This window comes from Bidens hawaiensis, unplaced genomic scaffold (assembly GCF_021521415.1).
Source record: "Bidens hawaiensis isolate Kalapana, Puna unplaced genomic scaffold, B.hawaiensis_p1.1 tig00035059_1, whole genome shotgun sequence".
NCBI classification, from domain to species: domain Eukaryota; kingdom Viridiplantae; phylum Streptophyta; class Magnoliopsida; order Asterales; family Asteraceae; genus Bidens; species Bidens hawaiensis.
Window position 1 is genome coordinate 619 of NW_027505346.1, and position 72,089 is coordinate 72,707.

Genomic DNA, 72,089 nt, shown 5'->3' on the forward strand with positions numbered 1-72,089 from the left:
GTTAGAAATTGTCCTAGACATATGTTAGGAACCCTATACGTGCTTATCTGAACGGCCTTATGTGCTATTTAATAAATTGTTTACCGCTTGTTTAGATAATTATTTTATTGTATTTATCTTATTTATTGCGCACACACAAATTCCGAGGCTATGCCTCACATTCAAAATATTTTTCTAAATCTTTTATTTTAGTAGTTTGTCTTTTATTGTGGGAAATTCTTAAGAATTCCCATGTTTTGTTTTATTCCTTCACCTTGAAGCGTAGGGGCATGACAAATGTCGTGTAACCATAACTTCAAGTGGTACCCGTAATCGGCTAAACGGTTACAAGGTAAGCATAGCCGGCTAAACGGTTATACTTCTAAAATTGTGTTTTTGGTTATTCTAGTTTATTTAATTCATTGATTTGATATTTAGTTGAGTCGGTTAAATTCCATGTAATGCTCATGGTCCGAACCACTTCGTTGATTCAATAATTCATTAATTAGTTGGGTTAGTTAAATTCATTGTACACGCTCATGGGCTGACCAAATCAATTTTTTTATCACTCGATATTTGGATTGGGCCAACAAATTGCCATGGAATGCTCATGGGAGGCCAATTCGCAAACTTTATGTTGTTTTATTAAGTTGGACCATTCAAATTGCCATGGAAAGCTCATGGGAGGTCAACTCATTTAATGTGTTTAGTTATCTTATTCTTGGAAAATTTTATAAATATTGTTCGCCGTCTGGCTACTAGAATCACTAAGGAATTCACTACTGCCCTACCCGAGATCGTGGCTCAACTGCAAAATATCAACTCTAGTGGATCCGCTACTTCGGCTACACCAAACAATTTCCACTACAAGAACTTTACAAGTGCTAAACCCCCTTCTTATGTTGGCGAGGAGAATGCTACTAAGCTCCTCCGTTGGTTTGAACAAATGGAGAACAAGTTTATCCATTGTGAATGTCCAGAAGATAAGCGTACTAGGTTAGCAACGAGCGTCTTTGAAGAACGAGCTCTCACTTAGTGGAACTCTTATAAAGCCTTACATGGTGTTGATGAAGTTTTGACTATGTCTTGGGGGGAACTTAAAGATGCAATGAAGAGGGAGTTTTGCCTCGAGCATGAACTACAAAGGCTCGAGACGAAGTTTTGGGAGCTTAAACAAATTGGTGGTGACAATTCAACTTACTCAAATCGTTTTAAGGAACTTAGCCTGATAGTGCCTCACCTGGTGACTCCTTTGGCTCGTGGTATTCACAAATACATTCGTGGATTGCCGACGATCATCCGTGATGTTGTGGTTAGTCGAGACCCTCTCTCAATCGAGGAAGCTATTACTCTTGCTGCTTCATTATCTGATGACCATGTTAGAGATGGAACCCTGCCTAGTAAAGATGCTAAACCTACCTTGACAACTCTAAGACCAATTCCTCTACCGATGCTAAGGCCGAGCCCAAACCCACTAGTAATCCTTCTCACCACAAACGTAAGGCCAACCACCGCAATTATGCTGTTAACAAAACTAACCCACCACCCTCCAACCAAGATGCTCCTAACAAGAAGAACTATACTCGACCTTTTCTGATATGCTCTGTTTGCAACTACCATCACCCGCCTCAAACTCCATGTCGCTTGTGCACCAATTGCAACCGTTATGGTCACCTTACTAACACTTTCCGGGTATCGTCCGATACTCAAACTACCCCACCTGCTCAACTCGGTGTTCCTAAAACCCGTACTTGCTATAATTGTGGAGATCCTAGTCATCTTCGTAATACGTGCCCTCGACTAATCCATGCACATCAAGCTCAAGCTATGCCTGCCCCCTACTACATCCCTACTGTTTCTCAAGTCCCGACCCATCAACATATCCACTGCAAGCTCCAATCACCAACATGACTCACCCTTATTCAACTCCATACCCGCAAGCTCAAGTTTACCCAACTCATTTCAACCCAACCCCACTTATGTAAGCTGTTCAAGTCCAACCTATTCAAGCCATCCCAAATTCATCTACTGCTGCTGCTCAAGTCATCATGGATCCAAGTACCTCAAGTGCTCCGAGTCAAGGAAATCAAGCCAACCGTAACTGAAGATTTTTGAAGATTTTGAAGTTTTTATTTCCTTATTTATTTCCATTTAAGACTATCTCATCTATTCTGTTTTGGTATCGTTTTGACTCTTTGGTTATATGTGACGTTTGGTGATTTTTCTTGAACTATGTTGCACGTTTCATCTTATGTATGACGTTTCCTTTTATACTTTGTTGTGTTTTTGTTCTTTTACTTTATTATATTATATATTTCTATCCATCTTAATTCATCATAGTGTCTGTCTTAAGAAATCCATTCCCTTTTGATCTTCTAAATTTTACTCTTAATAATCGAAAGATTTAATAAGAATTATGTGGTTTTAATTAATTCAAACTCGAACCTTATCACCTTTTGAATTTTAAGTTATTAAAATGTTTGTTTCTTTCAAAATGAGGATTTTAAATGTTTTATAACCCACATGATGAAACGAGTTACGTGGACCATCCGACGATAAAAGTAATTATGGTCCGGAACATAATTATTTAAGTCCTCGCATGGAAATCATAATACGTAAAATTGTGTGTCATGATTTAGAACCTAAGGTAGCTAGGTAACGGTACGAACGATGAAATGATAAGGACATGGTGGCTACGCCGCTGGTACATCATACATATAAGTGCCCTTATCGGATTGTCATTCGAAGCGTTGCTTTGACTATTGGAAGTTCCATATTATGATATTTTCATTAAAAAGCTTAACTGTTTTCAAAACGATGAAGTTGTGGTTTTCCTTAATTTCGAGACGAAATTCCCTAAAGTAGGGGAGACTGTAACAACTCGGGTTTTCCAACGAACAAACTTATATCCACAACCCGACTCGTTATACGATTTGTGTTTATTTATTATATTTATTTAATATATATATATATAAACTTTGGAAGATGCACGTTTTTAGCCCAAAACTAAACTCCGATCCCCTAATGTTTCCATCTTCAATCTTTGAGGACTAAATTGAAAATTTTGTGTAATCTTTATAACCCAATTATCAAACCCGTAACCCATGACCCGTATACCCAAATTTGTGACCCGTATAGCTTACTTGAGCCATAATTATCGTTCTAAACTTGGAATTGAATCAAGTTTGTGATTCGTCTTACCATAAGCGGCCTAACTAACCCAATTAATTAAGAAATCAGATCAAACTAAAGACATATCGAGATATTGTATGAACCGACTTGATTTTAAAATCAGTTATATAGCTTAGGATTAATTATAATACAATTCTTCATGTTACAATTCTTCACGTCTACACACTCATATACCCATCGCCAACCAAAACCCTATGCTTAATTGTTCAAACAAAGTCTGGTGATGCTCGTTTGGTAATCCTCGTCGCCGGCCCTATCACGAAGCATTTATCCAGTGTTTAATCATCATATTAGGTAATCACTTATATGGTTTAGTTCGTCTTGATCTGCTTTATATTAACCCTAACATTAATTAAGTGAACAATGAACGGATTGGACAATTGATAATCTAAGGTTCATAATCAAATGGGTTGTTTTTATCTTCTGTATATAGGAAACAGTTTACAACTTATAACCAGCTGACACCCTAGCGCAGTTGGCTAGGGTGTGTGTGCTAAAATCTTGGTTTGGCTGTGGTCGCGGGTTCGAGTCCCGGCCAGACCCTTTTTTTTGGATATTTTTGATTTTGAATGTTTTAATTGGTTATAATTATTTATAACATATTATAATTAATATTAAATATTAATTTAACAATATTTTCTTTAACCCGACATCATAAAGTTAATGTTTCGTGTCAATTTGTCTCGTGACGAGTTTTCGTGTGTCTATGTATATAAAATGTGTATATATATATATATAATTAATAATAAATCATCATTACTTTATTTAAAACCCGACACTAATATTAAGGATTTTTGTTGTTAAGTTGTTTTTATAAATTTACTCATATTTATATATATAAATATATATACATATTATTATTATTTGTTTTGAACAAATCATAATAAACGTATTAAACGTATCAAAGGTATTAATTATATTTTGACCATCGATTTTCGTTAAAGATTCTGAGATATAAGTTTTATGATAATATTATATTTAAACGTTTATAGTAAATCTAATATCATACTTATTTAAACTACTTGTACGTAAATTCGATTTTATAACGAACAATGATTTTTATAATTAAATAATAATAACGATAATTAGTAGAGATCAATTGTTCAATCCATAAAGTACCCGACCATAAATATAACTCCAATTATATCTCAATCCTAAATTCATCATACGTATTACATCCTTTATAATTCATTCATAATATTATTTAATTAGGATTCTTGTCGGTAATTCTCGAAGAGAGTGATTTACGCTTTCTTGTCGTATACATTCTTGTTTGGCTTACTCGATCATGTGAGTTTATCATTCCCCTATTTTACTCGATTTCATAAACGTTTTGGGGACATATGCGTACGTAATCATATTTTCATACTATATATATTCAAACAAATGCATACGTGTTATTGTGAAGTGATTTAATCAAACTTATGTGCTATTTGCTTACTTGTGTTACCATTCAATCAATCGTATGTTGGAATTACTATTCAATCAATCATATAGCGAGTGTTCCTGCTGGTGACCAATGCCCGATTCGCTTGCCAACGGTCCACATACTTGTTTACGGTTTGACTTTATTATTCGCACGTATCACGTTATGATTTTTTGATTGTTGTGTCTAACTGGTGATAATCTCACTCAACTTTACGTTGACAAAAACTCCATTTTATACACTTGTATGGAAGATTGAAACTTGGACACGTAGACAAGACTTTAGGATGAAAACAAGTTAAACTTTATTTGAATTCATATCTGTTATTTAATTGGTTATTGTATTTGTAAACATGTGTGTTTATTTGAATTTAAGTAATTAATTAGATATTGTCGCTTTTATATTACGATAGTATCTTTGAGCTGCGAGCAATTGGATCATGTCCCGGCATTTCCGCCTTAGGTTGGGGTGTGACAGTAACGGAGAATGAAAGCGTTTGTCTTTAACAAGGATAAATTAGACATTTCCCACCCACTTAACGGATATATTTAATGACCATCCATGGTTATAATGACTATCAATGTTATGCAAATTCAACCATAGGAAACATAAAAATAATATCTTGACAAGCACCAAGATCAATTATGTAATTGTTAAACTACGGGGATAAAGTGTGCGATATCCGCAAAATATAAGGACCAATCAAGCAATCAACTATTTGTTTTTGCTATGTTTTATTTTTGATGGGAAAGAATGCTAATAAGATTTAGGGTATGTTTGGTTGGAGGCAATAGAATGAGAGAATGAATGGAATGGATAAGGGAATGAAATGGATCATTACAATTCCTTTGTCTTGTTTGGTTAACATATACGAATGAAATGGATTATTACTTTATGTTGTTTGGTACCCAAAAAAATTGTAGTAATCAAATAAAAATAATAAAAACACTCCTATCTCAAAATATTTATTTTTATCAAAATAAAAAAAACTACATTAGCGATGGTGGTGGTAGCTCCGGTGACGAAAATAGTGGCGACGGTGGTGGTGGCGGTCAGGTGGTACGGGTGATGGGTGTGGTGGTGGCGGTGGTAGCATTGGTAGTGATGACGATGGTAGGGTGGCGGCAACGGTGGTGGCGGTCAGGTGGTGGTGGTCAGGCAGCAACAATGGTGGTGGCCAATCAGAGGTGATGGCAATGGTTGCAGTGGCTATTGTAATGATGGTGGCGGCGACGGTGGAGATGGTAACGTTGGTTGTAAGGTGGCGACGGTAGCACTAGTGGAGACGGTAGCGCTGGTGGTACAGTGGTTGCAGCGGTGGTGGCGACGACAGTGTTAGTGGTGGCGCTCAGGTGGTGAGGGTGGTGGTGATGGTTGTTGTTAAGTGGTGGTGGTGGTTGAGAAAATATGGTGAAGGAGGAATGGAATAGAATGAAAAAAAAGAAGGGGGGGTGGGAATGAATGGTTTTTGATGGAATGAGATTCCATGTGTAATGAATGATTCCATTTCATTGAGCAACCAAACATCATTTTTTTCATTCTCACGCAATGAATTATTCCATTCTCCATATCATTGCTGCATACCAAATGCTACCTTAGACTTTAAATTAAATCATTGTGTAACAGTTAGTTTTAAAAAAGAATTATCAAGTTTAAGAAAAGCAAGATTTAAGTTTTTAACTTTTATTATAAAATATATACTAGGTTTTATTATAATTATGTTTAAGTTAGGTTAAAAAGGATATTTGCCACATCATACGTCACATCATCAATATTTAATATAAAGTTAAATTTATTTAAATTGAGATTGTTAGTGGTAACAAAATGTAAAAATTAGAATTGCCACTAATTATATTGTTATTAGGGATTAATATTGAACAATAGATTAATACTTTGGATTAATACCTCCACCTATACTATTAAAACAACACAATCTTTTCACATGTCGTTCAACCAAACCCTCCACATAGACTGCCAAGTGTACAAGTTTCCATTTTTTACAATTTCTACTTTATGAATGATACAAGTTTCCATTACCTTTCTTTTAAAATGTTTGTGGCTTACCAACTTAACTAAAATGAATTGATGGTAACCTTCTCTTTTTCTTAATAGGTAAAGATTGACAACCTTCCATTTTTATTTTCTAATACAAATACAAATTATTCTTACTAATCTATATATTTTAGAAAATTATTTATATCTTATGAATTTATAAGGTATGTATTATATATATTATTAAAATCAACTTTTTTTTTATACTTTTTTAACCACCCGTGTAGCACACAAGCTTTATCCTACTTTCTTGTATATATAAAGAAAATGGTTTAGACCATTCACATCAAAAACCTCATTATGATCCTCATACCTAACTTAAAAAATAAAAAAAAGAATTATAAAAGAACTTGTAATTTTATTCTATATCTTAACTTCATCCCTAAATTATATGGAAACCTACACTAAACCCCAAATTTTTAGTTACATGATCATGCTATATAATTGTCTTTTTTATATATTTATTTAAATGGCTGTGAATGAAAAAAAAAGGTAATAAAAATATAATAATTAAGTATTATTTATTGGAAACGTGAATAAATACGGGGAATGAAATGTGATTTTTTTCAATGATGTTTTACATTTAAGAATAAATGTATTTTTGAGTTAAATAATATAGATATGAGAATGAGAAAGCTACTATGATTCATCTTGTAAAGGTGGTAACACACAGGGGCGGGAGTACATAGAAGATACCGGGTTCAAGCGAACTCACAGTTTTTCGTTTTTTTATATGTAAACTAGGTTATCGGAAGTCGAGCGAACCCATTGAGTTTATGAAATTGACGTTATTAAATAAACAGCGAAAGGAAATAACAAAAGACCTCATCTACATTGTGGTAAACCCGCTGATTTCTTTGACACATGTCTCATGTTTGAGTCTAAGGCACTTGCTTCTTTTTCATTTTTTCCTTCACCAACTAATTAATTTAGCTGACTTGCTTTATTGGTTAGCGTTCTAACTTCTTAATTATTTATTGTTTATTTTTTATGTCCAACTTTATTTATATGTTTCTTAATCAAGTTAAAATGATTATTAAAGGTGTTTGTTTGTTCATACTATTTGTTTGATTGCTATTTTCTCCTATATAGAGTTGTGAAAACCTTCTTAAAAACATATTATCAAAATCCATATAAAGCACTTATGTAAGTATGCATTTATGTGAATATTTTATCATCGTTTGTTAATTTCCTTAACCTAACTCCTAACTCATTTTTAATCCGTCCAAGATTTTGTCCCTTGTAAAATAAAATTGGATCCACTGCTCTGTTGTAACTCTACAGTATTTTATTTTATTACCCGGCACAGCTCAAACTTGCCCTGGAATTACGGTGTCTGGTTATTAGAACTTCCGGTACCGAAAATGGCGAACTCGTAGAAGAATTTTTCTGGCTTCGTCTGTAACACACAACTACAAATTATTTAACTTCTTAGTTGCAAGTGGCAAAATAAATTAGTTGCAAGTGGCAAAATAAATTATGTATTTTATTGGTTAAATGCAAGTCACCTAATCACGTTAATTATAATAAACTTGTATTAAGCCCCTACTAAAGTTAAAATATGTTAGGAATCTTATTTAATATATCAAAAATGTGTGCCTCGTGTTATATTGATTAATTTTAAACAAAATATTAAACATTGTTGTAAATTGTGAAATCTTGATTCAAGAAATTTCAATTAAAAAGTTTCTTATGCGATGCCTATAAGACTATATCGAGGAAATCTAACTAGTATATTATAAAGAAGCCTATCACAAACATATGACCTTTAACGTGATGCTACATAGGATTTTACATAAACAATTTCCTAGTTTAAAACTAATGTAATAAATAATTAATTCGTCTCTAGTATTTTGTATATAAAATCAAATTTAATGTAGACATATCTAATGTATTATATGCATATCTACGTAATGTACTTCAGGCAAAAATAATATTATGTATGCATTAGGTTGTTTATATAACGCAATGTAGATAAAACAAATAAATTACAAGTTTACCTAAATATATTGTAGGGATCACATAACATTAATAGTTTTAAGCATCACAAAAATATTATTAAGAACATACATAGATTTTGAAAAATCATGATGCATATCTAAGACTAATAATATAAAAGTAAGCAAACATTAATAGATAATGTTTATTAAATCAAATTATAGAAACTATAATAAATTATAAAATAAAACTATAGAAAAGAAAATTGCAGTTTTTATAAGCATTAAGTGAACATGAATGATAATGAAGATAATTATAAATCTCAAATATTATTGATATTTATGTAAGTTTAAACAAAATTCAAACGTACGGATTATTGCTAAGCAAGTATAAACTACTAGATTTTATCCCCCGTATTAGGGGTGGGAGGGTTGTTTTACATTATTCGTTTTCAATATTTATATAAGTATATTTGGATTTTAATTTTATTTATTATAAGAAATTTAATAACTTGAGGTTTGATGATAAATGGTTTCACAAATAAATGATATGTTATAATCCGGTTTAAAAGCTATCTGGGTTTGGTGATACCCATTACCCGTTTATTTTCTTTATTATAAAATTGTTTCTTAATTATAAATAATATCTTTTTTTAAAATAAAATAGGATATTAATTTTAGTATATTCCTATTTTATAGGATTTTCATATCAAATATTTGATGAGATTATTTTTTAATATAATGAGATGTTAAAACCCGTTTAAGAGCTATCTGGGTTTGGTGAGACCTTTACCCGTGAATTCGGGTCAAATGCGTGAGAAACCTTCATTTACAAATAAAGCAATCGGATGGCTTGAAAGAATGGTTGTTTTACATTTTTCGTTTTTTAATATTTATTTTTTGGATTTTAATTTTCTTTATGTAAGAAAGTTAATAATATACTTAGGGTTTGATGATTTAAGGGTTTCATAAATAAATGATATGTTATAACCCGTTTAAAAGTTATCTGGATTTTGTGACCCATGACCCGCTTATGTTATTTTACTATAAAATTGTTTATTAATTATAAATAATATCCTTTTCTTTTTAAATTGGATATTAAATTTTAGTATATCCCTATTTTATAGGATTTTCATATCAAATAATTGGTAAGATTAATTTTTAATTTAAGAGATGTTATAACCCGTTTAAGAGCTATCTGGTTTTGGTAAGATCCATATCCATGAATTTGGGTTAAATCAATGAGAGACCTCTATTTAAAAATCAAGAAATCTGGTGGCTTCCATAAAAAGAGGGGGCGACCAAATCGCGACACATAGATTTTAGGGTTTTCATTTATATTTATTATAGACGTGAATATATCAACTATTAATAATTTTTTGAGCGTGCCACCCATGGAAGTTTCATTTCCAAATCGCTTATAAGCGTCAATAGCCAACAATGGTTTTTACTAAACAACCAATTTGTATGTAAGAAAGGATACCCTTGGTCATGACTCATGACCGATTCCATGATTCCAAAAAATAAACTTATGTGTTCTTTATATATATTTAAAAGCCTGTCGTCATCTTATATTTCCATATTATGGCACCTTTAAAAAACCTAAATATCACAACTTTCCTTACTCTAGTGATTGCTGAGTATTTTATTTTAGATAAAGATGCTCACATGATACGGCGAGTAACATAGATACTGGTGGTAACAGGTGTGTCAATCTTGACCCATCCTTCTAAAATTGGGTTGATATGAATCATTTTAAAATGACTTTGGTTGATAACTTGATATGAGTGGTGGTTTCTCATAGAAGAGTTCAGAGTGGGTTAATTGAGACAACTTTTATAATAAAATGGATAAAAGATTGGTTGTTTTTCTTCTCCTAATCGGGTCAGAATGAGTTTGTGTTATTTTTTAAATGGGTCAGAATGGGTTGATACGTGACGCACATCGCGACGCCGATATGGCAAAACGCGACATTCGGACGCCTAGAATGTCTTACTATAGTAGCCTGACATCGGTAGGCACACAAACCCACATTGATCGTGTAACCCCCACGTCGGTACGCACATAACGCGACATCAAATATTCAAATGAGTAACCAATAATGTTTGTAACGCTGCAACGGTACATGCGTAACCGATGTCGGTACATGCAAAACCTGAAATCTGCACAGGCGAAAATCAACACATGCATGTGCAATTTGACGTTGGTACGGGCGTAACGCGACAACGGACGCATACCTGATGCGGTACGCATGCAATCTAATACCGAACACAAAACCAGTATGTGTCAGTACATGTGTAGCTGACAATTGAATACGCGTAACAAGCATCAAAAAGCGCATAGCCGATATTAAGCACGCATAACCTACATCGCGCGTAACAAGCATCGGAAAGCGCGTAGCCAATATTAAACGTGCATAACCTACACCGCGCATAACTAACACCGATTACTCGATAAAAAAGACACAAAGACGAAAATAAACAAATAACACAATGATAAATAAAAAAAGACACAATCTCAAAGAAAAAAAGCACAACCAATAATGAGAATAAACAAAAAAAACAATGATAAATAAAATGACATAATGTTATATTTTTCTCAACATTGTGTCTTTCTTTCTTTCTAAGAACAAGGAAGACAGGGAAAATATTTTTGTTTTTTTCTTTTTACTTTTTTTGTTTTTTTTTTTATTTTGAGTTGTGATTTATTTTATTAATTTTATTATATTTTTCATGGGGAGATTTTTTGTGGTCACAGATACTATTTATTCAGTAATAGTTTAATGTGTTATATTTTGTTTGTATACGAGTTGCTGAAAATTGAAATGTCTGGGTACATAACCTTGGGCTTGGATGGCTTAACTACTGGACTTTGGCTGTGATTGACTGTGAAAAGGTTTCATGGGCTTGGATGGCCTAACTGGACATGGGCTCAGGCATGTGAATGGGTTCAACTGTTCAGGAGTTTTGCTGCAACAAACTTAAATATGTATAAGCAATTGTGGGGTTTAGTGTTTAGATATTATTCCAGATATAACTCTTCGTCACTGTTTTCCTCTCACTACAAACCTACAATTTGATAGAATTTCTGGTTGTTAGTAATCAGATCATCACAATGATGATTTGAATCTGTATATTCATTGCTAATTTTAATTTCGCTCTTAAGCTTCAATCTGTTATTTATTTTTTTTATTAAAGATTGGTCTTTGTACTTTGGAGTTTATTGGAAGAAGATACATGTTTTGTGACAGGTTTCATCCCATTTGTTTTCTTTGTCTTATAGTCCGTATGAATTTGTTTTAATTTGATTATTGGAAATAAAAGGAAGCCTTTAGTTACCTGTTTATGACTTATGAGAGTTAGTTCCTTTCCTTCACTGATTTTAGGAACTAATGTTCATCTTAATTTAAAATAAGTTCATTCTTGCCAGTAGGAGTGTGCAAAATAAATAAATAAATAATAAGTCCATTGTCATTTTAACTTGCTGCCTACTTACCTGTTCCGGTTACCTTAAAAGTTGGTTACCGTAACTAATTTCTTTCAAAAGTTGAATGTGATTTTTCTTATCTAAAACAGAGACGAGACTAAAGTTTCTTACCATTTATATGCACACACCTGAACCGTATGCAATCTTAACCATTTCTGTCTATGTAGGCTTCTTGCTCCTGACATTTAATGTGGAACATTTTGTTATGGATTATGGGTTATAAAGTCATCAGTCTTGATGTCCCTTCACTATTTGAGGCTGAAATGGGCCGTTGGACAAACCTATTTATCGTGGTGTGGATTCAACCCGAAACACAACTCATGGCGAGAGGCAGAACATCAGCACGAGAGGCTCAAAACAGGATTTCAAAAGATCAAAAGCATACAATGACTGATAATAATGAAAATTCCAATAAGATATTAGATAAAGTTACCAAGCCTTTGACATGGACCGAATTTTGGCTTTGTAGACATGGTGCTATAGTGGCTTTTATAAATCAATGCATGCCGGTGTTCTTGGATGCACTAACTGCTTGCGTGTGGTAATCGCATGTAAGTTGTAAATTGAGAATAAATATAATCTAAAGTCATTTGGTTATCAAAAACATTTAACAATGGTAACTTATTATGGGCAGTATTGTAGAAATCGTTAGGCGATAGATGATAGTCGGCAGTGGTGTAGGGACTAGCGATTAATCGGATTGGAATTTATATGCAAATTTTCAAATTTACATATATATATTCCAAATTATATATATAGTTTTCAATTGTGACCGATTTTGGACAAATGAGGATTAACCGGCAACAAGTATGTGGGGGTAGGAAATTAATGATTAATTGGCGCCTAGTCGGGATTGGGTTTGTCTAAAAGATGTATGTTTGTTATCAATAAGGATGGTGTTGTTTCCTTCTATCTACTCTTTTCCCAGTTGGGGTTATTAGTGCAAGATATTGTCACATGCCATTCAAACCCTTGGGAAGTATAGCGAATCAAATTGCCTCATTACAAATTGGAGAAGTGATATATAACTCCATTTAGAAAATCTTTGTTTTATGCTTGATTGTCTTGCTTTCAAGACACTAAATGTTTATGTTATTTGAGGTCCAGTAGTGCTGCCAGTTTTGCATTTGACTATCTTTGTTAGCTTGTATTAGTGATGAGCTTGGTACCGAAAATACTCGGTATGGTACTAAATTGGTACTGACGTTACATGATTCGGAACTCCCTAGCTTGTATGTTATGTTATTGTTATGCGATTATCTTGTCATATTTGTTAGAAGAATGGCATGACTGGACCCATAACAAGGACATAGTGACATAGTGATCAATGATGATCCAACTTTGTATTATTTGAATGTTGCTTTTCATTTTATATTCGGGATAGATTTATTGTTAATTAAATGTGTTGATGATTGGGATTTACAAAATGGTATGGTGTGTGGTCTTTTGATTTAGTGCCTTGCAGAACGGCTTTTCAGTTCGTTCGTTCCATTAGAGACGCGAAGTTCGAACTAAGAAAAATGAGACTATCATCATCTAGGGAGAAAACGGAGCACGAACCAATTTAAAGATGTGGTAGGTTTTAGAGGTAAAACGGGTACCATGTTCCTGAAAAAAAAATAATACTTTCATATATATTTAGAAATTGTTTTGTAAAAATAAACTATAAAAAAATCCAACTCTCTCACACAGGGAGTGTAGTAATTTCTTTCTTTTCCTTTTCTTTTTTTTTAAACGCTCAGGGAGTGTAGTAATTAGGGTTGTTCACGAGTCGAGCCCGAATCAGCCAGGGTGGTTTCGAGCTCGGACTCGAAATTAAACGAGGCAACTTAGATAGGCTCTAGCTTGATTTTGAAGTTAAATGAGCTTAAGATCGAGCCAACGAGCCGAGCCATAACTCGAGCCGAGCTAGGGTCGATTTTGGCTCGGTTACAAAAGTGATCCAAATCAGCTCAGGATATTACAAATCAACTTTTTATAGCTAGTTTTATTCGAGCTTTTTTCGAGCGAGCCACGAGCCCGAGTTTCGAGTCTCGAGCTTTTTGAACAGCCCTAGTAGTAATGTGATGCAAAAGTTGAATAAGTCCAAACTATTTGGTTAACATCTATTGACCGATGACATTTTTGTTTGTTAGCCAGTTAAGAATTATGTCATGTGAGCCGTGAGCGTATTAGTTTTGGTGTGTTGAGTTGTGGACTATGAACCAATTGATGCATAATGCATAAGCCTTTGTTCATCAGGGTGGGATCAGATGTCATCTTTCTCATCTCCTGTCTTTTTCACCGTCTCTTATTCTATATCAACGTCATGTCATTTTTTTTTCTTCACTTCATTCTTAACCACCTCTAAATAATGGAAACGCACTTATTGACATTGAAATCTTCCCTTGTTTTTCCATTCAACCATGCCTTTATCTGTCTTCTTCCTTTGAGATAATTAAGTTTAGAAAATTCATGATCTAACTTGTTTCTTCACATTCCAGATTTTAAGGACTTTTCCGCGTCCACGGCCATTCTATTAGCGAGCCCATCTCTTTGTTGTAGTCAACAACCTTAGCTATTTTACAATATATTAGCAACACCCCGAGCCCAGACCAATTATCCATCAAAAAGCTCGTATATATTACCCACTATTCTTTCAGTTTTTAAGACGTTATTTAGTGTTAGTAATCTTTCAACTTCACCAATGTCTTTCCAGACACCCATTAAGTTCTTTTTTAAGGGGACTATTTTGTACTCACCCACATTTCCATGCAGTGAAAGCATTACCTTGGCCTACAATTGTGATTTATGCGATTTGAAGTGCCGCCACAAAGAAACCCATCGAATTTTCTTTGTCGAGCGTGTACTTCCCCAAATAAAATTTCTATCTATGGCTTCCAATGTGTTGACTACTTAAACTAGGGTCTTGAACTAATATAGAAAGTATGACCTAGCACAACTTTTGCAAATGTGATCCTCCTTGCAAAAGAAATATTCGTTACCTTCTGATTCAACAGTTTAGAGTTAAACATGTCGATCTCTAGTTTCCAGTGTTTTTCCTTAACCTAGATACGTAAATGGGAATCCGCCAATCTTACACTTAAGCACATATGCCATTTCGTGTATCTTCTCATCTGTCACACCAATTCCAAATATACTACAATTCTCTACATGTAATTTGAGCTACAAGCTCCCAATGCTATAGAAAGCGTCTAAATATCCATTTAATATTTTTGAAGCTTTCCAATGACCATTCCCCAACAAAAGTACATAGTTGGCGTGGTGTAAGTCTGTCAAAGTATTTCCTTAACTATTTCTAAATCCGACACATTCTTTATCGTTACCTTTATTTCTTCCATTGTGAATTTGTGGTAGCAAAGTATAAGGGAGTTAGCATGTCCCCAGTAAGCCCTTCTTTCAATATAAAACTCTCTTGTCGAAGAATCGTTAAGTAAGATCTAAACCCTCTAATTACTGTTTGCATTTTCGAAATCAACTTAAAACAAAATCATTGGTTCTTTGACTTCTTATATATCCACGATACCGGTTCATTCGCTATCAGGGCCCATTCAAAATACTTTGTCTCCTAAGAGAATGTTGACACTTTGCGGAAACATCGACCGCTAACGAAAGATATTTAGACCCGATTCCCAGGGTTAGGGTATTCCCTATTACGTAATGAGCCTGTGGCCTATCGATCGACCGGATTTAAGCAGCCTTCGCATTTCCTATTGAGATACAAAGTCTTCATGTAAGCCTTCTTGGCCACTCACGACCTTGGCTTTTTAGAGAATCATGTTCCTGTCTTGTAGGACTTGTAGCTCGGCATTCCACCGGGCGGGTTTTATGCTTCCAGTTTCGAGTGTATTATCGAATACTTATAGACTTATAACGGCTCATAGACGCGAGATGTACCTTATGGGGTGGGGTTGGGGGGAGAGTCCCATGGACATAGTCCTTTCAAGTAGTGGTTGATTAGTCCATGATCCATTGGATGGTTGGTGCAAGGTGATTAATGGAAACACCTTGATCCTTGTCGTTCTTGCCCTTTGCTTCAGGGCCTGTCCCTTGGCGTAGTCAGTACTCCATACTTTTGGGCAACAAAACTTACACCTGTTCACTATATATGGCAGTTCGCTAGGGCCTCTTTCCTCATCTATTTTCTGCTCACTCATATGGGTCCTGGGCTCACAAAGGGGGAGAGATTCGACTGAACATCTCAACCATTGGCGTAAATTTCACCCAAATCCGATCCTCAGTTCTTGTTCACCCCGGATGATCGTGTTGGTTGAGTTGTGACCTCGTACAATCATGCCGGGTGAGCAGCAACCACTTCGTCACAATACTTACTTATGGGCTAACAAGTCACACTTTGGCCATATGTTTAAGTGAAAAGCCAAATAGTCTTTAGTAAGAGTAGGGAAAAGGCTTGAAAAGCGTATATTAGGGTCCCCCCGCCAGAACCACACGTACAAGGTTTCCCTTCATGTGACTCGTCCCTGCTTTTCTATTCCATTTTGCTGCCAATTAAGAGAATCGGTCTCGTTCAAGTGATTCGTCTTTCTTCATCTATATCAACTACCACACACGAACCCATCAAAAAGGATTCCAGCACTCTTCTCTAAATAAGAAGCAGAGCGCGCCCTTACCTACAACACTTCCCTTTGTCGGGACTTCCATGAAATGAAAACGAGCGGCATCACCCCCAAAAGGGATTGCAATTTTAGATCCTCGGGAAATCCCTTTTCTTAATACTCTTATTCCTCATTCATCTGGAGCTGGCGTAACCTGGGCTCATCATGCTATACTCGCGGGGAAGGAAAAGCAAGCATTTTACACCTTTCAGGGAATGGAATATTATCAAAAGCCCTCAACATTTTCGGATAATATTATGGTTCTACATTTTTCTTAGCAAATGGTTTTCATGGTTTCAAATTGGGATGGGGTTATTAAGGATCCAATCACCACCTTTAATCTATTAGCTAAAATTTTGTGATTATTTTGTATATGATATATAGGGGTGTGTTTTTTAACTGTACTCAAATACTGAACTCGACACAAAGCTAGTCGAACACGAATTAGTGAATACTAGAAAAATCCGAACCTGAACCTTAAATAGGTCAAGTATCGAGTCATTTTTTCTCAACAAAAAACCCAAAAAACCATAAATACGAAACCTGAAAACACCTGAACATTTACTGTCTTTTCTTTATAGATGCGTTTTGGTTTGAAGTTTTTGATTATTGAAGTATTATGTTTTATAGTTTGCTTTGTGACTTTATAACATTATTATTTTTTTTTGAACGTCGAATTTTTTTTAATCTGCGTCGTCTATGGGACTTGAACCCAATGCATCCCTCTCCCAAACCCCGATGTTTAAAAACTTTGTTTTTCCAATGAATCACCACCCTATTGTCTTTGACTTTTAAACATTATCATATGATTAAATTTTTATGATATTTATTTAGTAGCATTATAATATTTTGTAAATAAAAATATTTTTTTACATTTAAACCCAAATACCAAACAGCCTGACCCGCCCTAACCCGAACCCTAGCAACCAAAATTTAAATGGGCCAGTTATCAGATCAATTTTTCTTGATCAAAAACCTTAACAAACCCTTTTGAAAAACTCAAAACCTGAGAAATTAACCTAAAAACACACGTTATGAGATGAAGATCAATAATATACCGGAGTCCTTCACTTTGGGAATCATTTCAATAAAAGCTGAATTACATTATATATACATCATCTGTGATTGGGAAACAGAAAAAAGTCTATGATTTTATCGACAGCAATGCTTTAAAGTACTGTTAAAAGACTTTAATGAAGACACGAACATGTGAGCTGTATATTAAATGCATCGATTTGTACAATTCATTTTTTCAATTGTAAGCCTTTTTACCGTTCCAAATGGTATTTGAATGCTATATTTATAGGCATTTATCTCTCTTTAATTAACTTCTTTTAAAATATATTTTTTAACCGCTATTTGAATTACGACGGGTTATATGTACAACCAAAAATCCCTTATTTTTTTATTACACGTCACGTGAGACTTGAATCGAAACATCTTCCTTTTAAGTTAAAAGTCTTTCATTAATTTACCTTAACCATTTGAACAAGAGAAAATAAGCTCTTTTAAAAGAATGAGAGAATTGTCATTTTTGTTCATATAATTTGTTTTGTTTATCATTTCCGTTCAAAAACAAAAATTTAGTCATTTCTGTCCTCGTGGTTCATTTCTTGATATTTCCGTCCAAATCACTTACTCTGTTAGTTCTAGTTTGTTAAGTTAGGGTTGTTTGGTAGCCTCTTAACAGTAATTAAGAATGGCTCATAACCTCTTAATGGTTAAGAGGTAGCCTTAAGTCTGAATGGTAAAGAGGCTACCTCTTAATGGTTGGTTAACTCTTAACCGTTCAGACTTGAGGCTACCTCTTAACCATTAAGAGGTTATGAGCTATTAAAAGGTAGCCTCTTAATGACTATTAATAGGCTACCAAACAGCACCTTGGTATGTTAAGTTAGTATGAAATGACAAAAATACCCTTTTAATTAAATAGAGTAAGCTGTCATTTTCGTCCCTGTGGTTTACTCACATTTGCCACATCCATCGAAAATAAATTTATTTTTAGCTATTTTCGTTCTCATGGTTTCTAAAAGTTGTAATTTTTATCCACTTTACTAGCACCTTTAGCCTTCGTCAATTAAGATGGGGTAATTTGACAAGAGTGCCCTTACTAACATCATTTCAATAAATTATATATATTGACAGGATTCGTATGTAGGTTAACAAAACCAATTAATGCAACGGATCCTGACAATATATTTAATTTATCGAGATGGTGTTAGTAAGAACACTCTTGTCAAATTACAGTATCTTAATTGACAAGGGTTAATGATATTAGTAAAGTGGATGAAAACTACAACGTTTAGAAACCATGAGGGCGGAAATGGCTAAAAAATAAATTTATTTTCAACGGATAAGACAAAGATGAGTAAACCACATAAACAAAAATGACAACTTACTCTATTTAATTAAAAAAGTATTTTTATCATTTCATACCAATTTAACAGACTATAAATAACAGAGTTAATGATTGGACTGAAATAACAAGAAAATAAAAGCACGACAACAAAAAATAATTAAAAAAAAGTTGGATGAAATAACAAAAGCAAGCAAACTACATAAATGAAAAATATCAGAAATGGCTCCCTAAAATAATTAAGAAACGCAGAGTAGTTGGAACTGCCATTGGATTTATGACCTGTCACGTGACACTAGTGACGTGTTAGTTAATTGAGTACATTCATATGTGGGGCGTGCTGACGTGTCTCCCACCCTCCCACCTCACCACCTTCGTTATAACCTCACTCACCCTCTCACTTTAATCTAAATTCAGACACTAATTTCAGTAAAGTTATGGCAAAACAACCAGCTGTTTCCGGTGATAACACCACCTCCGACCACCTGCAGGTAAATATGCTCATGCTCCGTTAGTTATATAAATTTTCTCTTCCAGAATAATAATAATAATACTCATGTAAATAATTGCGTTTCAGACATGGATTTTGAGAGTTTATATTCACTGTGAAGGATGCAAGAAGAAAGTCTTCAAAGTTCTTCAGAGCATCGATGGTGATTCGCCTACTATTTCCTATTTTAACCTCTCATTTTTGGCTTTATGTTATATTTTTCCCAAGTACCGGTACCCGTACACATACTAGTACCGTTCGGTAACCACTTTTTTCAAATTCCGTATTCGGTATTTTTAGTATCGTTACTGGATTTTTTTTTTCAGTATATAGTACTGAAAAAAATGTAAGTTTTTCTTGGGAATTAGTTTCTGGTATCTGTACCTTTCTGTCTATTCAAAAAAAAGAAAATGATAACAGTTTTTAGGATATTTTATATGTTTTGGTATTGATGTTTTGGTTTCTTAATTACAAGGAATTTGATATGATTTTTGTTCTTTGATAAATTTGTTACAAGCAAAGGGAAACCAAAAGGTATCAGTTACCAAACCAATACATTCGGTACCCTAGTATTCAGTACTAGGGATGAAATTGGTATCAAAAATTGCAATTTTTTGATATCCGTACCAAAAGTTCAAAACATGCTCTTCCTTATTTGGTACCCAATTAATTTTGTTTAAATTCGGTATTTGTATTTTCGGTAACTGCACAATACCGATGTCATCTATTTTAGATTTTTTCTTCATTAGATTATGAGATTCTAAATGTATCTGATTTGAAATATTTAGGCGTTTATAAGACGGTCATAGACGCAAAGGAGCACAAAGCTACAGTTACCGGATCGGTTAACGGTGAAACTCTCATCCAGAAGCTTCTTAAATCCGGTAAGCACGCCGAGATTTTACCCGAGAGTTTCGCCCCCGTGGCTGCAGATACCGCTTCTGGAAATTCAAAGAAGGAGAAACATAGCAACAAACAAAACGACAGCGTACCACCAGCAGCTGATGATGCTGAAAATGCCAACAACATAAAAAATGAATCCAAAAATGATACTAAAGTTGAAGGAAGTGATGGCGGAAACGGTCAGGAAGAAGCCGAACCGGCTGTCTCCACCGCTGACTGTAATGGTAACGTAAGTGGTGGTAAGAAGAAGAAAAACAAGAAAAAAAAAGGTGACAATAATGAGAGTAACGCCCCACCAAAAGGTGATACTGAAGGCCTACCGATGTGCAATCCAGCTGCAAAGAATGCACAGAGTTCCATAAATTATCCATCGGTAGGCCCACAGGTACCTCAGATGGTGTACTCAGCACCATACGAGGTACCACCGTATCACTACTACCATACTCCAGCATACGGAGTGAGTTACAGTACATCATACCCCAGTGCGGGGTCCTCATACTATACCCCACCGGTGTACGGATACGCGCAATCGCATCCGTCGGTTTATTATCCTGTGCCACCGCCCTCATCGAGTTACAGTAGGAGCGTGTTTGATGACAATGATGATGAAGGTGGTGAGGGGAGGTGGTGCACCATCATGTGACGTGAGCCTAATTCTGTTGGGATCCTTGTTACAAAAGAAAATATGTAGTACCTAAGTTTGATGTAGATATATAATTTTGTATTATAGTTTGAAATAGCATATGTGACTATAATGTGAAAGTTTTGCGTTTATAAATCTTATTATGTTGTAAACAAACGAATCGGCTCGGTTAGGCTTGTAAACAATCGAAGTTCAAGTTTTACCTTGGCTTGGCTAGGTTAATTTGATTCGGTTTTGACACTTAATATGATATGAGATTTTAATGTTTACATTCAAGGTTTTTTTTTTCATGATACTGTAAGTCTTCTTACCCCAGAATTAATCAGTGAGAACCAGAATTTCGAGTATGATCATTATGTCTCTTCAAATATCTTGAAACTCGATCAATCTTGAAAATATTTAAAAAATAGCTCTGTGTATATATTTTTTTTTACTTCAAAAATCTTGAAGCTAGTTCGGTTTTGAAAATAGCTCTAAGGCCCCACAGCTTTAAGGCCACATGGAGTGTAGTGTTTTGGGAGAAAACCAAATCTCCCAATTTCTCCAATTTTTTCCGAAAATTGGAGGTGGTGTTCTCAACTTTCCCGTATGAAAAGGCTACAAAAAAGTACCAATTTCCCCCTCTTCTCGAATCCAGGGATGGGGTTTCAAGTTTTTTTCCTAGTCGATGCTAGTTTTTCCCATTGCTTTTTTTCGGAGACCACTCTGTGTGCTTTAAGAGATCTATTCGGTTGTAAATAAGCCTGCTTGATTTGTAAACATCTCAAATTCAGGCTTGATCTTTTCACGCCTATGAGACTTCTATGAAAATGGTGTGATTTTAATTTTCAAATACACAAAACTAACCAAAGTATTACCTGGATTTTCATTTATAATAAAAATGTTCGGCTCAAAGTAAAGATGGTTCAAAGTTCTAGAGTATTAATCGGGTCGATTGCTATTCTAGAGTATTAACCAAACCGATTGTATAGCAGACGGTTTCATTCAGACCTCGTCTTAAATGCTACTAATTATTTCGTACAAGAATTTTATTGAAAATCAATATCTTTGCAATAATGCTTAATGATGGTAAACACTAAAAAGGTGATTACCCACTAGGTTATTCAAATCAATAAAATAAAATCCAAGAAATGGACCCCAATTAGAGGAAAGTGAATACGGTGCTGTTAGCCGCGCAACTTTACGCGTAAAACCCATCAAAACTATGTAGTTTTGATTAAAAAAACCCCCTAAAAGCTAAAAAGAATTAAAACACCCATCAAAACTAACGCTCTGCTCTTATGCTTCATAATAATATATGCTTGCATAATATCCCATCTGTTCCAAACTTTGCACGTGAACACGTTGCATTTATCTTATCCGAGAGTCGAAAGTTAACAGTCCTCTAGTATATTTTATCAATATCAAGTTATCCAACCTTATATTTGATTTCTTCTAAAGTTTTGCTTATCGTCTCATGGGTTAAATTAAGGGTAGCTTCGGTCAATTCTTTCTTGAATATATCAAAGAGCTTTCTAGTGTAGCATTGACTTGCTTTTTTCTCTATCATATTTACAGAAGAAAGATTTGTCTCGGAGTCTATGGTCTTGAAGTCTTCATCGTTTTCGAAACCCCTTCGGCACGCAATAAATTTATCATACTGGATTACAAACTCATTCAACATGGTATTTGAATTCACAAATCCATAAAAAAAAAAGAATGAATGCTCTCACTTCTTCCACTTGATGTCATGCCAACAAAAAAACAACCTTTCAATAAGGCTTTAGCCCAATACTTGCGTTGCTTATACATCTCTGTTATCCAACTCCCACTTTCAAATTGGCATTTACCACATAAAAATTCCCAATGATTTTCAAATTCTTCAACAGTATTACTCTTTATCCACTGCTTGTATGCCTCTTCAACATCACTATAGCGAACTGTAAGTGCTCGAAGATGTTCAATCTGATGTTTCTTTATATGCCATGAACAGAAACGATGTCGGGTTTTTGGAAAAACTCTTTTTAATTGCATTTCCAATAGCTTTGTCTTGATCAGTAATTATTGCCGATGGATGCTTACCAAACATGCACTTTAAGAAATTTTGAAATAACCATTCAAAAGTCTCTTATTTCTCATTTTCTAACAGTGCACCGGCAAAAAGCATGGACCGGCGGTGATGATTCACCCCGACAAATGAAGCAAATGACATCATAAACTTGTTGGTCATATACATGACATCAAACACAACAATGTCTGCAAATTTTATATAAGATTCTCTTGATCTCCCATCTGCCCAAAAAATATTTCCAGAAGACCCATCATCAAATAAGTCCACAACAAAATAATGGTCGCGGTTTTCTAGCAATTTATCTTGAAAATATTTAATAAGGCCATAAAACTCTTTACCCTTGTATTGTTTTCGTTGTTCACCTAAGATATCGACACATTGTTGTTAGGTATTAAACAGAGTCGGTACGAAGCGGAAACACAAACACACGCGCACAAACGAAAGCAATAAATAAGAGACATGAGATTTTTACGTGGTTCGGTTAAGACGACCTACGTCCACAGGCTGCAACTAGGGTATTTTTATTAAGCACGATACAAAGATAACAATACATGACTAGGTATATATATAGATAAAATTTAGGTTTAGTAGAGTATGGACCAAGAAAACTCCAATGGGCCATCCTCCATAATTAAACGAGCTGTCCCTTTTGTTTTCTAATCGTCAACCAACGAACCCGGCCCAAAGGCCTTCACTAATCCTAACAATCTCCTACTTGAAGGCCTTGCGATAAACTCTAGCCCGACATTCAAGTACAAAGCAACCCAGTCGTCAGTAATATCAGTAATCTGTATTACCAAGTCTTCCAAGCTTTCAGTTCCCATAAACAAGCTAAGACTTACCCCCTAGTTGCAGCGACCCCTTCAACATCAAGTACTAGAAGGGCCAGTTGAAGCTCCACCGAGGTCCAACTCATCAGCCAAAACTGATCTGTCCTCCATCTCAACTGATACGCACGATCCATCAGTTCCAGAGATAACCCGAGAACTATAACCACTCTCCTCTTTTAGCAAGAGTTTCCCATGAGAGATTTTATCAATCGGAATAGCGGTCTTCAAAACCCAACGTTGTTTTGTAACTGTTCCCGGAACACAACCCGCGCTCCCACTGTCACCAAACCCCTTACTTGTTTTAGACCTCCGACCCCGTTCAGCTTCAATCACCTTGGCACTAGGCTCCACTCTTGCAAATTGAACCTTATTTTGTGTCACACCCTACCTTCGGGCCTAGGCGTGTGACTCACAGTTGGTACCACTTTTGTCAATTTATCAAAGTTTGCAGCGGAAAATGTTATTTTAAAATATTTACTTTCATAACATAGGGAATTAAATACCCTTGTTTGTTTTACAAAATTACTTGTTTAAAAACAAGTTTAATATATATATGCCTCAATACAAAATTAGCTGAGCCACCAGCTGTAAACTATGCCTAGTGTTCTTCTATCTCTACTGGCATATCCATCACTATTCCTTACTCCTGGTTACCTGAAAACAGTTTCAAAATACGTCAGCTATATGCTGGTGAATATGCTGACTCAATAAAACATTTTCACAATTCGTAATGACACAACACCAATAGTGTTCAACGACTCAGTTGGTCTCAATCTCATCTCATCGGAACTAACATACGCACAAACCACATAATCGGACTTCACTCGCCCTAGAGACAGTCACTTGCCTCATGGTTAGTATGTCTGTAGTGTGCCCACTACAGTACATATAAGTAAGGATCCAGACACATGTGTATTTAGCCTGAGTGTTTAGTACTACCTAGTATCAAAACGTTTTAGAGGATTTGAACCAACCCTCATGCAAATATTTCCATAACTCTTTTACATATGGATAACAGTCCATAGTTTTAAAGAGTAAATATCTTTTCAAAATATATAGTACATAGACGTATTCACGTCATAAAACATTTCACACTATAAAAAGGTTTGGTTGTATCACCTTTTGTTGATTTCAAGATTTCTCACCAACAGATGTCTGATCTTTATCTCGGACCTATAGTACGAGAACAACATTCTATAAATAACTAGATCTATGATCTAGCTTTAGACCTTAAGTCTAGTTGCATAACATTTACCTTGATATTCATTTCATTTTATAAAACATTTATATACTACGTTTCTTTATCATGAAGAAACTTATATTCATTTCTTCATCCATAAGATATATCTTTATAATAATATTTTATTCATAATCTTATCTTATGAAAGCTACATTTCACTTATTATTTAATCAATGTATAGACTATACCCCTGACTAGGGTCTAAGCCATATAATTAAATAATCGGGCAGAACCCCTACCTTGTATGGCTTATCTATTAAATGCTTAAACTTCACGTGGGTAGCGCTCCTACTTGCACGTACTTCTAGACAACGAGCGTATCAGGAATGACGGGATTTTGGCACAAAAACCGAGGTAGAATGTGTGTGATGTGATGGGGACGTCATCCCATGGGTGGCTATTTATAGGAAAAAATTTATGCATCTTCGAGTATCGCGAAGTTGCTTCGCGTATCGCGAAGGACAAATGTAGCCGCAATTATTATTATATTCCTTCGCGTATCGCGAAGTTGCTCAATAGCTTTGTTGAGTCAACCACTAGACCTGCCACGTGTCAGCACCAGATGAAGTTACTTCATGCATCTTCGTGTATCGCGAAGTTGCTTCGCGTATCGCGAAGGGGCTAAATTTTCATTTTCAGTCCTAGGTCTTTGGTAGCTTGTTATAGTTCAAAAATACTAAAGCGGCCCTTATGCGGCTCGCGGCGATGCGAGTGTGCGAAGTGCAAAGTGCGCCATCAAAACGCCACATTGCGCCCATCACCCGAGTCCGATTCCATGCACGTGCGTGTCGGGTGCTTCGCACCCTCCGCTAGGACTAGTGAGAGTGGTTAGCCATACAAGAACATTATAATGGAAAACTCCTTCCTTATAAAGTGTTTTCAATTCTTTCCCACTTTCCATGTGGGATGGAGTTTCCTTACTTATTCTCTTAGCATAAAAATGCCTTCATTTCTTTATCTCATTGTTCCCATTACTTTTCTCATATTTTTTGTCCTTTATCTTTATAAATTTGTCAAATTTGAACAAAAAATTATGGATGTTACACTTTGCCCCTTCGACTCAGCGAACTCGACTTTGTTTTGAGGGACGGTCATACTTCCCTCAGTAGGCACTTCCACCATGTATAATGAACCACACCTGTTTCCACGAGCAATAACCAGACTACCTTTAGTTACCTTCCATTTACCTCCACCAAACTTTACTTCCATGCCCAGTTCATCCAGTTGACTAACAGAGATAAGTCTTCTCTTCAACGATGGAATAACCCTAACATTCTTTAAGTTCCAAACGGTTCCCAATGGAGTTACCAAATTAACGTCCCCCATACCCGTAACATTAAGAACATCACCATTAGCATTACGTACCTTCCCAAAGTTACCAACCTTTAGATTCACCATCGTCTCCCCGCTGTGCGTAGCGTGAAACGAAGATCCGGAATCCATGACCCAAGAGTCCACCAGGCTATCAACACTACAAAATAATGCCTCGTCATCACTGACGCCTTCATTAACTTGTTCAGCAGTGTTCACCTCAGCAGGTTTTCCATGTAATCTGTTTGGACAATCACTCTTAACATGCCCAACTTCATTACACTTTCAGCACTTCACATTCTTCCGAGTTCTAGACGAACTCCTCCCCCGACTCCCACCGCTCCTGCTATTTTCGCTTCCACTGCCTGCATAAAACATATCAGAAGATGATCCGCCACTCGTGCTTTTCTGGCGAACGTCTTCACCCAACACAATGTCTCGGACCCCCTCAAATGTCAAACCATCGGCCCCCGCAGAACTAGTAATGGCCATTACAGTTCCAGACCAACTCTCAGGCAAAGAAGATAAAAGTATAATAGCTTGAGTCTCGTTATCTAACTTCATGCCCACAGAAGCTAACCTGGACATAATTGAGTTGAAATTATTAATGTGACCCGTGACTGAACTTCCCTCTTGCGTCCTTGTCATAAACAATTCCCTCATCAAGAACACCTTATTGGCCTTAGACGGTTTTTCATACATATTTGACAAGAGCTGTCATCATACCACGAGCCGTGGCTTCTTTCATGATATTAGAAGCAACGCTCCTTGTCAAAGCCAATGTAATTTTACCTCTAGCCTTTTTGTCCTTTGAGTTCCAAATTTCTTATTCAGCTTTGTCCATATTATCCGGCTTTTCCTCCAATACCATATCCAAATCATGTTCCCCAAGTAACGCCTCTATTTGCATTTTCCACCATGCAAAATCAGTCCCGTTAAACTTGTCGATTCGAACCTTCCCGTCTTCAGACATCGCAAACGAGAAAACAAAGAAAAAAACCAATAAACAAAACTCCAACCAAAAAACCCTAAACCTTTCTTGTAACCCGAAACTTTTGTCAACAAATACCCGAGCCACACAATCAAAGCAAACCCGAATACCAAACTGAATCTTGACCCAGCCTGTGCCAACAGTCCAAAACAAACCCTAATCAGAAACAAGAAACGAGTAAAACTGATTTCTCCTAATCGACGGTTGAAACAGAGGTGGTAGACGTCAGTTTCCGTTGAGCGGCTATCAGTTTTAATCCGGCAACAAGAAGCAGTCGACACTACTTCTTTCTTTGATTAACAGTCGAAAAACATGATTGTGACACGGGGTATTCTCCTTGACAGCGGCGACGTAATTCCCGTAACAAAAACAATGACGTCTCCAAGGGTTTGTCAAAACCCTAAACCCTAGAGGACAAAACATACGGCTTCTATTTTTGTTGACGTGAACACCCCCAAATAATTTAACAAATATATTATTTTAATCTCCAATAGCAAGAGCACAAAAAATAAATATTACTTCCTTCTTTCCTTTGCTTCACGTTGCAATCCACCAGAAAACAATTTTTTTTTTGTGTGGCTTTTAACAGTTTACGGCCCTCAATAGTTTTTAGCGTATATTTTAAAACTTGAAGATATAGCCGGTCTCGTCTCAGTGCACTAGTGTGTTAACAAACCCTAGACTCTGATGCCACTTGTTAGGGTATTAAACAGAGTCGTTACGAAGCGGAAACACAAACACACACGCACAAACGAAAGCAATAAATAAGAGACACGAGATTTTTACGTGGTTCGGTCAAGACGACCTACGTCCACGGGCTGCAACTAGGGTATTTTTATTAAGCACGGTACAAAGATGACAATACATGACTAGGTATATATATAGATAACATTTAGGTTTAGTAGAGTAGGGACCAAGAAAACTCCAATGAGCCATCCTCCATAATTAAACGGGCCGTCCCTTTTATTTTCTAATCGTCAACCAACGAACCCGGCCCAAAGGCCTTCACTAATCCTAACAATTGTTTTGATGTAACATCATTTTCACTTGGATTTTCCATAGTATTTACGACCTTCTTGATTTGACAAGGTCTGAACTCGGATTGACCAAGTTCCAACATCAGAGATTTGCAAACCAGGTGAGCGGTGAAACTTCCCATGAGACCTATGTTTCATTACCTTGGTTGGAGTAACGGTTAGTTCATGGTTGTGTGCATTGTTAAATGCATCAACGGACCATTTTTACCATCTTTACCTTTTGAAATTCGAAGAAACGCTTCAAATCCAGACATTAAATTCCTACGACGTTTCTTAGCTTCTCCCGCAGAACCATCACGCTTCAAATCTTTAAAACCCACTTTATTGCATACATATTTCTTTCAATAATCCTCGTTGTTGTCTTATTTTTATAAGTCTCACATTTACGTATTCCAAAACCATGTAAAAACGCATAGCCATTAGGCTATCCGCTATGGTGGGGGGCTTCGAAGCCCCTCAACAGTGTCACGTCAACGCCACGTCATTGCCTCGTAAAAAACGGGGCATCGAAGCCCGTCGGGCTATGGTTTAATGCCTCTTGGGCGCCCCCAATATATATATACATATATATATGTATGTGCGTGTGAGTGATGAAGAAAGGAGGACCCACCACCACTAGCACTCGCACCGGTCGTCCCAACCCCGCCTCTCCCCTCCGCGCCCCACCGACGGCACCCCGCGGCGGTGTACGGCGCCCCATAGCATGGAGTCTTATTGAATTCATATGCGTCATTAGGAGTATCGAAAACCTGTCCAATTACTTCATTTGTTACTTCTTTTTCAACCCTAGAATCCAAGTCCATGGCTTGTGTTTCCTCTATTTCAATACCGGAACCGTTATTTGTGACCAAATACCCGTTTGCATCAATATGTTCAATAAGATTTGTTTCAAAAGGTTCATTCTCTGATTGGACCGTTGCTAAATCCATTAAGGTATGGATGTCCTGTATCAGTAAATGAAAAATATTTGAACATGTAAACTGATTAATCAATCACTTTGCAGATCTAATCTAGTCATAACCTTTTGATTTGGTAAAGACAAGAGAAATAGGAGATACAATCATAATCAAAACCTAATCAATTATTTAAGGGCTACATGAAATACCTTCAAGTCTGTTAATGATTAATCTTCAGCCTCAATCTCCGTCCTTCTGTGTTAATCATCAATCATCATTGAACTTTCTAGGGTTTATTATGAAGCATAAGAGAGCAGAGCGTTAGTTTTGATGGGTGTTTTAATCCTTTTTAGCTTTTAGGGTTTTTTTTTAAATCAAAACTACATAGTTTTGATGGGTTTTACGCGTAAGGTTGCACGGCTGACAGCACCGTATTCAATTTCCTTTTAAAATTATAACAAAAATAAACTTTAAATCATATAATATAACTCAAAATTAATTTTAAATGTATAAGACCTGAGTATTTGACTAGGTGATTATCGTCACCAATCAAACATCTACTCATCACTAGTGAGACTCACATCACTATTCACTAGTGTGATTCTTTGAGTGGGATAAAATGTGAGGAAACGAAAAACTAAAGACTTATCGTTACTTTCTTGTCCTTTTGTTGTTACAGCCCTGGTGTTTGTTTTTTATGATTTTGTCTTTAGTTTCAAGCATTAAAAGATGTTTAGAGCATCTATAATAGGATGTTTTTGAAAAAAACACATTTGTTAGTGTGACTAGAAGAGATAAGTGATGTTTTAAAAGGTTGTACAGGACAAGTTAGAAAAAAATTGTTTTTGAAAAAACACGTTTGTGAATGTGACTAGAAGAGAGAAGTGATGTTTTTAAAGGTTGTGCAGAACAAGTGAAAAAAAAATTGATTGGCGGGCAAGTATAATGTAACACCATTAAAAACACCTAAAAAAACTCTTATTGAAACTTTCGGTTAACAATGGTATAATAGCCAGGGTTGTTAAGGTTCGAGTCCTGATCTCATGCTAGGGTTCGAGTTCTGACCTCACTATCATCAATTTATATGGGAGATATGAGGGATGACCCTGGTTTGCCAGGGTTCGAGTCCTGATCTCATCCGGTTTTACTAGCTCCTCGCTGTCGTGCCGTTTGGCGGGTGTGGGGGTTGGGTTTTATCTGGGGAATCCCTCAATAGGTGGACCGCTAGGGGCTCCGTTCGACCGGACTCATGGCCGGCTCGGGCTATCTTTAGCCAATGGTGACCGTGTACGAAATAACCAACGTTACATAGCTGGTCGTTACAAAAAAAAAAAAAAAAAAAAAAAAAAAAAAAAAACACAATGGTATAATAGCATAGTTAGACTATTTACACTCATAACCCTCTTGTTATGCGTTAGGAGACACGTGTTAGTCACTTTAGCAAAGGGGTGCTATGAAAAAAATGTAGTGGTATACTAGTATAAAGTACGATAACCATCAATCACAACATAACAATTTTTTTTCAACTTTTAAATATAAAAGTAGGAAAAAACATGATTGGTTGGAGTAGAGGGGAGGCACTATGTAATTCACGCCCTAGCCCTTAAAAATACACATACCCCTCCCACCCCCAAAAAAAATGCCCTGAAGAGGGGGTTGTTTTGGCGCTACGAAGCATCCGTGTATGATGCCCCACTACACAGGCTCTTGAGGTTATCATGCACGCTATGGTATTAAAATTGAAATCATAATTGTTGTACCAGTTTTTAGATTTAAAACCTCATCATTTGTATTATAAGCAGTTGAGTTTTTTAGTTGTACGCATGCCAATTCTGTTAAATATCTCTTAATTCATAAAGCAGAAGAACGACATGTTATATATTTATTTATAAAAAAGACTAGCAAAGTTTTTCTATAATAAACACTATAATTTTTTTATCAAGAAAAAAGTATACTAGTGACTCGATTTGATTATTTTGGTTTGTATACTCATATAATCGTACAAAATTGTAAAAATCGACTGAAAAGCTATAATCTAACTATCGGTTTCTCAATTAAGTCAAGTTTTTAGGTTATTGATTAATTCTAGAGCGAACTACAGTTTTCGTCTATGTGGTTTGTCCAAATCTGCAGTTTAGTCTAATAGTTATAACTTTACGATTTCGTCCTTGTGGTTTCATTTCACTTACAATTAAACCCAAATTTACTAATCACGTTAAGTCTAGTCATTAAATCCATCAGCGTGCCCTTCACGTGAGGGGCAGTTTTGCCATTTTTTCCCCAAATACATCCCAACCCCTCACGTGAGGGGGCTTACGAATTACGACTAGGGTTTATTTGGGGAGAAAAATGACAAAACGGCCCCTCACGTAAGGGGCACGTTGATGGGTTTAACAACCAGATTTAACGGGATTAATGAATTCAGGTTTAATTGCAAGTGAAATGAAACTATAGGGACGAAAACCATAAATTTAAAACTATTAGACTACAACCACATATTTAGAAAAACTATATAGATGAAAATCATAATTTACTCTTAATTTTATAATCAAACAATAGGTGATGAAAAGGTTTGTTTTAAAGAGAGCATATCCTCAAAAGGAGTTAAGATATTAAATGGTTATGCTTTTTAGAAAGAAAAAAAAAGCATCAATTCCTTTGGTTTAAGCCTTTAGCTTTTCATGTCGATAGACATACCACTTTAAATTGTAAAGCACATTTGTCCGTTTATTTATGGCTTCTTCTCTGGAATGACATTGCAAATATGGGTCCTCTTAACCATTGCTAGGGTTTTTGTGTCATCCCAAGCCTTTCCATTGTTTTTTTCATATCTTCATCTCGGTTTAGCATGGAGATCACAATTGGTGTAATACCATAGTTTTGCTATTGGTGGGATTTACTGAGTACGATGATGATGATACCTAGATGTGGGAGCAGTGTTCCCCTTGGCATCGCCTTGCCACCTCACTGTCACTATGGATAAGCGGGTACCGGTACCGATACCTAGGTCGTGTACGAGATGGTTTGGTTCGATTTTAAACCAACCAACAGGGTTAAAAGTTAAAACTTAAATGCTTGGTTATTGTAGTCTCTTAACCGGTTGGTGATGGATATGCGTATAATGGAAACGAAACCATAAAATTTGATTTTTAGAAAAACACTAAACTAAACCATTTATAGGTTTGGTTCCGTTATTTCGGTTTGATTATGATGGCTAATTCACTTTTGGGTCGGTTAATTTGGTTTTCTGCTTACCTCTAACGAGCGAACTTCGATTGTCCAGACGCTCTAGATTAAAATTTGTACACGGACTAATATTTAAACATATTATGCAAGCATAAACAAACTACAATCGTCCTAAAAGGTTGAGAAATAAAGAGGGGAAAGATTGAGAAGGTTCTGTAAACCAATTACTTTATGTATTTTGTTAAAACAGAATATTTATCACTGAACTTAATATTATTTATTTTATTCTGTAGTATTAGTCAAAACGAGGCTGCTTGCTTTTCTCTTATATTTTATTAGATAGTAATTTCAAAGCCGTTCAAAGGATAAAAAAAAGATACATAGTAGTAATAATTTAAATAAAAGCTTAACTATTATTATATAATATATAGTATAGTTATTCATTTATCTCATAAACACAGACGGTAATAATATTCACTCAATGCAAACTTGATCCAATTAAAACGTTGCTTAGAAAGTAAAACAAAAACTCTAGTATGTAACAATAATATTTAATAAGTAAAAGCTAAAGCATCATTAAAAAAACCATAAGGGTAAATTGCCGGTTAATAAAAAGAAACTACTCAGTAAAATATTTCTTGAATAATAAATATTCAGTAAATTCTTTACTAAGTGAATTTTTAGGATTAAGTTATTGATAAGGTGCAATATTTAGTTGTTCAAAATAAAAGTAAAATATTTTTTGGTCTAATAGTTTACATAAGTCTTGTTACGTGTCATAAAATGAATGACAAAAGGTGGAAACATTTAGTATATGTCGATCGAAATTCCAGACTTGTTACGTGTCATAAAATGAATGACAAAAGGTGGAAACATTTAGTATATGTCGATCGAAATTCCAGAACTTTCTATTGCGTGGTCTTATTGAATGTTGATAGTAAATTGTACCGACTTTTAGTCAAAAAGATGGTTGGATTTCAGAGGATCACCATTCAGTTCTGAATCCTTCGGCCTTTCCTTTTTCCTTTTTCTTAGCAGTATTCGTTTGGTGATAATTATGTCTCTCTCAATAGGTAGTAATATTTGCAAACCTGTCATTACCCGAAGTTCAAATCCTTCCTCATGGTGTTCGCTCTTGTTTACAAAATTTACACCTAGTAGGATTGAACTGAAGACCTCCCTAAAAGAAAACCATTTAATGAAAAGCGTACTGACCGGCTGAGCTAGCTCATAATGCCAATTTTTGGCAACTCACTCTAAAACGTATTTTAAAATTTATTCAAACACATACATATATATATATATATATATATATATATAGTCTTAAAAAAAAACTACAATCAACAAATGTGTAAATTTGCCAATGATGTCCAGTCCAACTGGTCAGAGGCATAGGGGCTAGTGATGGAAGACTTGGGGATACTCGAGTTTGATTATTGAAGCCAACCAGTTTTACTATAGGTGGGATAGAGACCCTATTAAATGCCATTTGCAGCCTGTGGGTTTTCCCGGTTTGAACGCCTTAGCCTTACCCTGAACCCGCAGGCCCGGTTCAGACAACGTAAATGGTTAGGTGTGGGGTGTTGGGACTCTCGACATGCTCGGGGGTGCGATCCATCAGATACGAAATTCACTGTTGGAAAAAAAACGTGTAAACTTGTATATACAATGATTTAAGTATATAGTGAGTTACCTATGATAGACTTAAATTAATTGAACTTAACAAATTATTCTAGAGCAATATGTATCATCTGGATTCCTATGCATATTTCTGATTAGTGATCAAGCTATGTGTAATGGATTCACACATTCTGTCACATCAACGCCCGAGGTGTGGAACACCGCTCGACGTGAGTGGGATGTGGGTGGGTGTGTGGTCATGCGGTGGGGCGAATTCGTCTATTTATGCATAAGCACACACCTGATCAATTTTTTTAAAGCTAGAACCATTGTGATGTTAGAGATTCGGGTATTGCAAAACACACACAAACACAATATTACTGAAAGAGAAATAATAAACGAAGATGAACACGCGAGATTTACGTGCTTCGGTCGGCTGACCTACATCCACGGGCTGCAACCAGGATATTTTTATTATTGCTTTCTGCCTCACTCGTGATAAGGAATTACAAGTACACAACGGATATAAATATAGAACTATCTAGGTTTTACAACTTAATCCCCAAGAAACTAATAATGGGCCGTAATCAAATAATATGGGCCAGGCCTGCCACTAGTCTTCATTTAATTAATCTGCCACAAAATATGTCTTCTAACCCCGGCCCAATTAAGCCTTCATAAACCCAACAATCTCTCACTTGGAGGCTTGATAATCTTCAAACTGTCTACCGATGATCGTCTGTACCTCACGTAATCTTCCTCGTCTTCCTGGTTGCATCTGCCTTCTCATCAGTTAACCTGAAGGTTCGTTGAAGCTCCCCCGAGCTCCAACACATCAGTCATGGCTACAACTGCCACTGACTCGTTCTCTATCCCTACCGGCTCCCACTTACACGAACTGCCGAATCCTGGAATACCTTGAGAACAAACAACACTCTCTATATTAAGCAGGTAATCTTTTGAAGAGACTTTAACCGCTGAAAAACCGGTTCTTTTAACCCATTGTTTGGTAACTCGGGCTAAAGCTTTGACTGGTCGACTGCCAGTGCTCCCACTGCCATGAAAACCCCTAACTGGTTTCTCTGAACCTTTTCTAGCATGTTCAACCTGAATCTGACCTGTGGCTCTGGGTTTATCTCCTGCAAAACAAACATTCTTCTGCCCACTAGACTCTGTGAACTGGACTTTGGTCTTCTTCTGAACTGGGTCGGTCACTCCCTCAGACGATAAACTGACCATATACAATGAACCCCTCTTTCTTCCTCAAGCAATGACAATATTTCCCTTAACAACTTTCCACTGCCCGTTCCCAAATTTAACCTCATGTCCCTGTTCATCCAACTGCCCAACAGAAATCAACCTTTTCTTTAGCTTGGAATCACTCTGGCATCCTTCAAGGTCCATGAACCGATTGAAGTAACTAAATTCATGTCACCCATGCCCATAACATCAAGAACATCATTGTTCGCCAGTCTAACCTTACCAAAATCACCTTTCTTCAAATTCTGCAATGCTTCACTGCTGTGGGTATCATAAAATGAAGCACCAGAATCCATGACCCAGGAATCAACATTACCCTCAACACTAAGAACTAAAGCCTCATCCTCTGAGTATTCTTCTGCTGTGTTGACTTCTTTCTTTTCATTCTTATCATTTGGACACTGATTCCTAAAGTGCCCCGCCTCGTTACAATTCCAACATACCACATCCTTCCGAGTCCTAGACTGACTCCTTTTCATGTTCCCGCTCCCACTACCTCTGTTATTTTTTCTACCTCTGCCAACATGCATTAAATCACTGATTGCTATAACAGTTCCTGACCGACTATTTGGCAAAGATGATAACAGTAGTAGAGCCTGAACCTTATCCATCGAATTTTATACTAACTGACCCAAGTCTTGACAAAATCGAGTTAAAGTTGTTGATGTGCACTGTAACTGAACTTCCTTCTTTCATCTTCGTGTTCACCAGTTCACGAATCAGGAAAACCTTATTAGCTGCCGAAGGTTTCTCGTACATATTAGACAATGCATTCATTATCCCACGCGCTGTGGTTTCCTTCAAGATGTTGAACGTAACATTCTTCGATAACGACAATCTAATAACTGCCTTGGCTTTCTTATCCAAAGTTTCCCACTTGTCTGGTTGTATCTTCTCTGGTCTTTCAACCAATACCATGTCCAAATCCTTCTAAACTAGCAAATCTTCCATTTGCATTTTCCACCAACCAAAGTCTTTACCATCAAACTTCTCAATCTGAAGTTTCCCGTTCTCAACCATTATCTTAACTGAGAATTCCCAACTTTGGATCTTGGTAACTATATCAAGAAAAACTCTGACAAACAAAATAACCCCAATCACAACAAAACCACACCCGGCTAAACTGCCCGCGAACGCCAAACCCCAATGATTAAATCCCAAAAAACAAAATTCGAACCAAGCAAACAAATTATTTGAACCAACCCAAACCCTAATCAGAAAACTGAGGCAACTAGAAACACAAACTCGTCCCTTTGGTTCTTTATGATCAACAATGTTATGTCACATGCGGATTCTGGTTGTCTTGGTTGCGTCACAAGACAAAGCAATACCAAATAAGAAAAGAAAACCAATTGGCAATATTAATTTTCTTTTAGCAGCGGCTTTAAGAATTGATGAAACAAATATTAGTTTTTAATTCAAGTCGCAATATGTGAACAAGAAAGAAAAACAAATATATCTTTACGGTGGAATTGTCAAACCTCACAAATAAAGAATCACTAAAAACAAAATATGGCAAACTGCTATATAATTCTTATCCTTTATTCGATGTAACTTACGGGGTGACCTTCAAATCCTCGACTGCAGCTGGTAGGCAGCTAGGAGCTGCCAGCCTTAAACCCTAGACTGACCAATTATATTTTCTTGCGATTGCGTTATTCCACGTGTAACCGTAATCTCGGATCTGATACCACTTGTTAGGGATTCGGGTATTGCAAAACACACACAAACACAATATTACTGCAAGAGAAATAATAAACGAAGATGAACACGCGAGATTTACGTGGTTCGATCGGCTGACCTACGTCCACGGGCTGCAAACAGGATACTTTTATTATTTCTTTCTGCCTCACTCGTGATGAGGAATTACAAGTACACAACGAATATAAATAGAGAACTATCTAGGTTTTACAACTTAATCTCCAAGAAAGTAATAATGGGCCGTAATCAAATAATATGGGTCAGGCCTGCCACTAGTCTTCATTTAATTAATCTGCCACAAAATATGTCTTCTAACCCGGGCCCAATTAAGCCTCCATAAACCCAACATGTGAGATCATTACACACCTTAGTGAGTGTGAAAAATGCATTATTTTAGATACTAGTATAAACCGGACGGTAATACCGGTATTACCGGCTACCGGACACAACTTAGGTATGATCAAGGTCGGTAGAACTAAAGACGGCGTATCTTCTGAACCAACAGTAAATCCAATTTACCGATTCACACCGTTAAACTAGTCTTCAAATTTGTTTTTTTAAATTATATAGAATTTTGGGTGGTTGATGAAGATCCGGAAGGATATTTCATAATGATGTAGATAACATGTTTGGTGAGGAAGAGAATAAATGGGTGTCTCCAACACAAGGTTACTTGTTATATATGTTACATATCTTATGTAAATTTAGTATATTATGGTTATTGGTAACTAAAACATCTTCATTATGTGGAAAACGAAAAAAGTTATGTTCTTATTGATGAGGATCGCGATAATAGCGTGAATTTATCTTTTAAATGATCGTAAACTTTATGCATTCAACACTCCGATGCCATAAACCTATCGTAGATTTTTATTTAAAAGACTTCATGAAATTATATAGTTAACTAGTAGTTAACTAATCATACTTGTATGAATCGCCCAACACATTTCGGAGAAATTCTTGTCTACTGGTGATAACATGATAATTCCTTTTACACTTTTTTTATTGAGATCGCACATAGCCACAGGAGACTCTGGGTCAAAGTACTACAACTACAAATAAAGACAAGGAAAAAAAGAATTGATATTGTGCCCGAACATAATTCTTAGGGTCCGTTGTTTCTATTGATCTAACTAGAATTACATGGGAAAAATGATATTGGGCTGCTCACGCAAGAAACAAAAAAGAAATGCTATTCAGAGAGCGCGGAATTCACATCGAGGGTTTGGGGAAGATTTTCCGAGAAGGTAAAGGTTGCGGTTGTTGGTTCGCCGATTAGGAACGAAAAAGAGAAAAAGGAAATTTGCACAAAGGTGTGGACAGAAACTTTTTTTTAAATGGATTTGGGCCCTTTCGATTGTTTGGGTAAGTGTTGCTTATTACCTTATTGGTCCAATTCTTTTAAACCCATATAGAAGGGGTATTTTACCATTTAGAACAAACGTATTAAAAAAGATTCGAAAGATAACAAAAAATGGCCCATGCAGGTCTCGAACCTGCGACCTTCGCGTTATTAGCACGACGCTCTAACCAACTGAGCTAATAGGCCATTTGTATTATTGTTAATAGCCATCAAAGAAATTTTAAAATTTGTAAGCTTGTAGCTCTAATTAAAGGTGATATTTGTATAAATCTCGTGTTGTGACCTTGTTGCAACTAGTGAATTATTATGGAAAATAATGCACGTAGAAAAGTGGTTTCTCGTTGCGACTTCCTTTCTTAATGACGTCATCAATCCACTTTCAAACCAAAATAACAAGAAACTTGGTAAAAGTAAAAACATGACATTTAAGTTTTTTTATTTTTTATTTTATTTTTTCTTATTACCAGCGAACATATAAGTAATAAGAAACTAGGATTCTAGCTTGTTCTTTAACTTTAAGTAGGGTACAAATAGTTTTTTCTTTTTATTCCTGAAATGCCAAATATATTAAACAACCAGGAAAATTACATGCAAGAAGCTCCTAGAATAAGTAGCTGCATGCTAGACAACAACATACTTTCTTCACCTATGTTTAGGGTGCCACCTAAGTTATGCAGTTAGTGATCAATGCACTTGACATTTTTTGTATTCATAGGTTCTTAGAATTCATGTTAGATGCATACCAGTATACCAAACTATGTGAACATGCACACTTGGTGCTCAACATATAGATGATGGTGCTTATTAGTTATTAAATCTGGCTGATACAGGTTTTTTTTAGCCGGCCCGGTGATGCATTAGGGACTTAAGGGCATTAATATCCTGGGGTGAACTTACTAACTTATGGAAAACCGATTCAAAAATTGAATCTAACTAGTGAAGCACAAAACTCAAAAGCTAGAAGGTGAGGTAGGGGGCAAGGGAGGGTGTTATAAACTATAAAGGGCTCCAAAGATTTTGTCCCACGTCACAACAAAACAACAATAATTGGATTATTACTTTCTAGTACACAAATAATTGAACACTGTTCTATTGTTCTTAAGGAGTGCAATAATGGAGGAAGCCCTTTGTACACATCAAGGTGGATGAGAGTAAAAGCAGCTAGTGCATATTGCATAATAAACAAGCTAAGTTTCTGTTGGCATGTTTTAATTTTTTGTTTTTTTTACGTGAACATTTGTACCAACCATTGAGGGTAGATCTAACACCCTTGACGGTTGAGTGCGTTGAAAAAGTTGGTGAAAATATGATTTTCACTAACTTTCTTCAAATTAAATTTATAACTGAAGATTTGAGCCACATAAGCTTCACAATCACTATACGGTTTGATTGTGGATCGTTTGTAGTATGTCCGATGTTGTAGTAATCGTTAGTCACTAGTCGGCTGGTGGGGCGAAGACTAGCGGTTAATTGGGGATTAATTGAGGATTAATCGTGATAAACTGAGATTAATCTACACATGAGTTGGGAAATTTTTACAACCATGAGTATGTCTAAAGACGCTCGATGATAAACAAAGACAGGTTCAAGGACGATGAAATATCAATTCTCAAGCAATGAAATTTAAGATCATAAGATAAAATATGATAAATGATGCAATTATCACTTGGAAACTTTCATTAAAGTTTTAGCAAAAGTTTTATTAAAATAAATGCTTTAGAGTTTTAACTAGAGTGTAACTCAAATGAAATCCTTTGAAATGAATGCCCACAAAATACATCCAAGAGTCCAGGACTTTACATTTTTATAGAACAAGTCATAGATTTTATAATCATTTTCAGAAACTTTTCTTGTCAAAGGTTGTCGAAAAAATCTTCTTTAAAATGAAGAAATTCAAATTAAAAAATGGTCCATGAGAGAGATTGCATTAATTAAGAAACGATAAACTAGGATGGAAAAGGACAAAGGCAAATCTTTATCAGAAGTAATGCTAGTAAAATTTAAATAAGCTTTGGTTACTCTCCTCTTTAGAAGACTAAGCTCGATTAATTAGAGTTGATTCGGTCATTGATTAATATATAATTACTTCCGGGCTTATGGGAACGAGTTTATTATTAAGTTAAAGCGGACCTGACAACCAACGATCGATGCATGGTTCGACCATTCAGATAGTGATAAACTTTTATCTCTCGCTTACTTAAACAATCATCATTTCACATTTTAAAATAACCTAAGAGCTCAAATATGAAACATATTTTGTTCAAACAGTCTTTATATCAAAATCCAATCAAGACAAGGACAAGATAAAAATGAAGATCGAGAACAAGAAGTTCGATGAGTTGGTGTGATTATTCATTGTGAACATTTATTACAACTTCATATATTTAACTTGAGAGGCTAATCACTACCCAAATAGCGAGAAGCGTAGAGGTGATCACTATTTAGATTAGTTGGACGATTATTGGTGATCCCTTCCAATGCATAGCAAGAAGCTAGGAAGCATTGCTAGAGAGATGTGCTGAGATGATAATTTATAAGTTAAATATAACGGAGACATATAGTTTATTTAAAACCTTGATACTTATTACAATAACATAATAATCTCAACCAATGTGTGTATGTGTGTGAGAGAGAGAATAATATTACTAGACCCATTACGTGCTTAACGCACACTTACAATACCATTTCATAATAGCCTTCATATTTATTGAGAATGTCATGTAAAAATACAATAAATGTGACATGAAACCCCCTTTCAAAGATCACATAAGTAATCAATAGTTAATGTTTTCATCGTGAATTCATGTCACCAAACTATCGGAACTACATCTTTGGTTTTCTTTATATAAATATAAAGCTCAGCTGAAAACAGGCTAGATAACAAGTACAGTCGATATTGAAATCCTTGTGGTTACAAGAAAGTGAGAACTTATCGTTATCGGGATGCCAACGAATTAAAGGGAAATTGTCCACATGCTTGCGTTTTATTTTTATTTTATTTTTTATCAAATATAGTGTAAACAAAGAAATTTGGTATAAACAAGATTTTCTTTTGATGAAACATGAAGTGATTTTAATAGTATAACTAGGTTAGAGCCATGTTCCACATGGGTGAAAAATATAATAATAAAAAATTATTATATGTAATACGTAAATTTAATTGTTTCATATAATAATTTTTATTTATGACTTTTTTATTAAGTTTTTGATATATTATGCACTATAATTTTAAGTTGAAAACCAAATCTTGATGTTTGATTTATTTCAAATAAAACATTCATACCGATATTGTTATATTAAATATTGTGTGTATAAAAATGATATTTATAACAAAATGTTGTCATAGATTTAAAAACTAAATTTACAAATACTAGGTTTTGTTGTAAAAGAAAATCAATAAAAATATATTATATTTTAAAATAAAGAGAGAAACGATAAACAATCTTAAATGGTTGTGTTAAAGAGATAGGAGAAAACAATGTCATATTGTGAATTATGAAAATGTTAACAATTAAGTATAATTTTGGTTTTATACTTAAAAAGAAATCAGATTTATATATGTTAAGTCAAGAAATCAAACACAATTACCATTTTAATGAACTTGGTATATGTGGTTTGAAACATGAGGTCTTGGGTTCGAAACCCATATCACGCAATAATATATTTTTCAAAAATTTTTAAAGCCTTACGGGTAATTGGTTATAATAGGATAACGGGTTATTGGTCATAATATAAAAGGAAATAGTGACATGACATTTACTTTGTATCCTATATAAAGTGCCTAGTTTAATGCTATGTAAACAACTTGTGTTACTTTAATAGTATAGTTAGATTAGATTAGATACTCTTGAAAGACAAGATCTAAAAGGTTAGGCCTTCTCCTTGTAAGTGATCTCAACCAATAACATAACAAAAACAAATATGTACATATACATATTTTTTCACTTTTGCACCACTTAAGATTTTTACTGTTTATAGTGAAAGAGTGAAGGACTATTTCAATATCAAATGTAAGGGGGTGTTTGGTAGAGGGATTTGATTGGGGAGAAATGAAATTAGAAATATTTCTTTTGTTTGTTTTCCACTTTTCATTTCTATTTCTCTTTCTATTTCTCTAAAACTAAAGAATTCCATTTCTCTTTAAAACAAAGAGAAATCCATTTCTCAGCAGCCTCCTCATAGCATGTCACCACCTCGTCTCCGGCCACCACCTCGTCTCCAAGTCTGCAACCGCCACCTCGTCTCCAAGTCTGCAACCACCACCCCGTCTCCGCCGTTCGCAGTGGTGAACACAAAGATGGTAACCGGTTGTAGGTTGCAGGTGGTACGGGTGAACGGAGATTAGGGTTTCAAGTGGTGGTTCGTGGTAGGTTAGGGTTTTCAGATGATCGGGTGATTGTGGTCGCAGGTGGGTGACAGTGGTGGTGGAAATCGGCGGTGGTCGCAAGTGGCTTCTGATTATCATCATCATCATCGCCACCACAACCACCACCACAAAATCTCCAAAGAGGCAGTGATGACAGATCTGAGCCTCCTTTTTCTATATCTTATGTTCCAAAAATTTGAATCTTTTTAATTTCTTGTGTACTGTGGTTGAAGAAGGGGATTTGGTGGCGGCAGCCGGTGGTGGTGGGCTGTGGTTGAAGAAAGGGCTGTGGTGGTGGTGCTGGTGGTGTGGGGCTGTGGTGGTGGGGCTGGTGGTGGTGGTGGGGCTGTGGTGGTGGTGCTGGTGGTGGTGGGGCTGTGGTGGTGGGGCTGCGGTGGTGAGTGGTGTCAGGTTGGGTGGAGGTGGGGTTGGGTATGGTAGAGTTCTCTGTTTATTTTCTCGTGTACCAAACAAGAGAAATGATTCTCATTCTCCATACCAGTTCTCTTTCTCTACAATTCCATTTTCATTTCTATTTTCTCTCCTTTTCCATTCTCTGTACCAAACACCCCCTAAGTATAATGTAGGGATGTACATTGTGCATTAATTATGATACACAAGATGGTTATATAATATCTGATAGTCATTCTTATTTGTATTGCACCTTACAGGTAATATGTGCAAACATGTATACACTTTTCATACTTCTATAATCAAAAGTGGTTCTAGCTCTATTGGACACACCAAATGTGTTGATGGTGGTGGCTCATTAATTCATTTTTACTCCACAATAAGTGCATTTGACATTGATCAATCCAATTTCACCCACCCTACCCTCAACATATATCTTGACTAATTATGAAAGTGAAATCATTTTAGATTTTAACATGAAAGTTTGAACACTTCTGTATATAAGCAGATTACATCACTTTCTTTGGTTAGGTTTAGAAAATGTCATAAATCAATAATCCAACTTCTTGCCAGCAATAAGAACACGTTTGAATGGAAGCATTAGACTTTCGTTGAATAAATAACAATGGTCAATGGCTCTCTAATGTTTATTTTAATAATACAATAGTTGTTATATATATATATATATATATATATATATATATGATTTGGACAACAAATCTAACGGTAGTTGGTACCTCATATTCAATATCCACAATATCTCCCTAGGCATCTTGTAGTATGAAAATGACCATTCCACCCATAAAACGTCGATGATAAAAGATTAGAAAAAGAAAGTTATTTACTCGTTCTATGTAGTTGCGGTTGTTTTTAAGGTGAATTTGAGGATAAAACCTTTTTTTACCTAGCACCTAGTGCGTCTTGTCATTTAAACAGAGCTACATGGGACAAAATGACGTTGATTTTGTACATAGTCGAATCCATCGTTGTAGTGGTTTTAGCTCATCGCTATGAGCGCGTGTATATAAATTCAGCAATCGATTTTGCAAATTTAAGAGCACTGTTGTAAATAAAATACTTAAACATGTGCATCAAAACCTAAAAATCATAAACTTTGATTTAATACACCCAATTCATTAACTTATGTGCTGAAAACTTAAAGAGGAACTTAAGCATGTGCATCAAAACCTATTATAACAATGCTCAAATTCGCAAAGTTGGGCTGATAAATTAATGTACCATTATAAATTTATGCATAAAAAATCATCACAATAATGCATTAAACTTGCAAAGTTTGACCCGTTGTTTTGACACAATGTTCATCTTTATGCATTACAAATTCTTTATATCTCTGGGCATTGCTCCAATGACCCATGCTTTCTATTTTGACGTACCATTTATAAATGGGGGTGCACACATAATATTTAAAAAAATAAAAAAACAAAAAAAAACATTTTTCTGAATAATATATTCAGACTTATATCGAGTTAAAAGAGCATTAAATTATAGATTTGATGGTATAGTTTGGAAAATAACACATTATACATATTTGGTAATGAAAGAATCGTTAAAACAATTTTTTTATAAGTTTGAAAGAAAAGCAGTTGTTTGTAACGATCTATTATTGCATATTCTCTTTTATCTTTCTATTTAGTTTCTGTCAATAATCCTTAGCCCAACGGTCTAAGTGATTGAGGTGAGACATCTAAAAATTTCATTTAAAAATAAAGAAGTCTTGTGTTCAATTCTCATTTGTGACAAAAAAAAAAAGAAAAAAAAATTACAGGGCTCCAGTTTAGGCCAAAGGGTTTTCTCACATGGTTGGATTCTTCTTGAGGGTTGTCTCCATTTCGGGACTAATGCGAAAGACTAATATACGCGCTTCCCTTTGAGGATGTGCTAGCCTATCACCTCACGTGTCCATACTCAGTGAATAGAGATGGTCGGATGAGCTAGTAGCCTGTCAACGATCAATCCGAATTGTCTTTAAAAATAACTAGTTAAAATTTTATTGTAAATGTTCTTTTATATCTATGCTTGTTTAAATGCAAATAGGTCCATGTGCAAGATATGACACAATAACTAATTGTATTAAATTTGTACCCTCAACGCCTGAATCGGAATGGTTTTCTGTAACACAGAACTGGTATGTGAAAAGCAACCATTCGGGACATGTATGTATTAATGTATAAATAAATGTCTAATCCACGTAAAAGAATTTGATATTACTGAGTTATTCATTGGGTTAATTTCATCTTTAAAACATTAAAATTGTTATACAAAGAATAAATTAGCAAAAATGAAAGAGAAAAATGAGGTTAGATGCACCAATGATTACTAGTTTAAAGTCGGTGCCTGATATGCAAGGAGTAAGGCTTAACTCAACTAGTCAAGTTTAATGTTAGCACTTAGCAATGTCAAGAAGTGATTTACCTTCCTTTTCTTATGTATCTGAAACGGTTTAGACTTATATAATTAACATTTAACATTATCAAGATTCGTTGTTTTGAGAACTTAAAAATTTAAACGATTGACCACACTTATAAATTATAAGTTATAAGCGGTAACACTCTTTTTTATTTATTTAGAACTACAATATAACTTTACTCCTAGATCAAATGCCTTTTGGTACATATGGTAGCATTAATCGATTCAACATAGCATACCATTTAGGTCATGTGTAATGGGACATTATATGGGTGGATAAAGTTCACACGCCATCACATGGAGTTTTATAAGGGCATGAACATTATTACAATATAACCCATATGTGTTTTGAAATGAATGACTAAAGGGCATTAATGGGCATTATCAATTGCACATACTTTTGACAAAATATGGTGATGATGGTGTGATGGAAAATGCACCTTAAGAGACAAAAACCATTATCATAGCCTTATACGATGTGGCTATAATCTTTTACACAATTTGTGTGCGTGCTTAATGAAATTACACATGTTCACCGTATCTGAAATTACCCTTTATCACAAAAACCGCAAGCAGCCAAGACATGCTTATGCAAATGAAGAAAATATCCTCGCTCATAAAACTCATGTGTGTGCGGTGTACACGTGTCACGTTCTCATTGTTTCTTAGTTTTTTACATGAAATCCGCTTTGTACTATAACCAGTTTGGCGTTGCGCGTGTGCAGAGGCGGATAAAGAAAATTATTATATGGGGGGGGCACATTATGGATCGGCAACGACAGTAGGATGACGCGATGAGAGACCCAATATGAGTAATTAGAGCAGGTTATGAGAGGCAGAAGTTGATTCACGATGGCATGATGTATTAAAAAAACAAAATTAACCAATTAAGGCTAGATTTAATTGGTTTGAGCCACACTACAAATTAGGGCTATATGGTGGCCTTTGCTCGCCCTCAATTTTCCTTTGGATCCATCTATGTATGTATGCATTTGTAATTGTACTATATAAATCATAAAATAAACACCTTGAATATGTCAAGCAATTTGTTTAATCTAACACAAACCAAGGGCAACTATGGAAAAGAACATAATAATATGAAACCGAGTACAATCATATGTATTTAAATAAGACATGCAAGCCACCCACCCTTGCTATACATGTCTTTGTTCTTCCTAAATATAAACCCCCAATCACTTCCCATTAAACCAAACACACCAATGGACAATTCCACCAATCTTCTTCTCCTCCACCTCCTCATATCCACCTTAATCCTATCATCTTTCAAGGCATCCGCCAGCAGCAGCCTTGATGAGTTTAACTGGATTTCCGGAGCAGGCGGATGCAAAGGATCAATAGCCGAGTGCATGGCGTCTGGAGAAATGGAGATGGAATCAGAAAGCACGAGGCGTATATTGGCTACGAGTAATTACATAAGCTACGGGGCACTGCAAGCGAATAACGTCCCGTGCTCTCAGAGAGGGGCGTCATATTATAACTGTCGGTCGGGTGGACAAGCGAACCCGTACCAGCGTGGTTGCAGTACGATTACTCGTTGTTCGCGTTGATTTTGTTTTTATTATAAGTATGATTTGATGATGATGGTAAGATTGATGAATGTGATTGTTGGATAAATTTCTTTGTTTTACAATTTCTAATGTTTATTTTGACTGGTTCATATGTAACAGTTGTGTGTTACTATTATTATAAATATGTTAGGTGTTATAATAATGAGACTCCATAATGTTTCAGTCTGATGATTTTATTTTTTTAAGTGAACTAACGTGGTAGCTTGAGCAACCAACAACCAAACTAGATACGGTTCTGTATGATCAGCTAATGTTTCATATTTTTTTAATACCATTAAAAACAATACATTAAAAAAAAGAAAGTTTTGTTATCCTTCATTCATTTTACTCTTTGATTTTAGTGTATGTATTATTGTTATTTTTTTATGTTTTTCGAAATTTGAAATTGTAATCTCATATTCACAATATCAAGAACAAGGTATTGAGATTCGGAAGTCTTTAAACATTGTTAATTTGTCAGTATTCCTTTTTACATCTAAGGCTAAGGATAATGGGGCTTGGTTGAGCCCCAAGTGAACCAACATCTTCATGACACGTGGCGCTGACTAGGCATGCCAACCAAGCCCCCAGACCAAGCCTCAAAGGGTGTAATGGTCCAGATGAGTCGGGGCTTGGTTGAGTTTTTTTTTTAATACTATATCCTAAATAAATATTAATAATACTAAATTAAAACATTTCATTAAAACATAAATAAAAAGAAAAATAAAAACATAAATTTAAAATGCAACAACCTCTAAAAAAATACATAAAAATAGCGTTTTTAATTTTTTTTCGTCAATTCCTTCCGAATACAATCTTTTTCTTCCTCCATTATCGCTTGGTCGGATGGCGGTAGGTGGCTAAAGTCCTTGGCTAGAAATTCCAAACTCCTCATCCGGTTTCTATTATGTTTAGCTTGACCAATCGACTCGAGACCAATTGACATTCTAGCAATCTCTTTTCCAAAGTCGTGATCGGCGGTTCTTTGCCCACGTTCCCTACCCGGGGGGCGGCTAGAGCCTTGCTCTTTCAAATCGCCCTCGGAAAAGTTTAGGTCGAAGTTAATTTGAGTCTCCGAGCCGCTAGAAGAGACGTGGGAGCCGGACTCGCTAGTTTTCGTACGTTTAACCGATTCTTTTCCGACATCCGCATCCAGAATAACTAACATAATCCATTTCGAGCACTTCTTGAGCACGTCCCACAAGTAGCGCTCGTCAAACGTCTTCACCATCCCGTACTTCCTTAATACCTCCGTTTTCCACTCGTCGCAAGTGAATTGAAAAACTTGAAGATCATCGGACCCACTCTGTCGCATTCGGTTTGCATTTCGGTTATGTAGGTTGGTAAATAATCCTACAAACTTACGAATATCAGACCACTGACCCGATATCATATTATCGGTTCGGTCCCTACTCCCTATTTGCTTATAAAACAATTCCCGAACTTTGCTCCAAAATACTCGACGTTTATAAAAGTCGGCTATAAAAAAAATAACAAAACTTTAGTAAATTGCAAACAAAAACTAAAAATTAAAATTAAAAAAAAAATGCACCAAAAAATAATTACCCTCGTTTCGATCTTGAGATATCTCAATCCAAGCTCTAGCCAATGCTAATTTTTCATCCTTTTTCCAAGAAGTAGACTTTCGCTTCGTCACAGCCGGTGTCGATGAACCGCCCGCTTCTCCGGTTTTATTCGTTTACTTACCTTTGTGAGAGCGTTTTGTGGGTTTATCCGGTCCCGGTTGTGTCCCCGGAACGGAAAACTCGGGTTGTGTATCCGAGTTGAAAAAAGTCGCGTTTTGAGATGCCATTAGATCTTGAAAGGCCTCGTCAAACATGTAGTCCAACCCCTGCATCTGAAATTAAGCGTTGTAGTTGAAATTTCCCGAACCCGACATGATTTTTTAACAAACTTTGGAAATCAAATGAGAGGTATTAGTAGAAATATTGAGAGAAAGAGAATGAGATAGGTGATTTTAAAAAAAAATGAATTGTGATATTTATAATAAGTTTGAATTTTTTTTTTATTTTAATACCCCAACGGCTCTCCCCAACGGTCACCCCACGCGGACTGCCCCGCGCCCCCCATCCGCGCCAAGGTGGTGGCGGTGTTCACGAGCCAGGTGGCCGCCCCCCCCCCCCCCCTCCGCGCCCCACTACCCTTAGCCTAAGAAAATTATGATGAATGATGAGTTGAATGAATTATAGCTTTTTAAAGCATTTTCAATTTATTTTTTATTTGTATTTATATAATTATATTAAAAATTACTGTATTTTTTATTATTTTTAATTAGATAATATTTATATACTTTTATCAGTATCTTTTATCTCTTCTTCATTTACAACCACTTACAAAAAATATAAAAATTATACGGTATAAAAAGTGAAATCCCAAATTTAACTTTTCTGTATATCATTTCCTCTCTTCTTTACTCGTAACTACATCCTATAATTTATAAAATTCCTTCGTATATTTTTAGGGCGCGGTTTGTGAATACTCTTATTTAACGAACCTACAAACTCAATTTACACCACACAAAATTGTAAGGAGAGAGTGGTGTACGTAATTGAGCATGTGTAAAATCTTTTCAGTTATTATTTAAACTTTAATGTTTTATCAATATTTATAAATTATCATCTATTTTGTAAGATAAATTTATGTTCTGTTTTCGCAGCCAAAACAATACGTATTTAGCAACAACAAAGAAAGAGTTTGAACATATCACAATTAAGCTAAATAGTCTTATGAGTTTGGTTTGACAATTAGCTAATGTAAAGCTTATGATTGGTGGCAACCTTGTATTTATTCTTTTCTTAAACCAAATAAAAGCATAGGATATAAATTTTGGCAAATATCTTAAAAGCCAAGGAAGGTCATAATTGTTCTTTTTCATTATTCGAATTAAAAAAATGAAATTATATCCTAAAAGATAAAATTATAAAAGAAAAGTAAAGGGGAAAGGTATCCTCGCTGCCTTGATAGACTCTGTCATTACCAAAACCAAAAGAAATGTCAAAGGAGAATACGTGATGATGTAATTTTTAAATGTCTAGTGTGTTTTTGTCATAAAAGTTTTTTATTAAACAATTAAAAGTCAGATAAAAATAACAAATAAATAACAAGTTTTGTCTTGCAAGACTTTTTGTGAGTGGAACTTCTAGAACCTAAGAAGTAAGAGGAGGGGATCACAAAATTTTCACTAGACCAAAAGTAGATTTGGTACAAACAAATATATTAAATTGTATCTTATAAGTGAAGTATTTTTAAATAATTAATTAGTACCGTAAAGAGAGCGTCCTTGGAGTCCAGTTCCCGTGTCAAACGTGAACGTCCTTGAGCGTTTATTTTCTTTTTTAAAGTTTAATAAATAAAGTCCGGCTATCTAGGATAATCCATCAGCAAAACATGGCACCATACGTTTGTGATCACAGCCACCATCTATTGAGTTGGATTCTTAATAATATATTAGTAGGCAAAATAGCATTTAGTTTATCATTTATTGTATTTTTAAATATTTATTTTTAATTTGAAAGCCACTAAAAATAGAAAAGTCGCTACGGCTCAAAATCCCGATATTAATTTGTGATGAGATGAGTGGTCAGTATCCAGGTATTATCTTTGTTTAACTAGAGCAAAATATTGTTGGGAGATGGGTGGTCACTCGTCATCATTATCTAGTTTTAGAAGAGAAAAATTTATTGAATTCTTGTTTCCTTTATTGATTTGTACCTTTTAACATGATACATCAATTGTAAATTGATTTATACAATATTTTAATAATACTTAAATAAAATTAAACATATCATTTATACCATTTTTAATAATCTTATCTAACTAACTATAATAATAAAGAAAATAATGAAGATGATGTGACAATCTTATATCGATTCTTGGTGTAATCTCTCTTATTAAATATATCTATTCCAACTATTCATATGTTATAGGGCAAAATCATTTATGACAAATGGATTATAATTTTTTTTTAGTTGTTTAATTTTTCATCTTATTCATTCTATTTATCAATTTGTCATGAGTCAAAATAATTTTGACAAGTGGATTTTATTTTCCTTTCTAATTCTTTAATTTCTCATTTTATTTATCTTACTTATCCATGGGTTATTGGACAAAACAATTTCGAAAAATGGGTTATAATTTTCTTTCTAATTCTCTAATCTATCATCTCATTCATCATCATAGTTATCTGTAGGTAATGAGTCAAAAAATTTTTGATAAATATTGTATATAAAGAGATTTTTTTTTGAATTTATAAATTTAAGATTCTAAACTTTTTATTATTTGTACTATATATTTTATTTTATTTTTACCTTTAATTTTGTTCATTTATTTAAAATAACAAACCCTATTTATTTTAATTACTTGATAAATTTCGTGTAATACACAGGTTCAAAAGCTACTACTTAAATAAAATTAAACATATCATCTTCTAGTATCTAAATTCTAGCATCCGTTTTCAACTGAAGTTCAGGACCTTTATGACTATAAAATAAGATGTCCGGAACAGGGTAAGGTTAAATGAAAACCCACTTGAGTTGTGAAAACCCGCGAAAACCCTATGTAACATCGTTTTTTTTTGTTACATGTAATATATGTTGTAACATTTAATACAACACATCGAAACATAAAAAAAATGTTTTGCTATATTTTAACATTTTTTTACTAATTTTTATATATGTTTTCAGGAGAGAGAAAAAGTTATATTTATATTTACATTTTTTATTCACTTTAATTGTGAACCACAAGATTTAAAAATTAATTAAAAACATATATTTGAGAATGAGTTTCTAGAGTTTTCACAACTCAAATACATTTTCATTTTATACTTAGCCGTTCGGAACATGTCTAAGTATAGTATATTGAATAGAATTCAAATTATTCATAAGAGCATTCACAATGAATTCCTATACCTAAATTATAACAAAATCATATGATTTTATTCATTTTAACTCCCACATTGAAGACCCTATCCCCATACCCCAAATTATATAAAAAAGTAAACTAAGCCCTCGTATTTGATGATAGCTATTCACCCCTATCTATTATTTTAACGTGATTGTAGGTGAAAAATAATATTTTTTAATTGATTTTGAATATACATGGGGGATTAGATGTGAAGTGTTTTATAAAACTGAACAAATTTTATGATTTTCTAGAATAATGTGTAAATAATTTTACTTAAAAGAAAATACATGGGTTGGAATGGGTTTCAACTGTGAATTCTCTAAATAGATAAATGAATGCCCAAAAAATTCGTATACAAATAATCACTTAGCTTCCACCCCAGCTCCTCAAATTTGACACCTAATACTCTAATAGGCTAATAATACGGTATTAGGTAGAATCAAGAACTAATACACATTTTAAGTCATTTTCTAATACACTTCAATCATATTTTTCTTTTTCCAAAAGGAAGGTATGCATGTATATTAAGAGCAAAAGGCAAAATAATTGAGCCATTTAACAAATGTATAAAAATAAAATGGAAACGGACGGCTAAAAAGGTGTCTGGACCTCAAAACAAGAAGCATTTGTAGACCAGAAAAAGAAGCAAACATCAACAAATTCAAATCAGTTACAGATAAGAGTAGACGGTAGAAAGTAAACGAGTAGCATACGAATCAGATTCATACAAATCTCACTTCATTGATAATATAGCACGGGTTGATAACTGAAAAGCTAAGCGGAACCTTCTTCAGTCTTGGGCTCGATCTTGGCCTCAACGGCTTTCTTTGATGTAGACAAAGGAGAAGGAGAACCTTCTACCCCCATATCTGTTCTAAGGTCATTGATGCTCTGCTCCAGCTCATTTATGCGGTCCCCCATCTCATCAAGTATATTGCAGTTAAGAAAAATCGACAGAAGTAACGGGTTAAACGTTTCAAAAGTTATCCAACTTATATCCAAACACTTAAAAACGTCCTACTTAATTTTAACTTAAAAAATTATACTGTTAGCACAAAAGATAAGAAAAAAGATAATAAAAAAAAAGGGATATTCTTTTGAACAATGGAGTCGGACATTGTCTGAAATCTGTTTTGCTGCAATAACAAGACTTGTCAGGATGAAATAAGAATAATTTTGGGAGAAATAAAGATAGAAGCACAACAATGTTTAAATCTTACCATCTGCTGAAGAAGGGTTTGAACCTGCAAAACAGAGACATGTGATTTAGTGAAAATTGGGCCACTACACAGTTAAATGATATATAGTAACTCATGATCCAACTTAATTATTAATGGATTATAACAGGGCTTTTGTGGACAATTAATCTAATAGATCAGGACCCAAATAGGTTCACTTGACTTTAGTTCAAGACTTTTTTTTCCTTCCAAATTTGCACATTTAACTTTTGTCTAAAGGTGTTACTAAAATTTTCTTCAAGGATAGGATTTTAAAAACCAGGGGCAACCTTGTACATGATTTGTCAAAAAAAAAAAATTTGACAAACAGCAAACTTCACAATGGATATATGATGCCACTATGCCAGATTTAAACATCACCATACTAAGGCTACTTGTTGTGTGGGGCTTTAAACCTCAAGTTAAAGCGCCACAACACTGCCACGTAAGCAATGGGGGCTTTAAGTACACACCCCTTTAATATCAAGTTGTGGTCTAAAGACCCATGAAGCCCCACAACTAGTGGTCTAGTAGGTTAATAGCAACACACTGTTGAATGTAATATCTTTTTCATAACATCAATAATTAAAAATTGTGACCACCTTTTGGTATGGTAAATATTGGAAATAACAAGCTCTTTCAGTTTGACACTCTTTTCCATGTTAGATTATTTTTGTGTTGATCAATCTTTTAAAAATGTGGGCAGTATATGACAAAACCTTTTTAAACAAATCACATTTATAAATATGTCACAAAATCACCACTTTGAAAACTTGTAATAAACTATGGCCATGTTTAAGAAAGTAACACCCAATGGCACATTTTATATATACACTTTTCATATAAAAATTAATTAGAGAAGATAGATTTATCCAAGAAGAAAACGGATGAGAAAAGGAGCGCACATAGTATGAGACTGAGGGAGATGTGCTTAAAAGTGAGGAATAGGATGTTAGTATGTTAGTATTTGGTAAGGTACACGATTTTATATTTAACTTTTAAAAGATCTGACCCAAATACTAGCAAGCCGAAAGTAAAACTGATTCAATGGATCATGTATTTGATCGCTTAAACACTTTCTTAAAAGTTGCTGATTCATATAAATGAAATCAGACTCAAAACTGAACCCATGAAAAGCCTAATAACAAGTCAAAGGTGGAAATACTATGCGCAAAGCAACTCAAAAACAAAAGGAATGTGATGACTTATAGCAAAATCCAGTGTGCGCAGATAAAAAAGGTCACTAGCTTCTACAAAAGTCAACAACATCCATGCTGAATAAAACATAGAGAGATATGACCAACCCACGGCTTACGCTCCAACATTGAATTGCTAATTGCAAATGAATAAAACACCAATAACCCTAAGACAATAGAATATGATGGAAGCAAATGCTCAAGAAACTTACAAACTGTGTCATGTCAGCAGTGCTTTGCTTGGTGTCTCCAGAATCTTGTCTGTCCTGCCAAGAAATGGAATCCAAATGTTTTAAAACAAATAAACATTTTGAATCAAGAGAAATAGTCTCTTAGGCAATGTGTAGTGGGGCGATTTTGGGCAAAATCACCCCAATGTAGCCCTCCACCCCCCCCCCCCAACTTTTTTTATTTTGGGCGATTTTTGGGGGAGGCGACAAATACATGACATCCAACCTTTTTTATTTTATTTTAATATTATGTGTGTGTAATATATACACCCTAAAATGAAAGTCACCCCCCCCCCGGGGGTGTGGCGCCACGTGTCAAAAATCGCCCCCCAATTTAGCCCTCCGCTACACATGGCCTTGTTGAGATAGAAACAAACATGCAATTCACAATCAACTCAAAATCTGGATTTTTTAAGCGACCCAACGAGATCACTGTGAGGTAATAAAGCAGAGTGACTTGAAAACGGAAAACATCACTTGTACAAATCCAAATTGAGAGACTGAGAATAATGTGGTTCTAAATCACTGAAGTTCCCTAATAACCCTAACATCACAGCACATAAACACAATTCAAAACCAATACTTAGGGTTTCTTTGGGAACTAAGCAACTTGTATAAACAATTGAAGTTACTAGTAAAAAAGTTGGGACATTCAATTGGAAGAAAAAGCTTCGGAATACATGAAACCGTAGGGCAGCGTATACTGATAAGTAAGCAAAATCAAAACCTAATAAAACGGATAATCGATTGAGAGAGTAAATCTGCTTACCATATTACTACTGCTACTAGTACTAGCGAGTGATTGTGAATCGGTCGAGTGTTTTCTTGGTGGTCAACTTCTCTCTGGTCGATGACTTTTATTTATCTACCGGAGGATTCGTCTCTAGAGGTGTTCAAAAAAACCGGTTACGGAACCGGTTTGGCCGGTTCAACCGGAAACCGGTTTTTTAAAAACCGGTTTTTTTAAAAACCGGTTTGACCGGTTTACGTAACCGGTTTACGTATCGGTTATACGTTTTGGAGCCAAAACCGGTTTTATAACCGGTTTTTTTTATAACCGGTTTTTTTTAATAACCGGTTATTAAAAAACCGGTTAACCGGTTTTTAAAATAACCGGTTTATTACCGTTATAAAAAAAACCGGTTAACCGGTTTTTTAATAACCGGTTAACCGGTTAAACCGGTTTTCGAACGTTACCAAACGGCTTTATAGCCGTTTTTTTTTTTTTTTTGACCGTTTTTTAGCCGTTTTTTTTTTGTTTTTTTACCATTTTACCCCCACAAACATCTATATATAGTTTAGGTTGGGTATTGGTTAGATCACACTTGATTATACAACTCCAAACGCTCTAAACGTTTATTTCATACGCGATTATACAACTCCAAACGCTCTTCTTTCGTAGTCGTTTATTTCATACTCGAGTATACCACTCTTAATTCGTAGTCGATTATCATGGCCTCCCAAAGTGCTGCTTCATCGGTCAACATGGGTGCCTCGAACACGGGAGAAACCGTCGTTCGGGTCATCCCCACGAAACGAAACCAAGATATTTGGCAACATTTCGACCTATGCGAAATGTCTAACGGAACCCAAAAAGCTAGATGCAAACATTGTTTGAAGTTTTATAACAAAGAAGCAAACTCCAGTTTAAGAGCTCATGTAGAAAAGCCCTCTTGCAAGGTCTTGAAGGACGAATCCGGAAGTAGTTCGCAGCCGGAGATGACGAATCAAGGAACGGTGTTTACGTACGACCTTGAAGCGGTACGTCAACAGTTTGGCAACTTTGTGATTCAACAATCACTTCCTTTCAACCACTTCGACAACCCTCAATTCACGGAGATGATGCAAAAGTATGTTCAACCACGCTACCAACACGTAAGTCGTTCGACCCTTAGAAGAGATTGTCTTAAAGCATGGAAAAACGCTAAATCCGAACTAATTTCATACTTTTCAAACTTACAAACTGGTGTGAACTTAACAACGGATGTGTGGTCGGTACCTAATGGTTCGCCCGACTCATACATTTGTGTGACGGCTCATTGGGTTGACCCCCGGTCGTGGCAAATGATGAAACGAACCGTTGCGTTTCAATTGTTTGATTACCCGCACACGGGTAGAAATATTTTTAAACTCTTGGATAAAGTCATTCGACAATACAAGATTGAAGATAAAATCTTTTCAATATCGTTTGATAACGCGTCCAACAATACGGCCGCGGTTGGCCATTTAAAATTAAAGTATAAACCTATCTGTGATGGAGCGTTTTTTCATAGCCGATGCATTGCACATATTATCAACTTGGCCGTGCAAGATGGGTTAAACGTGATCGAAACGCAAAGAAACAATTTTAAAAGAATGTTACGAGATGTTTTTAGCAACAATTCAACATTTTCAAGATACAAAAAATTTTGTGAAGAAGCTAACTGTCAATGGTTGGGGCCTAATTGGGATTGTCCAACAAGATGGAACTCGACTTGTGAAATGTTTGAGAAAGCCATCCAACAAAAACAATCGTTAATTGCGTTTCATCAAATTTTGTCAAATAGGGGTAAATGTGCACCGTACGATCCTAGAAACTGGTTATTGATTGAGATCGTTACGGAGGTTCTTCAAATTTTTAAATCTTGCACAACTAGTTTATCCGGGGTTTACTATCCAACAAGCCCCATTGCTTTACCAAAAATTGCTGTCATGTGCACAAAGTTGACTGAAATTCATTGTAGGGGTGCACCTTATTTTGATATGGGTGCAAAAATGAAAGAAAAATTTAGAAAATATTTTCAACAACTACCCGCTGTTTTGACCTGTGCGGCTGCGTTAAACCCTTGCATCAATGTTGGTGGTGTTGAAGCTTTAATAGAAAAAATTTGTGATGAGCTAGAGTTAAACGACGATCAAAACCCCCATTATAACCAAACTTTAAAGAATGCTTTCAACACCACCTTGGCAAACATGTATGATGTTTACCTTACAAAACACGGGTCGTCTTCCCAAATTCATGACTCGTTAAGAGCTGTTGCCCAATCCCAATCCCAAACCGACCTTGAAATGGGGATGTACTACATGATTTGGGAAGACGCCGGTAAACGTCAAAGGGTAAACACCCCAAGCAGTGAACTTGGAAGGTATGGTGGTACCAACTTTGTGAAACACATGACTCCGGATGAATTTAGAAGTCTTGATATGCTGGCTTGGTGGAGAGGTAAGGAGGATGAGTTTCCGATCCTCGCCGCCATGGCCAAAGATTTACTAACGGTCCAAGCTTCCACGGTAGCTTCGGAGTCTGCTTTTTCTGTTTCTGGCAGGGTTATATCGATTAGGAGGACTCGACTCACTCCACCAGCTGTAGAGATGTCGATTTGCTACAAGGATTACTTGGACTCTTTAGATAGGGCACAACATCAACGCTCACTCGAGGGGGAAATGGAGTATGAGGCGGCCTTGTATGAAGACGAGGTCAATCAAGGACACACTCAACCAATGACCGATGAAGAAGCCGCGTACGACGATTACCTAAGGAATAGCTCGGGATCGGGTAGCGAAGAAAATGAGTAACAAACATCAACTTGTTAATGTAATCGTGTCTAAGCATTCTTTAATGTTTGTATTTTTGAGTTACGAATATGCGATAACGATTTAATGTTTGTATTTTTAATGTAAAAGCTATAAATGAAAGTTATGTGTTTTTAATCTTCCAAGCAAAGAATGCTAACAACGAAACCCTAAACCCTAAACCCTAAAGCAAAAAAAAAAAAAAAAAAAAAAAAAAAAAAAAAAAAAACCGGTTAACCGGTTAGACCGGTTATTAAAAACCGGTTGTAAAAAAACCGGTTTAATAACCGGTTCTAACCGGTTTCTAAACCGGTCCAAACCGGTTTGGCCGGTTTGAGTTTTCATTGACAAAAACCGGTTAATAACCGGTCCGGTTATTAACCGAACCGGTTTTTTTCTGGATAAAAAAAACCGGTCCGGTTAATAACCGAACCGGTTTTTTCAAAAAAACCGATTTGTGCACCTCTATTCGTCTCCCTATATTTCTGCCAAATGACCATTTTGCCATCCAAATTCAAAATTTGAATTTCCCTATTTTCCTCTTCTTTTTAAGTTTTTTGATTTTTTTTTATCTTGCTACTTTGAAGTTAAAACGGAGTGCTTTCGAAAAGTACGTGGCTCGCAACTCGATTCTAAACCGGCTTGGTTTGATTTCTAAACAGCCCGAGCTTAAGCAAGGGCCGGCTCTGCTTGTGACTTGGTCTTGGTTCGTTTAGATTAAACCCTAAATTTTAATATCTGTATATCATAATAGCATGCCAAAAATAAAAATAATACATATGTTATGTCATTTGATGTTCAAAATATTATGAAAAAAGAACAAAAATAAACATATAATGTAATAAATTCTATAGTTTATAGATTTTATATAAAATGTACGCTAAATTTATATTTGTGTCTTTTGTATACCAAAATCCGTAAAAAAATTAATTAATAAATAAAATAATTAACGGCTTGAGCTTTAAACCAGCCGATTTCGAGCTTGATTTTTTCACTCAAGAAAGTAAATGAGCCAAACTCAAGCTAGATTGTTTAAGTTCAAGCTCTAAAGCTTGAGCACGCCCTGACTCGGCGCGAGTACATCCCATGGTTAAATAATTATCTAATTCCTGTATTTTTTAAAATTATTAAGTGTTTTTAATGTTTATTTTAAAAACTAAAAAAATTGTTTTAAGTAAATATTTTGATGCAAACATATCGGTCCGTTTTAAATTGCAACACTTGTTGTTAAGCTTTCTTGGTTTTTAGTAGGGTTGTGGATCTTTTATGCGAGCAGGCGTCAGAGTGGGCCTTAACGTTTCTCGAGTCCTAAAATGAACTCTGAAACTGAGGCTTTTTTTAGGTTTTAAAAGTTAAAGTCCTAAAGCTCATGTCTCACTCGGCTTATGCTAGAGACGATCCTACAAGAAGCACATAAATATAGTTGTTTCATTATGGGCCTTATTGTGGTAGAAACTAGCCCATTATTCTTATTGTTAGGTCTGGAACCATTGGGACTAATTGCTAACGAATATTGATTGATACTAAAGCCACAATTCAATCCAATAAATATATAAAACCACGAAAGTAGCCTGCTTGATCACCTATTTTGAACAATCTAGCCATTTCCTCTTTTATTTTATTTGGATTATCATTTTTGACGTTTATATTTTAAAGAAAGCCAACGGCTAGACGAGGTTATGTACGTTTTGGTTAATCAGTCAATTAATAGGAATATGAAATTATTCCTATTAATAAAGTCACGCGTTCGATCCAACACCAATGTAATGGGAAACTAACGAATAACCTACTTAATCACATCTTTTATATAACCTCGTTTGTTTATTTTTAAATTATCATTTTGATTTTTCAATTTCGAGTGAAAGCAATACTTAAACAACACATAGTGGTACTTTTGAGTTGGCCAAAGATACCACTTGATCGGATGATCTTATCAAGAAACATAACATAAGGCGATCGGTTTGCGTCTTGTGACACAAAAGTACATTTTAGACCTGAAATATTTTGGGTGTTTAAGTGTAAAAGTATATTTTTATGAAACACATATTCATTAACTATAATCTTTTATAACATGTATTAATTTCTTTTTTTAGGAAATAAAAACTCATTATGGTTACAATTAAAAAGCTTACGAATTAATGAAATGCATAAATTGTGATTACATACGAATTGATGATAGCAAAAGCCAAAAGGTGATTACATATTTGCCATTTCCTAGGTAAATAATTTAAAAACTGCAAACTATATTCCTGTAACAAAAGTTAAAAACGAAATATACTCCTGTAACAAAAGCTAAAACTAAATGGCTTCGCCCGGGTTCGAACCGGAGACCTTCAGTGTGTTAGACTGACGTGATAACCAACTACACCACGAAACCTTGATGCTTTTGTTGACTTAATAAATAATTTAATGTATTATCACTCTTCCTGTTGCACACACATTCTATATCTTAGCGTTTACATACGATTTTTGTTACTCCCTACATACTCATATGCACGCGAGCACACAAAAAATGATAAAGTTGTGTCGACCTCCCGATTATATAGCCATGGTGCTAAAAACAAGTTTGAGATCGACTTTGTAGCTTGGTCAAAAGATGAAATGTATGGGTGACGCGTGATAATATACTCTCATGATCATTCTTTCTATTTTGTCAGCATGGTTTGTTGAAGCCGGGAACTTCCACGTGTTGATAGGTCCACAGATGCTGCACGAGTGAACAGCTCCACGGAACCGGTTCGAGTGATAAAAGATTGGTGCACGCTAAAATCATCTGATGTCCCTCTTAACCCATGTAAGCCTTTACATGGAGAGTTGTCGTGAACAAGCAACGATGCACAAGGACGTGAATATTTTGGTAGTGGGACAATGGGGGGTTATCAACTCAATTGTGCTGAATCATGGGTTTAAATGGCTACTTTGCATATCATTTGAGAGCGTCTGAATGACCAATATGCAGAACGCAATGACACAAAATTGAAACCAAGTTTCTCTTTTTTAGACTAGAAACCAGCACCAAAACGCAATTGATAGATTTTGATTAAAAACCTAGCACAATCATAAAGCCTTGCATTGTCATTTGTCACGCTAAATAAAAAATACCATAATTTTTAAGTAAAAAAGGAAAAAGATAAACTATAGTACAACACACACCAAAATCTTATCTCTAAATTATAATTATAATAATTATGCTTCCTTCAAACAATACTACTGACGTCACCAATGCCGGTTCCTCCGATCATCCACCGGTAGCAGCAGCTTCAGCTTCATCGTCCGTGCAGTGCACCATATGCATTGAGCCTGTCATCGATGAAGGTGACAGGTCCGTCGCAAGGCTTTCATGCGGACATAAATTCCATCTAGGTAGTTTCAGTTTCTGATCGTTGTTTAGTTTTGATCTGTGTTGTGAATTGATCGTAATGCGGCTCGGTTTAGTTTTGATCTGTGTTGTTTGTGGTTAACTGAAGGTTTGTATGTTTGGTGATTGTCTGATTGGTTTTTTTTTTTTTAAATTAAATTGGTTAAGAGGAATTAGGTTTATTTTCTTAGTTTTGATACGTTTTATAAAATTGGGAAATCAGACTTATATTGATGGATTTATTTATAAATGAAGTGATTAATATTAACTAAATATGTTTCATAATTTGTGTTATGTGTTTAGTTGATAATTGAATGTTTTAATTTGATGTATTTGTTTGATGATTGATTATAAAAATTTAATTAAATTGGAAAAGATGAATTAGGTTCTCTTTTTTTTCTTTTTTTTTCTTTTTCCTTTTTAAGAGGAATTAGGTTTACTTTCCTGATTGATAACAAAATTTGATAAAAAAAAATTGGAAAAATTAGACTAACATTAATGGATTTATAGAAATATGAATGAAGTAAAATGTATTTTCTAGTTTAATTATTGTAGTTTATAGTAAGTAATTTCGTTGTAGTTTATTTACGAATGCAGTGATTAATATTTTATGTTTTATAATTTGTGTTAGAGATAGTGTTTTACTGATTAGTGTTGGTGAATTAGATGTTTTAGTTTGATGTGTTTGTTTGATGATTGATTATAAAATATGTTTTGAAACACAATTGAATTTGAATAGTGGAACTAGGTTATAAAAATATCTTTTATCACATAAATTTTTTTTTTTTAACGTAAAATTTCTTACTTCGCGGGACTTGATTGATAACAGAATTTAAAAAAACTTGGAGAAATCAAATTAACATTCATTGATTTATAGAAATCTAAAACTTAGAAATATGTACTTATTAATTTCATTGTACTTTATTTACATATGAAGTGATTATTATTGACTAAATGTTTTCTATAATCTAACTTGCTGATGATGTGCAGATTGCATCGGCTCTGCCTTTAATTCAAAAGGGGCGATGCAATGCCCGAACTGTCGAAGGATCGAACGCGGCAGATGGCTGTATGCAAACGGTTCGGTAGGGGCAAACACTCAGGTGTGAAACTGGGTGACGGTGCCACATAATGTGGTTTATTATAGGGAGGTGAGCACTTCACATATTCTCATTACATAGTTTGATTGATAAATGATGCCCATTAGTTGTACCATTTTTCAGCCCACAACTCAATGGCGCCCGTATGGTGGGTTTAACGGTCATCCATCACTCGAGTAAGACAACTTTATACACCGTTGTAGTTAAATATTCGTGCGCACGTGTGTGTTGGGGTGGGAGGAGTCATTAACCCTAAATAACATTTTCCTAACCAAAAGATACTAAAATTTGAGGCACGCACTTGCCACATTGCTATAAATACATGCACACAAAAGGCAACGAATCTGTTGCTGATGTGGAAATTGTTTAGGGTTTCGGTTTACTCTTATTGTAGAGTGATTAAAGTTGAAACAAAGAATACTATAAGAAAAAAGTTATATTTTGCAGCGTGTCGCCTCATGACTTAATTTTGTGCTGGCTTTAAAATGGTATGCCGATTAATGGAGGCTTTACGAATTCGATGTTAAAAATCAAAACATATTAGCTACTGTTTTGAAGTTAAAGGATATATGATAGTATGCCACCACAAGTTCAAGTTGAGAATTGACAAAACTCAGCACTTTGCATGGAAATCTTTACATTTAAAAAAATGAAAATAAACAGCCATCTATATTATCTTACCATATTAAAATAATATATAAAATTATAATTTCCAACAGAAAAAGGCTCTTAAAACTTAAGAAAAGATTAATTAACTTAGTACCCGATTCACATTGTTATTTCCATCCTTAAGCATGGTTATTTTTTATCTGATACGGTACTGGCTACTACAGTTATCTGTTTTTAATTTTTCTTTACAACCTCTATATATCTAGTGTCTGAGCTTTCCATATTTGCATTTATTTTCAGGGAAATGGCCACTTTGTCAAATCCAGTTACTCCCTTTGTGGGTAACTATGTTTACGTTCCTGACCACGCACTTGCAGCCGCACAAGCTCATGCGCGCTCTTACAGTGCCAATTCTAACTATCACCATCCCTCAAATGTCCATGCTGCCACAAGTAATTATATTCTTTCAACTTACATATACTGTCATTTCATTCCTTACAATGCAAACAAATATTTTACTGACCATGTCATTTAGATTCCAGGTACTCCTCTTGCCAGATCAGCTCATGTTTGGCCTCAAGTCCCTCAATCCACTTACTATAACACCCCGAGGTAACCTCCTCCTCTTAACTTGTATCATAAGCACACGCTAAGTGTGTTTCTATATGTCCGTTTACGTCTTTAAGATTATAACTAAAAATGCATAATTTTTTGTATAGTTTTGTCATGCCTGCTTCAGATTAATTCTTGGTCCCGGTCAAAATGGGTTGGGTTAATCCAAAATGCGTTTTGTTCATAATTTTGTTTTGTTTTTATTACGAAAAACTGTTAGGTTTCAAACCGTGGTTGTTTGAAAAAAAAAAACAATTTAAGGCGACCGCAATCATGTATTGCCCCATTTGACCTGTTTCTTTTATTATGTCATATTTTTCATTAAAGCACTGCCTTTTTTGCGCATATTTTAATTTTTTATTTATAAAGGCCTGTTTCCAGAGAGACTCCGGTGACTAAGGAGCCAGACTCGTTACCAGATTCCTCATGCGACCACTCATCATGAACAACAACCAAATGTGGTTACAGTCACGCCCTCGTCGACAGGTTTAATGATATCTGGTGGTGTGCTACAGCGCCCTATAATAGTGCCAAATCTCACCCGGCAGCTTAATACCAGTGGGGTGCATGGTGCGCACAACAACGAAGCTGAAAGAGACGAGTCAGCAAATGTTCCCACCAGACGTGGAACGCGTAACCATCCCAGGCCTTAGAAAGGTTGGGTCTTATGTGAATAGTCTTTTAGGAACTTGTATATATGATTGGTAACATTACATACCTTAGGATCTTTTTCTCCTTTGTTTTCAAGTTTATTAAGGGTTAATGTTGGATAAAACCGAGAGATTTCCAACATCCTAGTTGTTTAGTCCTTTTATATCCTTTAATAGTTACGAGTAACGTTGGATAAAACCAATCAGCTTTATAAAACTTTATCTGTCGAGTCTCTTTTGAACTTTTTTCTTCAGACGTTACTTTTAGTAACTTTTTTTATTATTATTATATTAAATTACACATAAGCTTTTTAACGTTTTTTAAACTAGAAAAAAAAACAAGGAAAAGTTAAGTTAAAACAAAATGTTGAATGTTGTTAGATTTTATCTGGTATGTTTTGGGTGACTTTTAAACTGTTTTTGACTTGAACAAACTTGTTTTTATTATAAATGGGTTAGGGACATAAATCAAACAGTGACTTGAGCCGGCTACATATAAACAACTCACTAATCTATTACCAAATGAAACATGTGACGCGTATATTTGATGTCGTGAAGACGTGAAATGACAACAAAATGAAGATGTGACATGTTAGATTAGCTTGAAATGCTGACAAAAGGAATTTTATTTTTTTTCTAAATTGTTAGTCCACAGCATAAGTTTTCTGATGTTAAACGAGTCGAATTCATGGGCCATAAGTCGTAGACCAGTTTAGAGTCAAAGTTAAAACGTCATTTTTGTTGAAAATTAGTCGAACAAAAATATTTTGGTTTTCGTTATGTCAAGCTGAATATGTTTTAAGGGGGTCTGTCAAGATCAAGAGGATGGACAACGACATCAGTGGTGCAAACAAACCTAATCCTTTAGGTGGTTTTTGTTTTTTTGTCTAAAAGATTGAAAACAATGGCATGATGTTCATGTCCACTTAAGTCTGAACGCACCACAAAACACTTTGGTTCAAAGGTTCAAAATGGGAACGCGTCCTTTTATATATATATTTACTAGCTGGGTGCCCGCGCGATGCAATGGGGTGCATGCGCAACTCGACATTGAACGGTTACTGATGACAGGGCGCAGTAGCCCAAAATTGGACACGTAACACATGCAAAGCCAATTGTGTGTAATCGAAGATTGAACACGCGTAACCGGACCGGAATGCATGTTACCCGACATTAAAGCATGCTTAACCAATACCGCGAGTGTAATTCATGCCGATTACCGGTGCAGGGTGCTGGGTTTGAGCGCTTACCAAGATTGGGTTATGTGCGTTACGTGGTACCGGACACGCGTTTATCAGCTCCGGTACATGTAAACAACAGCATCTGCGTAATCGGTGACGAAAATCAAGAAGCAAACCCGAAATATACAATAATTTCCAATAAATCATTTTTTAAACCAGCCCGTTTTGGCCCCAAACCCGATCCAACTCGACAACGTTCTGACCTGGCCCCTTTCTATTCGAACCCAAACCAAATTAACCAATTTTTTTTATCGACTCGTTCCGACACTAATCTACTATTACAAATGACTTGAGCTCGCCCGACTCAACCTGTTACTGGTTCTAAACGGCAATCGCGTAACATATTAACTTTTTAAAACTAAAAACCTATAGCAACGTCATATTCAAATTAAAGAGAATAAAATGCTCGTTTTTATGATGTATTTTTTTTGAAAAAATAATGTATGAAAAGGTGACAACCGTTAAAAATTCATGGGGTAGTTGGTTTGAATTAGAGGGCATATGGGTAACAATTATTTAAATTTACCAAAAAAAAGGTAGTGAAGTTGAAGGACCAAAATTGTAAGTAAATTATGAAAGAATGAAAGTTTACCTAATATTTGTGAGTAAAGACTTAATTACCTCTGATTTCTATATTTTTGATACATTTACATTAAACCAATATTTGGATAATTAGCAGGTCCAGCAAGTTAAACCGGAAAGCGTTGTTGTTACCAGTTTCATTACTAGCAAACCGCCAATAATCCCAATATTGCCTCCTCCATGAACCACTTATAAGCACGTGGACATCTATACTTGTGGATATATACACTATTAATTCGTTGGGTAAAACCGTAAAACACATACCATATAACTGATACGGCTGAAGCAACATCTGTTAGGAGGTTCAGAAGTAATTGATCGGTGTTGTAGATTTGAAGGTAATTAGTATGTAGACCAGCACACAAAGACACCATTAGCCTTGTCACATGGTTTGTCAAAAGCTTTAGAAGGGTCGGTGTTGTAGCTTTGGAAGTAACTAGTCATGTCATGGACCAGCATACGCACATCGTTAGCCCCGTAGCTTGGTTCGCCAAGGAACTTTGGAAGCAATTGGGGTGTTGTACATCTGGAAGCAACATGGGTGTTTGGATTGGCACAGACATTATTAGCCTCGTCCCCTGGTTTTTCTTCCAAAATTCGGCTATGGCGTGACAATAAGGTCGGATATTTATAGTATTAACTAAGAATTGATCGTCACAAGTCCTATTTATAGGGTTTGATAGCAGGGTAGTTGGTTGGAACAAATGAGGCACGCCGTCAATATAAGATACTATTCCTCGGACATACCAAATCAGCTGACGAAAATTGCATGGTTCAGACAGTGTTGCAGAACATGTTGTGTGTGGTTCAAATGTTGTCGAGTGTTGATGGTTGTATGGTGGGAGGGGGAGATTCACGAGTATTTGTGTTTGTGAAGAGGACTGCCGAATAAGCCCGTGGCAATCGGAAAAACTGAAGAAAGCAAAGCCGTGATTGAGAGGGATTGAGATGGGTGGGTCCATGTGTTGAATAAATAAGAAAACAAAGGAAAAAGAAGTTAAAAAAAAAAAACAAAACCAAAAATACCTATTTTGGTAAATAATTTTCAAATCACCTATTTTAGTAAATAATTTTCTCCACCACCCTATTTTGGTAAAAAAAAAAAAAAAGCTCATACCATGAAGCATGGCGCATTAAATATAATGCAAAGTTGTAAACTTTGGTAGTTGTCGGTAGCCTAACGTCCGGTTCAAGGATATAACCATGCACGAATGAGATCCGATATGAAGATCATGTAGAATCATTATACTATGTAACAAAGATTGAATGAGATCCGATATAAAGATCAAGATCATTTAGAATAACTACACGATAACATCCTATATGAGTGAGATCCAATAAAAAGATCAAGATCATTTAGAATAATCATACAATAATAACCGAAAACAAGATTTCAATGACAAATATCCAGATCTCCATCATCAATACACATCTAATGAGGTTATTTATCGAAAAAAGGAGAAAATAATCATTTATAATAATTATACGATAACATAGATTCAATACACAAAGAAGTAAATGTAAGCATCCATAAAACAATCAACGACCTACTAATCGATAATAAACTGCAAGAAAACAATAACAAGAGACAGACAACAAAGAACCTGAACCTGGCTGTCATTCAAGTGTACAAAGGCCAATCGGTCCACGCACCAGACACATGCCCATTCTCACACACAAAAGCCCGAACCACCGGCTCACCATCATCATGGAACCCATAAGCAGGCCTCAAACAGAAAGCCGAATGCAAGTCCCAAACATCATTACTCGGACAAAACGCACAGTTCAGCTCAATCTTACTCCGATTCCCATCGTTAATCGTCCTCCAAACCCTCGACTTCTTAAAGTCCTTAAAAACACCCCTGAACAACATATAATTCCGCTTCTCCTCCGTGTGCACGCAACCCGGCCAATCACAGATATACAAACAATCGCCTCGAAACCTACTCGCCAACAACTTATTCCCCTGCTCCCTGCTAAAATTCCAAACCTCGGAAGCTAAATGCGACGTCAAGCACCTACAAACCTTCCTCTTCTTATTCTTACAAACCGCAATATCAGAAGCTGCTTCAACCACATCAAGATCACCGGCTTTCTCATCATCATTAAAAACGTCTTCGTGAGATTTTAAATTCTTATTATAAACAGTATCCAAATACAAATCATCATACAAAGACCAGGTGTTAACAGCCGCATACGTCTCAACCTTATCAGTATCACCCCTATCGCCACCACCACCAGCAACAGCAGGTATCGAACACGAAGGCTCGCCCGTTCGAACAATATAATTCTCATCCGGGCCTAAATCACGCTCGAGTCCGAAATCCGAATTCTCGAGTAAGACACCCGAGTGGACAAGGCCCGGGCAGCATACGGCGAGCTTATGCAGCGACGCCCAGCCGCCGGGTGGGAAGCACAGTGACGTGATAGATGAGTTAGCAGGAAGTAGGTCGGAGACCACAGCAGGTATCGCCTGGTGGCATTTGTTCTTCCAGCAGATCGTACGGATCAGCCACGAGAACTTGGTGCAGACGCACGCGAGACGAGACCAGTTACGCGGATCGTCAACCAGCTTGAAGAAGATGTTGAGGACAACGTCATCTGATAGATATGAAAACACATTATCTGCTTCAACTTCAGATTCAATTTCGGATTCAGACATATTTGAATTGAATTGTGTATCTGACTTATTGATTTAATAATGAATTGGAAGATGAGATGGCTAGGGTTAGGGTTGATTTGGTTATCTGAATTGGGGATTTGATTTGATTTGATTTGATTTGATAGATAGAAAGGGTGGTGAGGATATGAAGCTTTTTGGGGGGATTGACAGATCGATAACGACGTTAAGACAAGGGGGGGAGTATTTCACGGTGAGCCATCCATTGTAACGGCGTGCATCCGGACGCATTTAGTCTCCGTCAAGTGTTGATGTTGAGCCAATAATGAGTTGGGAAATGGAGTCGGCGACGTGTTTTAATTGTTTACCATAAATGATATCTTCATTCTTTGAATTTTTTTCCTTATTGATGATATGATATTATAATAATAATAATAATAATAATAATCAATTTACTTAATTTGTGCCCGGTTGTTAGTAGGAGCAACCTGTTGTGTTACGATGACGGACACGAATTGTATTGGTATTAACTAGATGACGGACACGAATTATGTTGGTATTAACTAGATTCGTATCTGTACGTATATTAAGCCAAAAATACAAATTAGTAAACAACTAAAATAGTAGTGATATTCGTATAGCATATGGTATAAAAATTTTGCATATTTAAAACAACGTTTATTCGGTTGGTAAACACAGTCGTTACATTTGATCGGTATCAGTTATGTTTGTTATGTTTCGGAACTAAAACCCAAAAAATTGTTCCGTCAAGTTAACATCATTAAAACAAAAACTTTAGCGTTACGCCGGCTCGATGTGAATTCTATTAGTATCAATTAGGTTCATTACATGTACGAGAACTAAACCTAATATAATTTCGTCATATTTAAAGAAATAACTAAATAAACAGCAATCAATACATATATGGATTAAAAAAAAACACCCAAAAAAATGCTTCAATGGGGACTTGAACTTTTGAGCTAATTAGTATATCACGAATTAGAAAGAACACATCAAACAAAGTCAATAATTTGAATAAATCTTAAAAAGTAATTATATAAATAGTCATAGTTTTAAAAAACTTTGTGACATCAAAGTTCTCAATTATACTAATTTATAATTAGTTTTGTTTAAAACTTAATAATCAATTTCACAACAAACAAGAAATATAAAGAGTTTAAGGAGTCAATGTTGTTTTCCACAGCCGCCTTGCAATATTTGTTTTTCATTTATTTTGTCATTATTTCAGCATATCATTGTTGTATGTCGTCACGCTCCTCTCTACTTTCAAACACCACTCATTCAATCTCCCATTTGTTGATGCATGCCGATAGCGAACTAGTTTGTTGTTGTCCCCATTGTTATCACTTAATTCCCATTCTCCACAAATTTGAAGCGATTGTAGGAGGAAATTTTAAAATATCTCCTCTCCTAAAATCCCTCCGGTACCTCTTAACTCCAACCAACAAGCTTGGTGTTTTCTTGTGATGTCATTAGCGATTAGGTATTTTCACAATTAGATGTGTTCTCTTACAAGGGCTTGTTATGAAGTATACGTGCTAGAGGATGAAATCATGGTACGTGCTAAGAAATATGATGTTCGTTATCATGTTGAGTAGACCATTCGCTTTGTTTTACAGATGTTCCCTGAAACTTATTGCAACAATCATATTTTTAGCCTCATTTTGATATAATAATAAAGCAGTTTGGGTAATTGAAAAAATGTCTTAAGTAAACTTTTAGATTTCCATAGCAGAAAATAGAAGTATCATTAACTACAAAACTTATACAAAACTATTCAAATAAGATCTGTAAAAAATAACATCAAGGGTGCAAGCTAAATACAACCACGAGGTCTAAAACAACTCAATAATACAATTAACAATAAAATGAGTCTGAATACTTAGGCAAATCATTATGATGTTATATACAACAAAGTGAACTTCTTAGATGCATTGCCTAACACAATAGCAAATGTAAATGTAAACGAGTACGTATATGCTTACGAAAAAAGAAAATAAATAACTTTTAAGAAAATACATTAATTACAAAATTATTTAATTATAAATATAGACAAAGAGTGATGGTTTGTGTCACAAGATTTTCAAAAACCCATGTAAGTTACCTTTTAGATAAATTATGTTGATAATTTAACAATTTATTAAGATGGTGTGATGGTTAGAGATGTGCTTGTTAGGTTGTTGCTTGCGCAAAATCAATGGTGCAAGTTTAAGTCTTGAATGCCACCTTTTAATATGAATTTTTTAGGTTGCCTTTTGGTTTTATCATGGTCTCATGGATAGTTTTTTAGAAATAAAATGATTTTTAAATATTTTATTGTTTTTATTTGGTTTAGTATGTACTTCTTTTAAACATATGTATTCTTGTATATAAAATATGTTTTTTTACTTATAATATTAAGTTTACGGTTTAGTGTTGGCACCTTCGATACCGATTGAATTTGTGTTGGTTCGATGCCCTAATGCACGTAAGTTTTCTTTTTGGTTTAAATATGCTAATATGTTGTATGTTGACGTTGACGTTGACGAATTTTTTAATTTTTATTTTTACCATTGATAAAGTAACCTGATACTAACCGATCCGCGTCATGCTTTTAACATTTTCTTTATCACGAGGCTATACAAATGTCAATACTATTCTAGCCTTCTACTGATTTATTTTTTTAGGTTTATTGTTTTAACGTTTTTTCTATCATAAGTATATACAAACTTTAGAAACATGCAATGATATAGTCATGTAGATCGTTACATGTTCTAAAATTTTGAGAAAATAAGCGTCTGACTCGGCGCAACGCGCCGGGCTAAAACCTAGTTTTCAAATAAATACTAAAAACTGAAACAA

The 72,089-nt window shown here is 35.3% G+C and overlaps 4 protein-coding genes and 2 non-coding genes across 6 annotated transcripts; 2 read left to right on the forward strand and 4 right to left on the reverse strand.

Moving 5' to 3' along the window:
* The first annotated feature begins 12,284 nt into the window (after positions 1-12,284).
* LOC143612604 (dephospho-CoA kinase-like) lies at positions 12,285-12,617 on the forward strand. The gene has a single exon (XM_077086550.1). It carries the CDS (start codon positions 12,285-12,287, stop codon positions 12,615-12,617), a length of 333 nt encoding a protein of 110 aa, XP_076942665.1.
* Positions 12,618-19,481: 6,864 nt separating this feature from the next.
* On the forward strand, positions 19,482-21,080 carry LOC143612617 (uncharacterized). The gene is made up of 3 exons (XM_077086561.1): positions 19,482-19,535; positions 19,622-19,697; positions 20,323-21,080. Exons 1-3 carry the CDS (start codon positions 19,482-19,484, stop codon positions 21,078-21,080), a joined length of 888 nt encoding a protein of 295 aa, XP_076942676.1.
* A 17,597-nt stretch (positions 21,081-38,677) lies between these two features.
* Positions 38,678-38,751, reverse strand: TRNAI-AAU (transfer RNA isoleucine (anticodon AAU)). The gene has a single exon. It is a non-coding gene; the product is annotated as a tRNA-Ile (tRNA).
* Positions 38,752-52,856: 14,105 nt separating this feature from the next.
* Positions 52,857-61,089, reverse strand: LOC143612605 (uncharacterized). The gene is made up of 5 exons (XM_077086551.1): positions 61,084-61,089; positions 54,886-54,939; positions 53,481-53,504; positions 53,354-53,396; positions 52,857-53,189 (listed from the first exon to the last, which is right to left on the reverse strand). Exons 1-5 carry the CDS (start codon positions 61,087-61,089, stop codon positions 53,035-53,037), a joined length of 282 nt encoding a protein of 93 aa, XP_076942666.1. The 3' UTR covers positions 52,857-53,034.
* TRNAV-AAC (transfer RNA valine (anticodon AAC)) lies at positions 60,759-60,832 on the reverse strand. Its single transcript has one exon. It is a non-coding gene; the product is annotated as a tRNA-Val (tRNA).
* A 7,139-nt stretch (positions 61,090-68,228) lies between the features above and the next one.
* Positions 68,229-69,269, reverse strand: LOC143612616 (phytochrome A-associated F-box protein-like). The gene has a single exon (XM_077086560.1). It carries the CDS (start codon positions 69,267-69,269, stop codon positions 68,229-68,231), a length of 1,041 nt encoding a protein of 346 aa, XP_076942675.1.
* Between the last annotated feature and the right edge of the window lie 2,820 nt (positions 69,270-72,089).

Excerpts from the sequence above, each read along its gene's own strand:
- LOC143612617 (XM_077086561.1), top strand. The coding sequence starts at position 19,482 with ATGGCAAAACAACCAGCTGTTTCCGGTGATAACACCACCTCCGACCAC. Across the intron at positions 19,536-19,621 it reads CCACCTCCGACCACCTGCAG|ACATGGATTTTGAGAGTTTA; the intron begins GTAAATATGCTC and ends ATTGCGTTTCAG. Across the intron at positions 19,698-20,322 it reads AGTTCTTCAGAGCATCGATG|GCGTTTATAAGACGGTCATA; the intron begins GTGATTCGCCTA and ends TGAAATATTTAG.
- LOC143612616 (XM_077086560.1), bottom strand. The coding sequence starts at position 69,269 with ATGTCTGAATCCGAAATTGAATCTGAAGTTGAAGCAGATAATGTGTTT.
- LOC143612604 (XM_077086550.1), top strand. The coding sequence starts at position 12,285 with ATGGGTTATAAAGTCATCAGTCTTGATGTCCCTTCACTATTTGAGGCT.
- LOC143612605 (XM_077086551.1), bottom strand. Across the intron at positions 53,397-53,480 it reads AAACCCTTCTTCAGCAGATG|CAAAACAGATTTCAGACAAT; the intron begins GTAAGATTTAAA and ends TTGTTATTGCAG. Across the intron at positions 53,190-53,353 it reads CGACTCCATTGTTCAAAAGA|TTGATGAGATGGGGGACCGC; the intron begins ATATCCCTTTTT and ends ACTGCAATATAC.